Source organism: Gymnoscopelus microlampas, assembly GCF_963454915.1.
Source record: "Gymnoscopelus microlampas genome assembly, chromosome: 12".
Classification (NCBI taxonomy): Eukaryota; Metazoa; Chordata; class Actinopteri; order Myctophiformes; family Myctophidae; genus Gymnoscopelus; species Gymnoscopelus microlampas.
Genome location: NC_139949.1, coordinates 45856548 through 45928636, shown reverse-complemented (window position 1 = coordinate 45928636; position 72089 = coordinate 45856548). Strand labels below are relative to the sequence as shown.

The 72089-nt window shown below is 40.3% G+C and overlaps 3 protein-coding genes across 3 annotated transcripts; 2 read left to right on the top strand and 1 right to left on the bottom strand.

The window, feature by feature from the left end:
• Window positions 1–19008: 19008 nt before the first annotated feature.
• mks1 (MKS transition zone complex subunit 1) lies at window positions 19009–37397 on the bottom strand. The gene is made up of 18 exons (XM_084074859.1): window positions 37077–37397; window positions 36330–36451; window positions 29820–29872; window positions 29074–29241; window positions 28586–28686; window positions 27374–27502; window positions 27102–27206; window positions 26709–26817; window positions 26324–26380; window positions 25825–25867; window positions 25244–25306; window positions 25066–25136; window positions 24479–24548; window positions 22123–22230; window positions 21100–21230; window positions 20407–20489; window positions 20129–20226; window positions 19009–19851 (listed from the first exon to the last, which is right to left on the bottom strand). Exons 1-18 carry the CDS (start codon window positions 37151–37153, stop codon window positions 19748–19750), a joined length of 1692 nt encoding a protein of 563 aa, XP_083930985.1. The 5' UTR covers window positions 37154–37397; the 3' UTR covers window positions 19009–19747.
• An 887-nt stretch (window positions 37398–38284) lies between these two features.
• Window positions 38285–44024, top strand: styxl1 (serine/threonine/tyrosine interacting-like 1; the record flags this gene model as incomplete). Its single annotated transcript, XM_084074340.1, has 7 exons — window positions 38285–38387; window positions 38520–38581; window positions 38713–38812; window positions 39044–39177; window positions 39614–39695; window positions 40197–40309; window positions 43893–44024. The coding sequence occupies 7 exons, from the start codon at window positions 38285–38287 to the stop codon at window positions 44022–44024; spliced, it is 726 nt and encodes a 241-aa protein (XP_083930466.1).
• Window positions 44025–44912: 888 nt separating this feature from the next.
• LOC311057854 (transmembrane protein 120A-A-like) lies at window positions 44913–61886 on the top strand. The gene is made up of 12 exons (XM_084074970.1): window positions 44913–45088; window positions 49753–49871; window positions 50320–50451; window positions 51199–51258; window positions 51363–51458; window positions 53500–53589; window positions 54209–54274; window positions 54918–54979; window positions 56029–56121; window positions 57389–57453; window positions 57577–57645; window positions 59335–61886. Exons 1-12 carry the CDS (start codon window positions 45011–45013, stop codon window positions 59446–59448), a joined length of 1044 nt encoding a protein of 347 aa, XP_083931096.1. The 5' UTR covers window positions 44913–45010; the 3' UTR covers window positions 59449–61886.
• The last annotated feature ends 10203 nt before the right edge of the window (window positions 61887–72089 follow it).

Sequence of the window (72089 nt, the reverse complement as noted above, 5' to 3'; positions counted from 1 at the left end):
GTGAGGTCGTGCTCAAACAGACACACAGACAAAGTCAAATGTAGAGCGGTTGGCACCGCTAAAAATATTCAAACATGCAAAAAGATATGAATGATGTTTTATTTACCATATCGGTACTTTGTGCGCACTCATTTCCCAATGTAGAGGCAAACTCTACCCTAAAAAATATACATATCAATAGTAAAAATAAAAATACATACATACATTAATTCCAACTTCCCTATTTTGGGTAGCATACAGTAGGCAAAATGTTCTTTTTTTTTTTCTAAGTAAAATAAATATTTCAGCAATATTCAAAATAAAATACATTTATTTTTTAAATAAATGTTCACAAAACTAGAGGTTTGAGCTGCTAGGCGGCCCTCACATCTAAACTTCGGGCCGCTACATGGCCCTCACACCGACAGTACGTCGCACCACAGATCCAATTCGGGCCACTACGCAATCTTCCGACTCATGACGACACGTTTTTCTTTCTTTTTTGTCTGATGTCATGACTACACGTTTTTTTTGGGTCTGATGTCACAGTCAGCATGACACACGTCATATTTGGGTGTAGCTGCAGTGGGAACTCTATACTGTATATGGTTATGTCTGAGTCATAGTGAACTCTATATATGGTTAACGCTTATGGTTATGTCTTAGCCATAGTGACGGGGCGGTGGTCCGCCAGCCGGCCCACCCATGAGCCAATTTGAAAATAGGATGTTCAAACATTTTTCTAAAGATTTTCAGAAATCTTCTAAACAAAATTCCCAAACTTTCCAGAAATTTGGATTTTACTGTACCTAAAATAGTCAATCTACAATCTTGTAGATCGGCTATTTGAGCTCTTCCTGTAATAGGGCTTCAATGGCTAATTCATAACGTATTTTTGTAAGTTTTGTTAAAAAAAAAGGTTTGGGAGCCCCTGTGTGTGTTAGAGGATGTGGTTTCCTCTGCTCCACCTCAGCCTGGCTCAACAGGAATGCTGAGTTACTGAGAAAGAACAGGACAGGGGGAAAAGACAGCGTGTACCCACCAGGCCAGCACTATTCTGTGTTTTACTAGCTAAATTAGGCACACATGCCCCCCCGGCGACGTACGTTTCACCTCAGCGAAATCCCGCAAAAAGCTGCCATTGTTGCACTCCATGTTGTTCTTGTCCTGGTTCTGTGTTTATATTGCGTGTTTAGAGCCTAAACTTTATGGCCGTTGTTTGTATTAGCTGACTTGTTAAAATTCCACAGTCCTGAATCATCTGACCCAAAAGTATTACGGCAAAAGTATGAAGGAAAAAGCTGACAAAGTCAAGATTCAGCAAAACGGTCTGATTCTAACGCACAGGCTTGGAGACAAAGAAATTAGCTGACCACAAATCAGAGGTGTGTATAGTGTGACCTTTGACCTCTGAGGGTGTCGTGAGCGCGTGCACGTACCATGTATGCGTGTCACAATTATTACATAATCGCCTAATCGCAACTATTTGAGATCATCGCAAGCTCACAATCTTTTTTTCTCAAGTTCACGTGGTGTATCGTGCCACTTTGTGAGCCTGTAGGTCTGCTATTTTTGACAATGTTTGATACTTTAAAATAATTAATTGCATGGCCTGTTTTGGCCATAGTACAACATATGTTATCTGTCATATCTGCCCAGTGCAATTGTATCTATAAAACCTAAAAGTCAAACAGAAATGTAATTTTTATCAATATTTCTTTTTTGATAATCGATTAGTTCAAATAACTGTTGCACCCCTTAGGTAATCTATAGTTTTTTTAGCCCTGACAACAGAAAGTCTGTCCCTAACCACCCTAACCCTATAACCATGACTCTTTGGGCCAGGCAGCAGTGACAGCAGTATAGCGGAGGAGGTAGAGCGGCCACTTGGGGATCATAAGGTTAAATTCTCAGCTCCCCTGGGTTAGGCTCAAACCTTGAGCAAGACACTGAACCCCTAACTGCTCCCGATGAGAGGGTTGGTGCATTGCATGGATAAAGGTGCTATGTAAATGCACCATTCATAGCATATCTCTTAAAATAATGGCTCAAGTCATTAACATTTATTATTATTATTATTATTATTATTATTATTAATATTATTACCCTTATTATTATTGTTATTTATTATTATTATTATTATTATTATTATTATTATTATTAGAAAATGAAAATGTATTTTTTTAAGAATCTTTAAATAAATAAATACCAAGACATTATTTTAAGCACATGTATTATAAACCCAAGTTGATTTAATTGCACAAAGTATTAGCACTTTAGTCATTTGCACAGCGTATTTTGCACAGACATTATTTAATTGTTGAATATATTTGATTTGTTTCCTGTTTGGCTGAGATGGCCACTCAGCTAAAGAGTTCCACTTGGGGAGACAAAATTGTGGCAATCATGATGGGCAGGTGCAATGTAGGTAATAGGGCAATAGAGACTAGGTGCAATATGGTTAAAGTGCAATGTAAGTTGTTAAGGTTGGATTGAATGCCTAACAATTGTCTGTGTGTTTCAGCATGATTGGGCTGGACCATATCAGGATAGCTGGGGGGGGGGTTATGATGTATTGGTGTGATTGAAATGATGTTGTAGTGTGAAGAAGGAATTATTGTATAACTTGGGTAGTTAATGAGACATGTAATACATGTGTGTTTTAAGCTTATATTCATGTATTTACTGTATGTTTAGTTAGGTATTTATTATGTTTTAGAAACACCCGTGTCAATGGTGCAGTCTAATGGTTTAGTCCATGCTCATTAGCTCCAGCTGTGTATAAAATGCTGCTGCCATTTCACTAGAGGAGAGCTGAGGGTGAGAAGCTAGACCCCACCATGCCTGGGTGTTTCTCTACAGAACATGTCTTTGTCATGTTTTGTGACTAAATACACCTTCGGGTTAAACCCTACTATGAGTGCCTCTGTACTGTTCCAGCTGCTAACACGCACACGATATCGTCCTTCTCCAAACATGCTCTAGTGCCACCCTCAGGCTAAATTATTCACACATCTACTTATATAATCGAGGAGTGACTTCCGCGCGCCGCTGACGCTATAGCCACAGCTCTGTAATTGAGTAAACACAACACCGACACACCACATCTCGCCAACACAGTAGCCACGGCGGGCGCGCTGAATTTACGGGTGGCGTAGGGCACCTCTCATTGCTCACCACACATTTTCCACCTCGCAACATAATTAATTCTACTCACCACATTTCGGACAAAACGGAAGGGGAAACAGCTTCGTACCGTTTACCGTGAGCACCACCGACACCGAACGCCGACGGGTTTGGCCGAAACAACACGAAGGGCCGCCATTGAAACTCCGCAGCTCTCTCCATCGCCAGAAGGACAACAAGCGGCTCCTTCACCTCCCCTTCACCGTCTCTTCTGCTTCCACGCTCAATTCAGGTGACTACAATGCTAATACATTCACGCTCAACCTCACAATCATAAGCTTCTCCGTGTAGTGTTTCATTAGCGCGAGCGTGGAAAACAACTACAGCGCGTTCGGTTACTCCACTGTTGTTCAAGGATTCATGTCAAGGATTGATATGTAGCTATTTGGCCACAGACCCCATTTGAAAAATGTTGTACCAGGGAACCCCAAAATACCCCAAATTTGTGTCATTTGTAAGATAGCAGATCTACAAACTCACAACTTCCATTATTACAATTTACAATTTAGGCGTCTACTGTATCAGACACTCTTATTGTGTCTGATACAGCAGATTGCAATTATACTTTTATTAATAAATCATTTGGATGAGAAGTAATTGTTTTAACAATATTGTGATTGTTACAGCCCTAGTCATACTAATGCAATATATTTACAGGGTGATTTCATAGGAAGTGCAATTAGGGGGCGCTGTGAAAGAAAGCAGCAAGTGTTAGTGATCGGGAAGTGATGTAACAAGGATATGCAGGTGGAAGTGAATAAAGGTTCCAGGAAGTGGTCAGATGTTGTTGTGTCAAAGATGCATCATACATGGTCGTTATAAGACATTTGAGGGTAAAACTAAATAAAGTCCAGGACTTGTGTTCCTCTCACAAACAAACAAAAGTTCAGCCTTCAATCCCAATCACAACTTGATATACTGTAACTTCATATTGGGGGTGATCAAGTAAGTGTACTAAAGAAGTGAAGCATAATGGCCTATTTTTTTCATGATCTTTTTGCAATAGGCTCTATGCACAGCAGCCATATTGGAAATAAATTGGGCCTCTTCTTACTTCCTTTAAAGGTGTTACCAATGATACTAATGAAGGCTCTGTTCCATTCTGGTCAGGGTGCTGATATTGTGCATGTTGGCTCACTAGAAACATCCATTTTGGTTCCCAAATGGCCCCTTATGGTGGGTGTGTAACTCTGAGAGTGTACAAATGAAACCAAATGGACAATTTGGTTCCATTTGTACACTCTCAGGGTTATGGGGGTCCTTGAAAATTAGACAACCACTATGCCACACTAAATGGAACAGAGCCTTAATTAGTATTATTGGTAACACCTGTGAAGGAAGTAAGGCAGGGGCCCAATTCATTCCCAATATGGCTGCTGTGCATAGAGCCTATTGCCCTGACATTGGATCTTTGGAACGTTTTCTTTGTTTTGAAATACGGAAGGGTTTGGTTTTCATTGAAAGCTATTGGAATTTAAAGGCAGGGTGGGCTATGCTGAGGAGGATGGAGGTAAATCCATGCCTCTGCTTTTAATATGCCCCCTCTGGTTCTTTTTTATGTCATGTGTGGATATGTTGTATCCCTGCTTTTGGTCGGCCTGAATTCAACTGAATTACGACTGTCTGAATAGCTGATAGCTCACGACACGATGCGCTGTGACGTGTTGTGAGCTGGTAGTTCTGCTATAGCCATCAGTGGAATGATGTCACATGGTATAAAAAATAAAAAAAACGCTGAACTATTCCAAAAGGTTATGGTCCTTTAGAGCAGTGGTTCCCAAAGTGGGGTCTAGGGACCCCAGGGGTCCTTGAGGGGGTTCCAGGGGGTCCCCAGCAAAATCAGTTTATATAAGATAAATCAATTTAACCACTTTATACCATAAGTCACGACGTGACGCGTTGTGAGCTTAGATATTATATTTTTAAAACATTTTAACGACACAAATCTTGTCCCGCGGTCCCTGGCACAAAATAATTTGAGATGGGGGGGGGGGGGGGGGGGGGGTGTCCAGGGGCCACATACATATTAATCTGGGGGTCAAGGACCCCCGAAGTTTAAGAACCACTTGCGTAGACAAAAATAAAACCACTGAACTATTCCAAAGGTTATGGTCCTTCAGAGAGACAGAAGCTGTCCTGGAAAGAACATTATTGTTGCAAACAACTGCTGTGAGTGAAAGCTGATCCCCTGCCAGCTGCCGGGTTGCTGTTTTTTTCCCCCCTTCCCATAAAATGCATGTGGCAGTTTCCACAATCCACTGCTTGTCAATGTGATAAAGAGGCAGAACGGAGCATGTCGTATGTATGAAACACATGATGACTAGGGGCTGCACAATTCATCTAATTTTAACCGTGATTGCGATTTTGGCTTCCCGCAATTAAATGAACATTATCTCACGATTATTGACATTTATTGATGCGTTAATTAGCGGGCACAATGTGAAAGTTTGGTTGATTTAATTTAGTGTTCAATTTGGGTATGTATTCTGAGCATCGGGGGTTATTGCACATTAACAGGTACTGTACGTACTACAAACTGTGCTGTATACACACACGTACGCACTTTGCGCACATGCACACGCACACGCATACACACACACGCACGCACGCACGCACGCACGCACGCACGCACACATGCTGACACCAACAATGGCATTGTGGCAGTAGGCATACCATACAGTATATGGTTGTTTGAGCACAAAATGTTTTATTGCTATGATAAAATGGTGTTTGAGTGTGAAAGAGTATAATATTCCGAAACAATCTTGGACTCCAAATTAATAATAATAAAAAGCCTTACAGAATCAGCTAAAATAAGATTGTTTTCAGTTCTCTCATAAAAACATTATAGACATAGGCTACCTGAGGAAATATCTGTTTTACACATGCGACTGAAATATATTTTAACAACTGAACCTGAAGGCCTCATTAACCACATCCTAGTGGCCCTATTCTGGGCATGTCATCATAGGCAAACATTGGGCAGAAATAGGCAAACATTTGCATGAAGTAGTAGTTCTATAAGCTTGTAGATTAGCTATTTTCCGCAACGACATTTGGTGTATAGAGGAAAAAAGAGGGAGGCAAGAACATGCCTGGAGAGTACAAGATAGGATAAGATTCTAGAAGACCTTTATTGATCCAGCAAGGTAAATGTAGTCGCCAAAGGCAGCACAGCATCTTAATTATTTATTTATTTTAATAAAAAAGGTTAAAAAGTACTGTAGATACAGCCGGGTAAAAGACACTCACACTCAAAAGAAACACCATCAACTAGAAAAGTGTGCCCTCAAACTCTGGAAGGCAGTCTTAGCCAATTGGAATGGGATCTGAAAAAGCGGGATCATACATCATGATCACATGACCCCAGAGATGTATATAGGGCTGAAGTGGTTATTGTATGTTTTGTAATAATAATACAAATCTACAAAGTAACTAGTAACTAAAGTTTTCAAATTATTGTAGTGGAGTAGAAGTACAATATTTGCCTCGTAGTGGAGTAGAAGTAAAAGTACTGAAAATTGGAAATGCTCCAGTTAAGTAAAAATACCTCAAAATTGTACTTAAGTACGGTACTTGAGTAAATGTACTTACACACAGTTACTTTACACCACTGGTTAAGAGACAGGTAGCAGTTTATTGGTGCTGACGTGTAGCATGTGCATACACATCCACAGCATACAGGTCTAAATAAAATGCACCGTCTGACCTCTAAAGTGTACAGCATGCTTGGAGCTGATCCAACCTCCAGGCCTTGCTGCTGAGGCCTCATGCACACTGACATGTCCTGCACGCAGTGCTGAAAGAAGGCCTCCGATTATTTAACTTAAGTAAAAGTTGCAATTCCACAATATAAAAATACTCTTACTCTTACTATTACAAGTCACCTGTATTCAAAATGTTACTGGAGTAAAATACAAAAGTATTGGCATGAATATACTTACATTACCAAAGGTAAAAGTATACATTTTTTCAAAAAATAGCCAATCTCCGAGCTAGATCAGCTATTTTAGAATAGACACTGTATAAAATAGGGATTAATTGATTAATGCATGTTTTGTAATAATAATCCAAATCTACAAAGTTACTTGTAACTACATTTCCCAAAGAACTGTAATGAAGTAAACAAAAATAATATCTGCCTCTTGAGATGTAGTGGAGGAATTGAACAATGGAAATACTAAGTAAACTAGAAAATACCTCAAAGTTGTACAAAGTAGCACTTGAGTAAATGTAATTATTACATCCTTTTATTTTCCACCACTGCCAGCATGTCATCTCAATGTCAGCTGTACATTGCTTCCTTGTTGATACATTGTTGCTGTTGGGCACAAACCTCCTACCTCCATATTCTAACTTTTGTGCCCTATTTGATCATACTACAGCGTCACACGAAAGTATCAAAAGTACACGGTGCGAAGCGACGCGTTTCAAGCTTGTAGATATGCTTTCTTTTGCCATGTTTGAATTTGAATCCTGAAAATAGTTACAGTTTTGGAGATATGAGGTTTCCACCCGACAGAGACGATATACTGTACGGCTCGTTGACATGCCCACGGCCTTGGCATGCTGCGTGGGTTTACCGTGCATGACAAGCCACTCTCGGCTTTCACATTACCCCTCTTGTCTTCCAAAGCCGGACCTGCTCCGTCTGCATTACCCGGCGCTCACCAGTTCACACGCACCAGTGGCATGTAGATGGACGTTGGTCTTCAAAGATATGCCCCCTTGCCCCGTTGCTATGAGGCCATATGGTAAGCTCTTGGCATGGGAACAGGAGTCTCGAAGGCTACAGTCTTGGGACCGCTGGCATTCTCCTCAGCATGTGTTCACGAGGTCTTTTATCCCATACAGTATACGTAGTATATGCCAATACCTTATTGAATAACCTATTCTCCATTTTTTTTTCAATATACCAATTTCTCATTAGCAATAGCATTTCTTCTTCTTTTTTTTTCGTTCCTCAAGAGGTCTATAAAGTTGTCTGGAAAAGTTGGACCTTGAGTTTCAATAAAGGCATATTAACCTATACTTTGACGTACAATGAATAGAGAAAATAGTTGATGTAGCTTGTAGCTGTAGCTTGTTTTTCCTCCAAAAGCTTAAATTAGGCTTGGGCCTATAGACGCATAGGAGAGCAGGCCAAAGGGCTGGCAGTAGTAGGTCAACCATATGAAAGCCATATCCCACCATGCACACAATGCCGTCCACCCCAAGGAGATTACTAAGTGAACTCAGTGCTGCAATAAAATGGTTTGGCGCCAGCCTGCTGTTTCACGTTATCATGTCTGCATGCTGGCGAGTAACGGCTTGGATTAAGAAAACAGGCCTCGCTCCGAGGGTGGATACATCTTAATTGTTACTGTGTTATGAACCCCTCTCGTCAGCTGTTATGCGAACATTAAGTATTTATTTACCCTTAAATAGGGCCAGGGATGTACTGTTAATGTTGTCCACCAAGGCTGGATTGATATTGTTCAGTAGGTAGACGGTAGACTGCGTATTACTACTGCTGCTTCTCCATGCCATGTCATTTTAAACATAGACTTGGCAAGCCTAGTCTTCAGGACTCTTACTATAATGTCTAAAGCCCTTTTTGTAATAAATGTTAGGGAGCTGTTAACAGTTGATTTGTCTCGTACACATTATAAAACAAAAATGAGTTGATATTGTTACGACCTCGATACTTGAACAGCACACTTTTATTGATATACTGTAAAAATAGTAAAAGCACACCTACTTAATAGGACAGGTGGGTGTGTAGGAGTGCTACGCTTCGGTTGAACTGACCTTCATCAGGTATTTATTGAAACCTTTGGTGTCAGGTAGGACACAGGTCTACTGGTTCACAAATAGTACTGCCTGAAGTTCATAAGCTCAATAACTCCCTAGACTGAGCAGGGAATCTGTCTTGGAAGAGCGGTAGAGGTTTGATCTCCCACGTGGGCGACCTGGGTTCATCAAATCCAATGAATCTTACGGCCTCGCAGTTTTCAAGAGAAATGCACCTGTCATCAGGCAATCTGTGCTCTGTTCCCTAAAACAGTGGTTCTCAAAGTGAGGTCTGAGGACCCCCAGGGGGTTCGGGCCCCCAGCTAAATGATTGATAGTCCGGAACGAAATGGACCCTTACAGCAGAGGTTCTCAAACTGTCAAGGACCCCAAAATTAATATGTATTTGGCTAGTGGACCCCCATCTGAAAATGTTTAGTGCCAGGGACCCCCATCAAGATATGTGTTTTTTGAAGATATTTGTTTGGCCTTTTCTGCCTTTATTGATAGTACAGGAAACAGGGAGATAGATGGGGAGAGACACGCAGCAAAGGGAGTCGAACCCGCTACGCGCTATCAGGCATCAGAGCCTACATGTGGCATGGTCGCCGCTAGGCCAGCGGGCGCCCAAAGTGTTTCACATTTTAAGATTTTGGGAAAATAACAGATCTTCAAGATCACAACGCATCGCATTGTGACCCATTATTACCTTGTAGATCAGCTATTTTCAAATAGCCAACGTATACAGGGTTAAAGTGCTTAGACTAATTTTGACGCTATATTAACTAATTTTGCTGGGGACCCCCTGGAACCCCCTAAAGGACCCCTGGGGGTCCTAGGACCACACTTTGACAACTGTGCACTGCCATGGGGTGCTCCTTCCATTCCGACATCTCGCCACTCCGACTAGTGGCTTCCGCGTGCGGTTAGGGTTAGGGTGAGGGTTAGGTATAGGGTTCGTTAACGTCGGAAAGGCGACATGTCGGAAAGGCAGCATGCACCCCACTGCCATACATCGCTGATATTCCGCATATTCCACATAGTTTTGATGAGAAATACTCGCCAGCAGCCTTAAATGGCTTACATTATCTACTGTTTGATAGCTAATGGACATCTTTCAGATATATTTGTTATCAAGCATTCTCAAAATATCCCAAAAGTCCACGCTTTGATAATAGAAATTTCCTGTTTTTGTAGGCCTACTATTTATATATATTTTTTCCCCTCTGTGGCATGTTTTCTGGTGAAGATCAGAAGGATCAAACCAACATGATGGATGTTTGAAGTTCATTGTTTTTGTAGTTAAGTAATCTGTTACACATATTGGTTAGCAGTAGTAGAATAGTGTCGCTATTCACTGAGAACAGCAAGCTCACAAATCTACAAGAGCTTGTAGATTTGATATTTTCAGCGAAGAGATTTGGTGTTGAGAGAAAAAAGGAGGGGGCCAAGGATAGATCCCTGGAAGACCCCGGTCAACAAAGTATATAGGGTTTAAGTGGCTAATAGACAGATAAGATGTTGTGTTTTAAGGTAGTAATGTATTTTTATTTTTTACGTAAAGTCATTGGTTCCTTATTTTATCTTCTTGTTATTATTCTTGTTATATAGAGAGAAATAGAGAGAGAGAGAGAATGTCCTGCTCCAACCACCTGCCTAGTGTTTAAGGGCGCAGGGGTCAATCCGAGAACTTGACCTCCTCTTAATTAGAGGTGCCAGCTGGCCTAGCGCACTACACACACACACACACACACACACACACACACACACACACACACACACACACACACACACACACACACACACACACACACACACACACACACACACAGAGACACACAGACACACAGACACACAGACACACAGACACACACACACAGACACAGACACACACACACTCTTAGCAACTCTACTCAGGGGAATTGATATTGTGTCCAGTTTGGAACGCTGAGTGAGGCTCATACAGTACAGGACTTCTAGTTTGTAGGTTACTGCGGTCCAAAGGTCCAGGTTCATATATCATCATATATATATATATATATATATATATATATATATATATATATATATATATATATATATATATATATATATATATATATATATATATACACATACACATACACATACACATACACATACACATACACACACACACACACACACACACACACACACACACACACACACATAAAAATTAAAATAAATAAACATCTGTTTACACAAAAAACAGAACGTTCTGATTGGCCAATCTAATCAACAGACTGCAGGCAGGCGACATGGTGCATTAGCGCGGCAGAACTTATCCAATCAGCTGCAGCAGCGGTCAGTCTTCCTGTCCGGGGGCCATTAGCTTCCTTTTAGCTTATCAATGGCTTGTGCATGCCTTCACTCACACCTCATCCCCAACACAGATAGAGTGGATGGATAGGGGAGTGCTAGGCTGTGTGCCACTCGCTCTATGCTTTCACACTGGCATCTGGAATTTGTGTTGGCCGTGACATCAGGACTGGAAGTGCCAATATCACATTGTAGAAATACTCTGTTACTCTGTCCAGTATCTCAGAATTGACTTGAGTAAAAGCACAAAAGTGTTGGCATCAAAATATACTCAAAGTACCTAAAGTAAAAGTAGTCGTTATGCAGAAAATAATCTTTTGAAAACAGCAGATCTACAAGCTCACAAGAGCTTGAGAGCGGTGGCTTAAGTGGTTAATGTATGTTTTGTAATAATAGTCCAAACTGGTGACTAAAGTTTTCAAATAAATTTGTGTAGTAAAAGTAGAATATTTGCCTCTTAGATGTAGTGGAGTAAATACTGTATTCTGTAAATATACCTTTTGCTACTACTGGAGTTTTTACTGTATTGTATGGTATTGTATGTATTGTACAGTGTCTTACTGATGAATTGAGCATAATGGACCAGGACCACAATGGAAACAATTATGCCCTCTGGTGCTTTTGTGTTCTGTTTAGCATAACTTTTGACTGTCCTACTGTTAACAAACATGTTAATAGAGTATTCAATCAATCAATGAAAGAAGCCACAAGGACAGAGAACGATAAAAACAAAAGTAAAAACAAAGTGCCGACGACAACCAGCGACAACAAAGCTGCCCTTTTTGGGGTATAGGCCCCTATGAAAAAAAAGGCAGCTTCGTTGTCCGAAATGCCGGTACTTTGTTTTAACTTCATTTATTGTTCTCTGTCCTTAGATAAACTCGTGGCTTCGTAAGCTTCGAGTGTGCGATAACATCCATTTATAACGTTCGATAACAGTAGGTTAACATTCCTCTTCGTCTGACTGCAGCCCCTCTGAGAGCCACTTGTGAAGGACGTGTGGGTTCCACCACCAGGGAAACAGTATCCTGTGTCATGGATGTTTGTGAATGATAGCAGTGCTATGTCGGGAGAGATAAGCACAGAGGAGCCTCCTTGTGGGTGACAGGGTGTTGTAGAATCAGTGTCACATCTTTGCGTGTGTGTGTGTGTGTGTGTGTGTGTGTGTGTGTGTGTGTGTGTGTGTGTGTGTGTGTGTGTGTGTGTGTGTGTGTGTGTGTGTGTGTGTGTGTGTGTGTGTGTGTGTGTGTGTGTGTGTGTGTGTGTGTGTGTGTGTGTGTGTGTGTGTGTGTGTGTGTGTGTGTGTCGCTTTAAGTGACATGCCTGCTGTCTCTCTGTGTTGTCACCCCTTGTGTCTGCTGTTTTTGACGTGCGACACCGTGGAACGACGGAGCATACAGTATCAGCCACTGCCCAGAACGTTGTGTTTTTTATCTGCAGCCAAAAGGCCAAACTTTGATCCTGTTGTTTTTCAGCTCGCTGCTCTTGGCGAGGTCTCCATCACCTGTGCACACACTCTACTGTGCTGCAAAGCTTCTCAAAAACATCATAATAATATAACAGAGCCTGTACAGGCCTGTGGCATGCGTGTATAGCTTCATACTTCACACTGGCTTCATACTGTTGTTCTAAAGCCACTCCTGACTGTTGTTCACAGTCAAATCCTCTTAGTTAATTTAACTCTGATATGAGAGTGTATATGAATTCCATTAAATAGTAAATAAAATAATTAGTTTGCTGTCTGCGTCACAGGCATGACCCTTGGGTCTCGACCCAAATTATATTGTCCCTTTTTTTCCCCCCCACAAGCTATCTACGAGCTTGTAGATTGGCTATTTTCAGCGAACATCACTGTCGCACGATGATATATAAATGAGGCTTTAGTTGACCGGGGTCCAGTTGTCAGCAGGCAGGCAGAGGAGAGGAGGTGACAGACCACATGGTGCACAGACAGCTGCTTGCTTCTCTTCTTTCCAATGCAAGAGACGCCTGAACACTTATGTCCAGAAACTCCAGAAAATCCTTTTTGTTTTCTCATAACGTTTTTTTAATGTTTTCTAATACCATGTTTTATCTCCAGCACCTTCTGTTGAATATGGGTTTCAAAGATTTTGAAGTTCTACTAGAATAACTCTTCTAGTAGTGGTAACAAAGGCAAAAGAAACAACACACTCTTCTGATGAGATGGCTATTTCATGATAGAAATAAATTAAAAACAGCACAGGGATGGAATTGAATGACTTTGTCCAAAGTGGGGAGGATTGTTAAGTGGTCAGATGGGTGGGCCGCGACCTTATCCAGGAAAGGTTGGAAACCACTGCCCTATACTTCATTGACTGGAGTCCCCCAGGGATCCATACTTGGCCACCTACTTTTTTCCTTCTGCAATCTGCACCAAATCTTAGCCGAAAAGAACTGATGTACAAGCTCACTCCACTGAATGTTCACCTATTTTCACCAAATGTTTACCTTTTACAAAAGGCCCAGAATAGGTTTGATAGGGTTCAAGTGTACTCAGTCACCTTGCAAAGTTAAAAGGGTAAGAACTAAGCAAAAGGGAAAAAGAGGGAGGAGACCTCTCCCTCTCCTTCTCCCCCCCCCCCCCCCCCAACACGGTTGAGGCAGATGGCCGCCCACCGTAGAGCCTGGGTCTGCCTGACGTTTCTTCTAGTTCAGGGGGAGTTTTTTGTTGCCACTGTGGCAAAATTGCTTGCTCAGGCTGGGACAATGTCGGGTCTCTGCTCTATTCATGTAAAGCGTCTTGAGACAACTTGTTGTTATTTGACACTTTCATACAAACTTATATTGAATTGAATTGAATTGGATGACCATAAAATGTCCTTTATAGCTTCCCCTTCTTGCCACTGTTCACAAACCGACACGTTCAGGTTAATATAATATAACAACGACAGATAGGACCCCTTATCTAAATGCTCTGCATTTCTATAGCACCTTTATCCAAACGGCTGTCCAATGTGTGTTACATTCACACACACACAAATTCACACACCAACAGTGGAGGAAACCATTCAAGGCACCAACATTGGGAGCAGTTAAGTCGTTCAGTATTTGCTCAAGAACACTTTCAACGCTATGCCAGGCAAGGCCGGGGATCAAACCTACTTTCACTAGCCCTACAGTGATGTGATGTGATGTGATAGATACCCAGGCTAGAGTATGGTTTGTGGCTCAAAACTCAGACGTTGTCAGAACACATCAGACTGAAACTTTAAGTCAAACAGTATTAGAAGTAGTACAACATGAATAAGCCTAAGCGTAGCTACTGGCATAGGTATGACAGACTCACGTACACAGATAGGCTACAGAGTGACCTAAACCCCCCCAAAGTCACAGAAATAATAAAATAAGCAGCATTCCCAGCATTCCGCAGTAAATGTTGATCTGGTTCCTCTTGGGGGTCTCTTGAGATTTGGCAAAACCCATTCCGACCCGCTCCCATTAGCCCAACAAACAGCTGGTTCCAGGATTCCACACGGGTCCCCTGGGTTTGTTGGAATCTGCTGGTGATGTAGAGGCTGTTTGGGCTGTTTAAAGAATGATTGATATTTTGCCGTGCGGTGACGGAAATAGCCGATCCACAAGCTCCCAACGCAGCCCAGCGCGACTCGTCGTGAGCTTGTAGATCGGCTGTTTTCCGACGCACAACGGCACCGTAGGTAGGATGGAGCATAATTTAGGCCTCTGGTTCTCAAAATCTGGTTCGGGGACCTCCAGGGGACCAAATGGACCCTTTCGGGTCTGTAACTCCGAGAGCGTAGAAATGGAACCAAATGGACCCTTGCGGCTCCATTTGGTTCCATTTCTACTCTCTGAGTTTCTGATAACTTAGGAAAACCAGGTTTGTACGCTTTCAAAAAGGATTCCCGTAAAAAGAAGTAACACGGAGTCAGTCTCAAATAATAATCAGGTTTACTGGATTATTTGCACAGGAGAGACAAGGTGGTACAGCATCAAAAATATTCTCTACTGGTAATACAAAATGTTCATCAATATAACAGCAGACAGTTTATCTTTCATTAAGCCCACCCCACAATATAATATCAACATGAACAGGGGCAAAGGCTCATTTTGGTGGCAAGGTTGTCTGTTCTAAGGCATCATAGATAAACTGTAGCCACAACTTTCATGGGTAAGAAAGAGTAGGCCAGGGAGAAAGGACATCTTATCTTAGCAGTTACAGAACTGTCCCTTCTGAGCAAATACATCATACTTTATGCAATTATCCAAAGTGATACAATACAATAATCATACAATAATTATAATCTAATAAACTATCGATTATAAATTATCCATTAGTTACATTAACAATGAGGTTTTTACGGTGTAGATTGGGGTTCCAGTACAGTCCTGTTCAGTGATTCTCTACCTTTTTAATTTCAAGGACCCCCAGTTTGATATGAATTAGGCCGCGGACCCCCATTTGATTTAGATTTTTGATTAGCTCTGGTGCCCTAATCCAGTGGTTCTCAAACTTTTTCATGTCAAGGACCCCCAAATTGACACTTATTACCCCCCATTTGAAAAGATAAGCCAGGGACCCCCATAAGAGAAGATTTTTACGGCTCTAGCAGTGATTCTCAATCATTGTAATTTAAGGACCCCCAGTTTGACATGCGTCAGGGCTACGGACCCCCATTTAATGGCATTTCTATCTCTGGGACCCCAATTCATATTGTAAAAGCAATGTTAATTTAACTCTGAGAGTACAAATGGAACCAAATGGACCCGTTAGGGTCCATTTGGTTCCATTTGTACACTCAGAGTTACAGACCCATAAGGGTCCATTTGGTTCCTATAAATCATTTAGCTGGGGACCCCCTGGTATCCCCTCAAGTACCCCTGGGGGTCCCCGGACCCCACTTTGAGAACCAATGCCCTAATCTACACTGTAAGATCCTCGGTGTTCATTTAACTCTGAGAGTGTACAAATGCGACAGTCAGCAGCCTGACAGGCCTGGAATGAAAAGTGTTGTGTGGCTTATCTGGGTTTTCCCGCTATCGCACCTTCCAGCCGCCACTTCCTGTGCTGGGTCTGTGTTGTTGGAAACGCCGCCAGGCGGCCAGTCTGATTGGAGGTCAGTTTATCACAGCAGCAGGAGAGAGCGGCGAGTGCCTTTTTGGTTATTTATGCAAAACACAGACTGGAATGTGTGTGTGTGCGTACGTGCATGCGTTAAAGCAGTGGTTCTCAAACTTTTTCATGTCGAGGACCCCCAAATTGACAATTATTAGCCCGCGGACCCCCATTTGAAAAGATATGCCAGGGACCCCCATAAGAGAAGATCTTTACGGCTCTAGCAGTGATTCTCAACCATTTTAATGTCAAGGACCCCCAGTTTGACATGCATTAGGCTACAGACCCCCATTTAATGGCATTTATTTATCTGGGACCCCAATTCATATTGTAAAATCAATGTTAATTTAACTCTGAGAGTGTCCAAATGGAACCAAATGGACCCGTTGGTTCCATTTGGACACTCTCAGAGTTACAGACCCATAAGGGTCCATTTGGTTCCTATCCATCATTTAGCTGGGGACCCCCTGAAACCCCCTCAAGTACCCCTGGGGGTCCCCGGACCCCACTTTGAGAACCAATGCGTTAAAGGATTCCAGGATTGTCAGCATTCCTCGAAGATGTGACGGTCTATATATTTTATATTGTAAGCAACACCCCTGAGAGTGCAAGTAGTTATTATTATTATTATTATTATTATCACATAATCCTAATCCATCCATCCATCCTTCTTCTACTGCTTATCTGGAGTCTGGTCATGGAGGTAACAGTTCCAGCAGACCACTCGTTCCCCCTAGAGCCACATTAGCTACCTCGCTCTAACCTGGGGATACTGAGGTATTCCAAGGCCAGCGTGGAGATATAATCCCCCCATCTGGTCCTCGGTCGGCACCACGGTCTCCTTCCAACTGGTCATACTTTGAAAGTCTCCCTATTGATATGATTATTATCTCTGAAGGCAAGGGGGAGATCGTGTTTTCACCTGTCTGTGTGTCTGTGTGTCCGGACAGGATCTAATCTCACTAACCATTGGACAAATCATTGCTAAATGTGTTGTTTATGCTGCCCCTTAGGCCAAGGAACTAACCCTTATCCCTATCTTTTCACATAATTGTGAATATTTTTTTTCTTTCCTTACTAATGTAATACTTTTAGAACAAATGTTATACTGGAAGTCAAAGGATTGGGCTGAAACTTTGCCCATACACAGTATGGAGCTGAGTGACATCACAGTGCTGACATCATAGATGACTAAGTGACATCATAGATTGACCTCACTTCCTTGCGGAGATATGCGCTCCACTGAGCGAATGCACCTTTCTAGTTTTTATATGTTTTTTATTCTTTGTCCTCAGCATTGCCTGGGTTATTGCACTAATGGGATCGGCAAAGTTCTTGGAGGCCAGTCTTTGATGTCAGTCGGGGTGCTCCTTCCATTCCGACATCTCACCACTCCGACTAGTGGCTTCCGCGTGCGTTTAAGGTTAGGGTTAGGGTTAGGTATAGGGTTAGTCAACGTCGGAAAGGCGACATGTCGGAAAGGAGAAATGCACCCGATGTCAGTCATCAATAACAGGGTTTCCCATTTCAGCTTGAGACCCAAAATATCTTTTTGGTGTCTCCCCGGGACCCAAACTTACAGAAATACATGAATTAACCCCAAAAAATAGTGAAAATAGCCATCTACAAGCTCCATTGGCTTCCAGCGCAACATAAAAGTTTAAGTTAAATATTAAAGTATTAAACATTTCAGATCATAATACAGCGACATTGGGTTGTTGTCCCCAATGTCTTTTAACACACATTGGTCTGTCTGCATGAGAGGAAAGCAGGCTGATAATTTTTTTTATAGTGGAGGGTAGGATGATGCAAAGATACAATGACAGACAGGCATCGATTAGGTTGTTTTTTTATCAAGCTTTTCTCCTATACCTTCTTCACAATACTGACACTTCCTGACTCTGTAAAATCACATTCATATTTACATTATTTGATCTGTTGTGGTTTGGTTTACATCACTGGTTCTCGACCTTTTTAATTTCAAGGATCCCCAGTTTGATACAATTATTATTTATTTATTCATTATCTCTAGGACCCCAATCTACACTGTACAATCCTCAGTGCGTCTTTAACTCTGAGTGTACAAATGCAACCAATGGTTCCATTTCTACACTATCAGTTACAGACCTGTAAGGGTGCTGATATTGAGAACCAGTGCCTTGGAATAAGCCAGCCATCTCAAAATTATAATTCAAGTGCATAGACAGAATTCTAGCATTCAAAGGTAAAGTCAAGAATGACAAACCTAAATCTTACAGTACTACTGGCTTCTGTATGATTGATGTGACACACAATGATGGGGAGAGAGAACCCCCTACTGGTTATTTGTGGTTATGAAAGCCACAAATAGAAGCCTTCTATCTGTGAGCAGAGCAAGTTGTACTACAGCATAAACTAGCACTGCATCATTAGCAGTGGTGGAAAGCAATATACTCAAGCCTACTGTACTGCTTACTTAATTTGATACATTATACTTTTACTCCACTACATCTCATCGCAAATATTGTACTTTTTACTACAATTATTTGAAAACTATAGTTACAAAAAAATCTTCTAAACAGCCTTTGTCCAAGACACGTAGGACAAACAATGTAACAAATATTCCAAATATCCAAAAGTTTTTATTTATACATTTATCAAATCCATTTTTACACAAGCATTCAATTCACGATCTTGAATACATGTGTTAGGATACCATTTAGCTACCACATGGTCATTTAGCTCAATTCATACATACTGTGCATTCATACATAACTACATATACATGTATATTGACTTGAAATTTTTACTTTTAATACAATTGGACAATTGTACTATTTTATTTTTATAACACTGAAGATTTTACAGTATACTGTAGATTGTATTGATAGTCCCAGAGATAATCCTATCAATCTGGGGGTCCTTGCAATAAACAATGTTAAGAATCACTGCTATAATGCACATTGTAAAGTGCTTGGGCGAAAGGCGCTATATAAAAGCACAATTTGCCATTTTAACTAATGATATGAGGCCAATAATGATTATCAATGCCATAGTGAGGTTCATCATGGTCTGAACATATGTCAGAGCGGACCACCTGGATGACAGCAGGTGATTGTTTGGGAAGCCCTGATCTACGTCAGTGATTCTCAACCTTTATCATTTCGAGGACCCCCAATTTGGAATGCATTTAGACCACAGACCATGACTCTGAGAGTGTGCAAATGGAACCAAATGGACATGTAAGGGTTTCATGTGGTTCCATTTGCACACTCTTGGAGTTACAGACCTGTATGGTCCATTTTGTTCCTAACTAAAGGTTAATTTAGCCCCTCCCCTCCTCAAGGACTCCTGGTGGTCCCCGGACTCCATGAGGAGAAGCAGTGGTCTCTAGGGCTAGGCAGTGGAACTGGTGTGAAGTTGGGAGGTGGTGTTGATGAGGTCACTGGGCAGACGATCTCTGGCCTCCAGCATTCGACCCCTGGCTCTGTTAAAGGCCTCTGAGAGAAGAACATGCAAGCATTCATCACACACACAACGAACGACTGTTATAAACTTTAAGTTTAGGAGGACAAACACACATAGTACTGTAGCGGCATAGTACTGTATTAGCCTGCTTGATTGAATGCTCGATTCCGATTGGTCAATCACAGCTTTCAGTGGTCTGTTATTATACAAATTGGCTTTTCGTGTGATTGTACTAAAATCTGTTGGTACAGTACGTACCGTACTTGAGTAAATAAATAGACTTAATTACTTTCCACCACGGGTCCTTACCCATGATGTTATAGACAGCTCCTTGTTGGCTGAAGCCTCCTAGCTGGTCCAGAACAGTCTGTCTCCTTCTCTTCAGCGTGCTGGCATCAACAAACGCCCTACAACGCACACACACGCATACACACACACACACACACACACACACACACACACACACACACACACACACACACACACACAGCACATGTATTTCTTTTTACTTAAGTAACAGTAGCAATACCACAATGTAGAAACACTTTCTTACAAGTAAAATGTTATTTGTGTTGGCTACCACTCACCTGGCATGTTGCATACAGTGCAGGGTAAATGTCACACTGCCAGTGCTTTGAGTACGAAAACCAAAACGACTTAGCCTGTCTCCCTGGAAGAACACACACACACACACACACACACACACACACACACACACACACACACACACACACACACACACACACACACACACACACACACACACACACACACACACACACACACACACACACACACACACACACACACACACACACACACACACACAAGTTTAAAACAACAACCTCAATTTCACTGAATGGCTGACAGTTCTGGGAGTTCTGCAGCACTCCTGTAACTTTGTTCACTGATAAGATAGGGATATGTATTATGTACCAAACACTTAGTTGAAAACAGAAGTATTCTGTACAGGAACAGGTGCAATGTGGCCCAAGCATTAAAAAAAACAGTAACAACAAAAAAGCTATTGCTTACGTTCAAACATGTCAAAATGTTGGATACACAATAATGACTAAAATTACAAATAAAAATAATATAAGTAAAGTAGACATATTTCTGTGTTGTCAGGCTAGTATCAGTGTATTCACTATAGTGAAACTTGCCATAGAGTGAAGTTACACACAATATGCAGAGTTATTACTAATGTAGCACAATATCTATGTTATGTTTTTATGTAACCAAGTCACAAAAAGGTAAGGTTAGTGGAGTTGTGAGCTTACCTTGAAGGTACCAGGTACTCTGACGTAGCTGTGGTCCTCCAGCTCAGGAGAACCTCCAATGAAGAAGCGTCTCAGCTCCGATACCGTCCCTCCTATAGGTCTCCATGTCTGGCACGTCACTGTGTGGTTGCCTGAGGAGCGGCCAAGTACGCACGCCACACACACAAATATAGAAAGAAAATACACACCAAGAGAGAGCATGTATTTTTTACTTCACATAAAACCGTTCTTATCACTTAAATTCCAATCTGGGAAGTAGGAACCCATCGTCAAATAAAAAGGAAAAACAGCGCCCCCAGCGTTTTTCACTTTTTCATTTGACTCTGGGGGGGGGGGAGTGATTAAATAGACCTACGATGACTGGAAACCGGCATTTGGTCTCTGCCCTCAGCCCTCCACTTCCGGTGGTGCGCCTATGTTTTCATTCCCACTAACAATGTTTCTCCACGGAACACTAACACCGTTTTGGTTATAAGCCCACTTGTTTCTATTATGAACAACAAGTTAAAATGTTACTAACTTTCCGTGATTTTGTCGGCTCCGAGGACGCTATCGTTAAATGAGTTTGGGTTTGTTTCCAGTGGGAAGCGAACGCTTCCAGTAAATCCCGCCCACTACATTTGATTGGGTAAAGTCCGGCCTGCTTCCAGATCTGAAGGCACGCCCACTTGTAGGCCAACGCTCAAGCGTTCTGAACGGAGCTCCCGACAGATTCAGTAGTGCAGCTCTGAATCTGTTCTTGAGAGATTACTTAAATTCTGAACATCAAATTATACCTGAACTTAAAACAAATTAAAGTTACCTCTCAGCAACTTAAAAAAAATCAAAGTTACCTCTCAGCAACTTAAACCCTATTTTAGTTTATACTTCGTCGTATGGCAGAGTTGTGTGGTGAAAATAGCCGATCTACATGCTCGCTGTGAGCTTGTAGGTTGGCTATTTTTGACGCACGACACCGTCGTACGACAAAGTATAAAATGGGGCTTGAGCGGTTAAACAGACAGATTGTTGTGTGTTATGTACCGGGTGTTTCAGGAAAGAGCAGGTATCCGTAGCCCTCCAAACGACAGCGCTGCCAGGAGTCCACAGATTGAACCTTGAAATACAACACGGGCCACTGAGATAGACACTCTGTGGCCACAGGACATTGCATAAGTGCAAATATATGTTACACAAATACATATTAACAAACTACTGCATTGGGTCTGAAACCAGTGATGTGTTCTACCGTGGTACGCTGTATACGTAGTATGCTGTAGATTTTTTTCATCGCCACCGTATACCTTCAAAAACTGTTCAAAACAGCGTATCTGACTTCAAAAACTGTTCAAATGCGTGCGCACATTTTTTACATTTAATTAATTATAGACGCGCGCATGCCGTGCGTGTGGGAGGCAGGGAATAATATACCCACTATATAGTATACCCTCCAAAAAAATCTAGAACACACCACTGTCTGAAACGTTTCAATTTCAAGGAACCCATAACTCAGAGAGTGTACAAATGGAGCCAAATGAACCAGTTACAACTCATAATCATAATGCTTTCTAAAAATAATCATAACACATTATAAAGCATTGCTTTTATGATGACTTATAAGGTCAAGTATAAAAGCATTGTAATCAGCTTATAACACTGCATAATCACAGTTATAAGCACTCACAAGTCCTCATAATGAAATCAGAACACATTACAAGGCCTTTAATAATTACTTACAAGGTCATATCATCAGTATCATAACACTAAAACAAACATAACATGCAATGTATGCAAGAACACAAAGCGTTTCTGCCTACACCTCCAGGAATGTGACTTATAATCACACTATAATGCATAACGATGATTATAATACATTATAACATTATAATAATGTATTGCAACTATGGCAATAGTAATACACAAACGATACTTGGAAAAACAAATGTCTATGAGTATGAGTGTCCAGCAATTACAAAATGATATGATACGTGACCTTATGTAAATATCATTTTTAAAACAGGTCCTCCTTCGAGCCGGAATTGAACCAGCGACCTAAGGATGTCCGTTATCCAACTACAGTCCTCCGCTCTACCAGCTGAGCTATCGAAGGGGTGAAACATATGCTAGCAGCTCTACATTGTTTACTGAGCGCCACATGATGACAGACGTGGACAATTCAAGGCCTCAGCCGTCAGCTATGTGCCAGTAGTGAGAATAACTGAAAGAGATGTCACAATGGTTTGTGACGTTCTTTGTTCTTGTGAAATAACAATTTCATAGGTCATTGGTCTTTTACAATATCATATCATGCTTAAAACAAGTCCTCCTTTGTGCCAGAATTTTACCAGTAACATAAGGATGTATGTTTTTTGACTACAGTCCTCCGCTCTGCCAGGTGAGCAATTGAAGGGTTGATAAGGAGATCGTTGCTCAATATTTTTGCCAGACCCAAGGGGTCGGCCTACATGATGCTTTGTCCCTCTTTCGTCCATACATGGCCATAAAATGGTGTATTTTTTTCGTCCCCCTTTCGTACATGGGCATAAAAGGGACCTCGGTTATTCTGGGTCTGGCAAAACTAGGTCTTCTGGTCTTGTTTATTTAGCATCGCATGATGACAGAATCATTCGAGAATCAAGGCCTGCACCGGTGAGCTATCTTGTGTGGCCGTGAGCTATTTGGAATACCAGAAAGACAAAGGAGCTCAGCATTTTCTACATATTTCAGAGGTAGCTGTTCTTTTACAATGTTAGGCTTAAAATCTGTCTTCCCTCGAGACAGAATTGAACCACCATCCTAAGGATGTCTGTTATTTAGCTACAGTCCTCCGCTCTACCAGCTGAGCTATCGAGGGGTTGAAAGACAGTTATTACTGAGCACCACATGATGGCAGACTTGGACAATTCAAGGCCTGCAGAAATGCTGTGTTATGTCTGTCTCTCGCCATTAGAAATGTGCCAGTACTAGCGAGAAAAACTGACAAGGAAAGGTACGTCACAAAGGTCACAATTTGTGACATTCTTTGTTCTTGTGAAATAACAATTTCACAGGCGATTGTTCTTTCACAATAACATGCTTAAAACATGTCCTCCTTCGAGCCGGAATTGAACCAGCGACCTAAGGATGTCCGTTACTCAACTACAGTCCTCCGCTCTACCAGCTGAGCTATCGAAGGGTTGGGACACATTTAGTTGCTCTACATTTTTAAATGAGCACCACATGATGACATTCAAGGCCTGTAGCAATGAACTATCTTGTGTGGTTATGTGCTATGTGACACTACCTGCATTTGGAATAACTGAAAAACAATTGAGTTCACCATGCTGGGGGGTCCCCTACACCCTACATTGAGAACCAGTGTAATAAACCACTGATAGCTTCAGAAACATTATGAACTGACCTTCACTTTCGTTTTCTTTTCTGTGGAACGCCTCAAAACTGAAGGGGAAACTGAAGTGGGCTACGTCATCCTGTAGGAACACACAGCAAACGGGCATTAACCACGTAACCACGCCTAGTTTCCACTGAACTCTGTGTGATGTCCGTAGTTCCATTTAATATACAAAATACTTTCTCTAGTGTTTACGGGTGATCAAAACGATAATTTTAAATTCATGTTAAGTGCATTTGAGTACCTTGAAAAGCGCTCTATAAATACAAATGTTATAATTAACAGTCAAGCAAATGAATTGAACAAAATAGCGTTGTTTTCTTGTTTCGTCTCCGAAATCTGTACTCGAGGTAAATTCCGTATGGGTGAATAAAACTGAAGGATGAGTTTCGCAAGCACATCAGAGATCGTGGAGGTTCCCATTGGAATTAATGGACTAAAATGAATTATGGATATCACACAGAACTCAGTGGAAATGAGTCGTTCACCCTATACACTTTGTCTAATGACAAACAGAAAAATAATAATCTATCTACAAGCAATAGCCTATCTTGTAGATAGGCTATTTTCTGATCATCCAAGTATCTTCTACTTACTCTGCCAGAGCACTTGGTGCGACAGGTCTGTGTGACGCCCGAGAGCGACTGGAACGGCAAGCTGGACCAATCTGAAGCAGTGCAGAGGTTCATACATGTCAGTGAACTGCAGACGACATGGCATTGTCAAAACACAGATATTAACAAACATTCCATAACAACGTGTACTGTAGCTTACTGTTGGGTAACTCCATAAAGAAATGGATATATAAGTTGTCATATTCAAAGCCTTTGGCTGAGACTGGGAAGAGAGAAAGAGATGCATAGAGTAAATGTTAACAGCATAAATGTTATAATGTATATGCACAAGCGTTTTATATAACATGCTCTAAACCCATTAAGAGATGTAGATCTGCTATTTTTGAAAAATCTTGAAAATGTGTGCAAATCTTTGAATATATATATTTTTAAAGCGAACATTTTTAACTCAAATCTTTGCTTCTGGGGGGTCCCTGGAACAACATATTTTGATGGGGTCCGCGGCCAAATACATATAATTTTGGGGGTCCTTGACATGAAAAAAGATTGAGCACCACTGATATAGAAACATAGGTTTTTTCAGAATACTGTTGAAATTTAGGAGACATGTAGAATCGGCTTCAGGTCTTATGGGTTAACCAAAAACGACAAGCACGTAATAAACATGAACAAGTCATCAGGTGGGTTAGAATTAATCGATGTCTGTGGTTGATCAGTTGGTCTAAAAAACAAACAAAACAACAACAACAAAATCACTTGTGGTCTTATTACACAACCCACCTATCTCTCCATTCACCAGCAGACGTAGAACACCAGGAGGAGGCTGTAAGGAGAACAAAAGACTTCATAACAAAGCAAAAGGTAGCATAGCTAGGCTTGATCTTTGTCAGCATTATGTGTACAGCTGAATACTACGAAGCTGTAATTAAAACCACTTCAACACACATTTCCTAAAATGAACCGAAACCTTTACAAACTTTTTTTTGGTAAAGGTTTTGCATAGTTTTTCAGTCTACAAGCTCATAACATTGCAAACTTCTAGATCTGCTAGGATTGAAAAAGATCTGAACATTTCAGATTTGTTTCATCTATAATGACATCTATGGATGCCATGGTTAAAGTGTTATGGGAATGATAGTGTAATGTAAAGTACCACTGATCATTCTGACGAACCAGACATCTTAAAAATGTCATTTGTTTGTGTATGATGTACTGTATGTGCGGTACATTACATAAAAACAACAATAATCAACAAAGGTTGATTATGAAACAACTTTACCATTTCAAACTCCTGTCCAACGAGGCTGTTGAGATATTCTTTGTGCCGTACATACAGCTGTGAACAGGGAAAAACATGTGTTAAAAAGTCAGTGATGCCTAAGAAACTCTTTGTTCAACCATTTCAACCATTCTTCCTGATTGAATCTGTTAGGGCACTAATAATGGTAAAGCACACCCTCTCGTGTAATACTGCTTAAATACGGTACATTAAGCATAATAGAACTCAGTCAGTGTGGTCACCGCACAGGCAAATTCATGCATGAATAACCAAAACAACCATGTGTTATTTGGGACAATTGCTGACAGGGGGAGGCCTTCTGTTCTTTTTATAATGTCGATACCTCTCAGAAAAAGGGATTGAAAAGGGAAGGCAGAGCACTCACGTCTTTGTAAATGTGATGTTCCCTCTGCTTCTCCTCTACGTTCATGGCTGTTGACACATTCTCCACAGTGAGGCGCCATACCTCTTTCTTCTCCCCCTCTGTCTCAATCCTACAACACAGAGACGTGCTACTGGTCAGGCAATACAATGTAGTGATGCCTAGATTACATATAAATATGTCATTATGAAAATAAATATATGGATTAATATAGCAGTAAATATAAATGAGACAATACATTGTGAAATAATACATTTTTCAAAAGACAAGATTAATTTAATACTGGTATTTTTCACAAGTCTTATATCACGATATTGGTATAATAGCAATATGTTGCTCAGCCCTATGTCACAGCATTTGTAAATCTTGATGAAGTGTGAAGAGTTGTTGACTTGCCGGTACGGATCTTTGTCTTTATTGAAGTCTGGTTTGATGATGACAACTCCGTTTCCATCTGCTCTTATGGTTACCAGCAAACACTCACTCTCTTTCTGACCCAGTCTGACAAAACACATCATCAGAATCAGCAATGGACCTCATCATCTATCACAGCTTTTGAATTCTGCTAGATTTAAATGATAATCATAGAAATCTACTGTTGTTTTGTCTTAACAGCAGGACATACAAGAGCACACCTGTGTGTCAAACGTTAACACAGTTTTACTAACTTTCCGGGGGGACTCAGGTCTGCCATGATGTGCATGGTTTGCATGGCACTGTTCACAACATGGCTCCTCTTCACAAACTCCTCTGTAGGCTCCCAGTTAATCATCTTAGATTTGGGGACGCTGGAATCCCTGGAACATGCAGCACATCGCCGGGATGAACAAACTGAGACATCATCCCATCTTTAGAACACAACACAGCTCTTCAATACATTAAGGCAGTGGTTCCCAAGCTTTTCTGGATCAGGGCCCATTTGAAAATCTCAAACGGTTGCGGCCCACCCATCTGACTACTTAACACCGCAGCCGAAAAAAAGTTAAGTAGTCATTAAGCATAAGTCAATCGATTGTGTTCTGGCTTGGATCAATGGAACTAACATAGAATACTTAGTATAAGTTCCTATTTATCGGTATCACAATGAAAACTAGTTGTCTAAAAGATATTTTGCATAATTTATTTTATATTCGTGTTATATTCTCATTAAAATCTTAATGTTTTACCAATTATTTGGGGGCTCACTTGCAATATCATCACGGCCCACAGGTTGAGAATCGCTGTATTAAGGACTACCGTACTACAGGGAGCATTCGCAAAAGTTAGTGCCAGCGTTACTGTGCCGCTAGGTGCTGAGACGGCCAGCGTGTTGTCCTGTAGGGCTGTCACGATTACAAATTTAAGTTGACGATTAATTATCACTCAAATAACTGCGATTAACAATTTAATTGTGTTTCTGTCGTTGAAAATTAATGGAATATTATGAATAAAAATTACTGTTTGCTTTTAGCTTTCGTAAACAAAAGTTGCACAGGGCAGATATGACAAATAACACATATTTAATTACTTTATACTTAAAAATAAATATCAATAGTGGAAATAGCCGATCTATAAGCTGAAAACGCGTCGCATCGCGACGCGTTTTGAGCTTACAGATCAACTATTTCCACTATTTTTGACATTTTTTTTAAATATGACATTTTTTAACATGGAATTGATTATGACGATTATGCAAAAAATAATTGCGATTATATAAAATAAATCCGATTAGACGATTATGTAATAATTGTGACAGGCCTATTGTTCTGTTTCATAAAGTAAGGGTGCATTTGGTTTGGAATTACAGACACGTACGGGTCCATTTGGTTACTATCTATCAATAATTTAGCTGGGGGGGACCCCCTGTACCGCGCGCTGAAACCAGGCGGTGAGTGACCTACACGGTGCGTCTGTCTGCCTGCCTCCTGTGTCTGATGCTGGCCATCCTCTCTGCCAGGAACGTGGGCGTGAACTTGGCTGTGGTCACCAGATCCTGGGTGAGCTGCATTCAGGATGGGAAAAAAACAACAGCTTGTCAAACGAACAATGGATGAAGTTCTTGTTATTATGGCTGCATGTTGTTGCAGTCGGGCAGAAACCTCTTATCTCCATATTTAAACTGTTTCTGTTTTTTTTGGTAAATTTACGCCCTACTTGATCACACTACAGCGTCACACAAAAGCATCAAAAGTAGCAGATCCACAAGCTCCACGGTCCACGACAAGTTTCGAGCTCGTAGATCTGCTACTTTTGCCGTTTTTGAATTTGAAACCTGAAAAGTTAACCGTTTTGGACATAATGAGGTTTCCACCCGACAGAGACGATATATATACTGTATATTGCCCAGCCCTAGTTGTTGCTTGCTATGATGAAAACGGTGTTCTCCTACCAGCTGTTCGAATGGGAGACAGTTGGTGTACGGGTCGTGGTCAGTGTAGGTGAAGATCCTGTGGTTCCGTCTGCCCTTGTTCCTGTTCAGGGCCTTGATGTCTGCATGGTACTGTTTCTCCAGAGGAGTCTGACACACTGCCTCACTCTGATACACATCCGTCTCATACTGCATACACGAGGAGAGAGAGAACCAGTGGTGGAAAAAGTACTCCGATATTTTTCTTATTTTACTTGCAATAATAAAGAAATACTTTGTTACAAGTAAAAGTCCGGAATTCAACATTTACTTGAGTAAAAGTACAAAAGTATTGGCATCAAAATGTACTTAAAGTACCAAAAGTAAAAGTACTAAAATGTTTGAAAATAGCAGATCTACAAGCTCACAACGTGTCGCGATGAGAGACGTTGTGAGCTTGTAGATCGGCTATTTTCAAATAGCCTATGTATAAAATAGGGCTAAAGTGGTTAATGTGTGTTTTATAATAATATAGTAATTGATAATTGTAAAGTAACTAAGTTACTTCACTACAAATAATTGTAGTGGAGTAAAAGTACAATATTTGGAGACGATATGTAGTGGAGTAGAAGTAAAAGTATTGGAAATTGGAAATACGGAAGTAAATGTACTTAGTCACTTTCCACCACTGGAGAGAACCCATTACAAACGTTCCTAACTATCAATATATTTAGCTGGGGACCCCCTGGAGCCCCCTCAAGGACCCCTGGTAGAAGTGGTGGCTGTACCTGACTGAAGAGTTTCTCCTGCCAGCCCACCACCAGCTCCTCTTCATTGTCACCTGGTGGAGAAGGAGACAGCGTCATCGTCACTGTTACTAACACAAACAAACTGCCTACAAACTAGGCCTGGTGCAACTATCATTACGGGGCCAGAGCTCTGCTCTGGACACGTATTGTTATTCACATTATTCTGTCACTTCTTCTTCTGCCACTTTTCGCAGTTCTGGCTGAACCGCGCTGTCGGTTTTTACGAAACTCGGCCATATGGTAGATGGTCATGAAAAACGATCAAAAAATAATTCTCACAATCTTTCGTCCAAAGGTGGCGCTATAGCACTCAATTGAAAATGCCAACTTTGACCAGGTACAACTCATGCCCTGTTTGACCTACAGCCATGAAACTTGGATACACATATGCGTCTCCTCATGCTGAACAACTTTCACACTCTGACTTTTGACCTCTGACCTTTAGATCTCCCACCATTTTGAATTATATGAAAAACAGTCATTGGCTCCTAACTTCTGCATTTTTTCACTTATGGAAAATCCGTTGGAAATTTTTGTAGAAAGTGGTCCAAAGTTCAAGTACGAAACGTTTCGTGCAGATTGCTCAAAAATCCCAGGAGGAGATAGATTTTAACTATTACAGTTTTATGAAAATTATTCATCTGTGCCTAAAACATACATGCAGACTCACATTTCTTTGAAACTTTGCAGAAATGTACAGGGTCATTCCAAATATCACTGAAACCAATCTTACTCCAATTGGCCAAAAGGGGGCGCTATAGCAATTTTTTGAAAAGGCAGACTTTAAACAGGCATAAGTCATGCCTCGTTTGGCCGAAAGTCGTGAAACTTGCTTACACATGTGCCTTGACTCATGAGGAACACACGTATCGATTTGACCATTAAGCTCCGCCCTTAGATTTTCCGCAATTTTGAGCAGTTTGAAAAATACTTGTTTTTGCCAGTTCTGGCTTAACCGTCCATACGCTTTTTACGAAACTCGGCCATATGGTAGATGCTCATGAAAAACTACCAAGAAATAATTCTCACACTCATTCGTCAAAGGGTGGCGCTATAGCACTCAATTGAAAGTGCCAACTTTGAACAGGTACAACTCATGCCCTGTTTGACCTACAACCTTGAAACTTCGATACACACATGCGTCTCTTCATGCCCGACAACTTTCGTGGTCTGACTTTTGACCTCTGACCTTTAGATCGCCCACCATTTTGAATTATATGAAAAACAGTCATTGGCTCCTAACTTCTGCATTTTTTCACTTATGGAAAATCCGTTGGAAATTTTTGTAGGCAGTGGTCCAAAGTTCATGTGTAAAATGTTTCGTGCAGATTGCTCAAAAATCCCAGGAGGAGATAGATTTTAACTATTACAGTTTTATGAAAATTATTCATCTGTGCCTAAAACATACATGCAGACTCACATTTCTTTGAAACTTGGCAGAAATGTACAGGGTCATTCCAAATATCACTGAAACCAATCTCACTCCAATTGGCCAAAAGGGGGTGCTATAGCAATTTTTTGAAAAGGCAGACTTTAAACAGGCATAAGTCATGCCTCGTTTGGCCGAAAGTCGTGAAACTTGCTTACACATGTGCCTTGACTCATGAGGAACACACGTATCGCTTTGACCAGTAAGCTCCGCCCTTAGATTGTCCGCAATTTTGAGCAGTTTGAAAAACACTTAAACCCAGGATTTCTCAGCTATTTGCGTGGAACTGTATCATCTGTGTGATCTCCTTTTTCACAGTTACTTGTCTGTTGGGCCAATGGCGTCTCCCTTAAATGAATGCCTCACAATCTCAAGGTCGCCAGTTCAAGCCTCACTTGATGCAGACTTAATTTAAGTTGAATTGCAAACAACATGACTGTATCAATGAATACATGTGCAAATGGTAAAGATGACCTGAAATGCTTATTTGAGAGTACGTTTTTTCAACGTATGACATACTTCATTCTGAAAATAGCTGATCTACAATCTCACAACTTTTCATGGTTTGTGAGCTTGTAGATCGGCTACTTTCACTAGTTTTGGTTGGAGGAGATTTACAATTTTTTCATTGGTAAATGGTTTGTGAACGAGTGATCTTAGTGTTAGTGAAACAGGGGCTTGGTTCATGAAAGAAGGCAAGAGTTTATGATCTTCAACAGACAATATCAGCCTGGACAAGGCTATAGCACTATAGGTAGTGTTGCAGCCTATTAGTCTGAAGGTTGAGAGTTCGAATCCTGTTAATGGCAGTAGGTTGAGATGTCCAATCAAACCATTATGTTTCCATCTCTCTCTCTCATCAATCTATTGTTTCCATGTCACTCTCTCTCTTCAATCTATTCCGTTTGCATGTGTCTCTCTCTCTCTCTCTATTCACTGGCCCCGTATTATCGCTGCTTGCAGCTATATTACGAATTGTTTTTCGCTCCCTCTCAATTCAAGGCTAATCTTAGTTCTGGCTTAACTGTGCTGTCGCTTTTTACGAAACTCGGCCATATGGTAGATGGTTATGAAAAACGATCAAGAAATAATTCTCACAATCTTTCGTCAAAAGGTGGCGCTATAGCACTCAATTGAAAATGGCAACTTTGAACAGGTACAACTCATGCCCTGTTTGACCTACAGCCATGAAACTTGGACACACATATGCGTCTCCTCATGCTGAACAACTTTCACCCTCTGACTTTTGACCTCTGACCTTTAGATCTCCCACCATTTTGAATTATATGAAAAACAGTCATTGGCTCCTAACTTCTGCATTTTTTCACTTATGGAAAATCCGTTGGAAATTTTTGTAGGCAGTGGTCCAAAGTTCAAGTGTTAAAAACTTCGTGCAGATTGCTCAAAAATCCCAGGAGAAGATAGATTTTAACTATTACAGTTTTATGAAAATTATTCATCTGTGCCTAAAACATACATGCAGACTCACATTTCTTTGAAACTTTGCAGAAATGTACAGGGTCATTCCAAATATCACTGAAACCAATCTTACTCCAATTGGCCAAAAGGGGGCGCTATAGCAATTTTTTGAAAAGGCAGACTTTAAACAGGGATAAGTCATGCCTCGTTTGGCCGAAAGTCGTGAAACTTGCTTACACATGTGCCTTGACTCATGAGGAACACACGTATCGATTTGACCAGTAAGCTCCGCCCTTAGATTTTCCGCAATTTTGAGCAGTTTGAAAAATACTTGTTTTTGCCAGTTCTGGCTTAACCGTGCATACGCTTTTTACGAAACTCGGCCATATGGTAGATGCTCATGAAAAACTACCAAGAAATAATTCTCACACTCATTCGTCAAAGGGTGGCGCTATAGCACTCAATTGAAAGTGCCAACTTTGAACAGGTACAACTCATGCCCTGTTTGACCTACAACCATGAAACTTCGATACACACATGCGTCTCTTCATGCCCGACAACTTTCGTGGTCTGACTTTTGACCTCTGACCTTTAGATCTCCCACCATTTTGAATTATATGAAAAACAGTCATTGGCTCCTAACTTCTGCATTTTTTCACTTATGGAAAATCCGTTGGAAATTTTTGTAGGCAGTGGTCCAAAGTTCAAGTGTTAAAAATTTCGTGCAGATTGCTCAAAAATCCCAGGAGGAGATAGATTTTAACTATTACAGTTTTATGAAAATTATTCATCTGTGCCTAAAACATACATGCAAGACTCACATTTCTTTGAAACGTTGCAGTAATGTAGAGAGTCATTCCAAATATTACTGAAACCAATCTCACTCCAATTGGCCAAAGGGGGGCGCTATAGCAATTTTTTGAAAATGCAAACTTTAAACAGGCAAAAGTCATGCCTTGTTTGGCCGAAAGTCGTGAAACTTGCTTACACTTGTGCCTTGACTCATGAGGAACACATCTATCGCTTTGACCATTAAGCTCCGCCCTTAGATTTTCTGCAATTTTGAGCAGTTTGAAAAACACTTAAACCCAGGATTTTTCAGCTATTTGTGTGAAACTGTATCATCTGTGTGATCTCCTTTTTCACGGTTACTTGTCTGTTGGCCAATGGCGTCTCCCTTAAATGAATGCCTCACAAACTCAAGGTAGCCAGTTCAAGCCTCACTTGATGCAGACTTAATTTAAGTTGAATTGCAAACAACATGACTGTATCAATGAATACATGTGCAAATGGTAAAGATAACCTGAAATGCTTATTTGAGAGTACGTTTTTTCAACGTATGACATACTTCATTCTGAAAATAGCTGATCTACAATCTCACAACTTTTCATGGTTTGTGAGCTTGTAGATCGGCTACTTTCACTAGTTTTGGTTCTGAGGAGATGTACAATTTATTCATTGGTAAATGGTTTGTGAACGAGTGATCTTAGTATTAGTGAAACAGGGGCTTGGTTCATGAAAGAAGGCAAGAGTTTATGATCTTCAACAGACAATATCAGCCTGGACAAAGCTACAGCACTATGGTAGTGTTGCAGCCTATTAGTCTGAAGGTTGAGAGTTCGAATCCTGTTAATGGCAGTAGGTTGAGATGTCCAATCAAACCATTATGTTTCCATCTCTCTCTCTCATCAATCTATTGTTTCCATGTCACTCTCTCTCTCTTCAATCTATTCCGTTTCCATGTCTCTCTCTCTCTCTATTCACTGGCCCCGTATTATCGCTGCTTGCAGCTATATTGATAATTGTTTTTCGCTCCCTCTCAATTGAAGGCTGCTCTTAGTTCTGGCTGAACCGTGCTTTCGCTTTTTACGAAACTCGGCCATATGGTAGATGGTCATGAAAAACGATCAAGAAATAATTATCACAATCTTTCGTCAAAAGGTGGCGCTATAGCACTCAATTGAAAATGCCAACTTTGAACAGGTACAACTCATGCCCTGTTTGACCTACAGCAATAAAACTTCAATACACACATGTGTCTACTCATGATGAACAACTTTCACACTCTGACTTTTGACCTCTGACCTTTAGATCTCCCACCATTTTGAATTATATGAAAAACAGTCATTGGCTCCTAACTTCTGCATTTTTTCACTTATGGAAAATCCGTTGGAAATTTTTGTAGGCAGTGGTCCAAAGTTCAAGTGTTAAACGTTTCGTGCAGATTGCTCAAAAATCCCAGGAGGAGATAGATTTTAACTATTACAGTTTCATGAAAATTATTCATCTGTGCCTAAAACATACATGCAGACTCACATTTCTTTGAAACTTTGCAGAAATGTACAGGGTCATTCCAAATATCACTGAAACCAATCTTACTCCAATTGGCCAAAAGGGGGCGCTATAGCAATTTTTTGAAAAGGCAGACTATAAACAGGCATAAGTCATGCCTCGTTTGGCCGAAAGTTGTGAAACTTGCTTACACATGTGCCTTGACTCATGAGGAACACATGTATCGATTTGACCATTAAGCTCCGCCCTTAGATTGTCCGCAATTTTGAGCAGTTTGAAAAACACTTAAACCCAGGATTTTTCAGCTATTTGCGTGAAACTGTATCATCTGTGTGATCTCCTTTTTCACAGTTACTTGTCTGTTGGGCCAATGGCGTCTCCCTTAAATGAATGCCTCACAATCTCAAGGTCGCCAGTTCAAGCCTCACTTGATGCAGACTTAATTTAAGTTGAATTGCAAACACCATGACTGTATCAATGAATACATGTGCAAATGGTAAAGATAACCGGAAATGCTTATTTGAGAGTACGTTTTTTCAACGTATGACATACTTTATCTGAAAATAGCTGATCTACAATCTCACAACTTTTCATGGTTTGTGAGCTTGTAGATCGGCTACTTTCACTAGTTTTGGTTCTGAGGAGATGTACAATTTCTTCATTGGTAAATGGTTTGTGAACGAGTGATCTTAGTGTTAGTGAAACAGGGGCTTGGTTCATGAAAGAAGGCAAGAGTTTATGATCTTCAACAGACAATATCAGCCTGGACAAAGCTATAGCACTATAGGTAGTGTTGCAGCCTATTAGTCTGAAGGTTGAGAGTTCGAATCCTGTTAATGGCAGTAGGTTGAGATGTCCAATCAAACCATTATGTTTCCATCGCTCTCTCTCATCAATCTATTGTTTCCATGTCACTCTCTCTCTCTTCAATCTATTCCGTTTCCATGTCTCTCTCTCTCTCTATTCACTGGCCCCGTATTATCGCTGCTTGCAGCTATATTTTTTTTCTTAGGATTTATTCTATCGACTACTTTTTTGATTAATCAAATAGTCGAGAAACGTGTTTTTTAAATGTTTTAAATATATCAACAAATTGATTAACCACTAAAGCGTTATTTTAGACAACGTGTCGCATCGTGTCACGTTGTGAGCTTGTCTATTTGAACATTATTTTGGATAAAAAAAAAACGTTTTGCCTATAATGACATGACTAAAATATGAATTGATTATTTTCAAATTTGCGACTATCGATTTTTATGATCGATTAGTTAAATGAACTGTTGCAGCCTGTAAATAAAGCATTATAGATGTCAGAATAACAGAAATTCAGTCCACTCGCCGTACGGTACCTGCTGGGGCTTGTTGGTTGAGCGTGTCCAGTTCAATGACTGGTCTGTCCTGCTGGGACAGGACCTGCTGCTGAAGGTGTTGGGACAGAGCTGCTGTGGAGGTAATCCTCTCAACACGCACCCTGAGAGAGCAACACACACAAACACTGTCAAATACACACACATTGATTGATTGATTGATTGATTGAATACTTTATTAGCAGTTTGCAGGACTGGAAAGTACAGTTCAATACAAGGTCAGCTAAGAGGATTTAAACCCAAGAAAGCCTACGGCTTGTTTCCATTGGCCATTGGGGTCCTTTGTACTCACTTCATAGAGACATTTAATGACAGGCAGATATGCACTAATATGCAAAACATCATAAAAACAGACTACATCCTCTCTGCCATAGTACACAGTCTACAGACTGTGTAGTATATATTATCTATTTAGTGGGTTTTCTGCAAAAAATATGGATTTCACATTCATTATCTAGATAGAATATATTTTCATTGAATATCTGTCTTGAGAGATACTATCCTGATATATATATAACAGTATATTATGTTAACAGTGTGTAAACGGGCCCATTGGTATTTGCCTCATAAGATGAAATAATGAAAATCAAGGCTATTCAAAAACCGTCCATAGTCAGAAAGATCTTGCACGTGAGCCAGTGTTGTTTACTATCGTTTCTATAGCAACCATGCAGCCACAGTAAACTACCCTAAAAACACCAACCAAATCTTTTCACAATCATGACTTACTTGACCCTCATGTTTTTGACATGGTCCCTGGAGCGGTACACAGCCTCTCCTGTGTCGGTGTTCCATCCATCTGTCATGTCTGGATCATTAAATCTGATGATTATGTCTTCTTACACACAGGAGATCAGAACCAGTTGAGTTAAAGTTGTTTATACCTAAGTAATAACGTCTAGTCTGCCGCTTGCTGCTCTGTCAACAGAACATCATCTACGTGTCACTGCAGGAACAACAAAAAGTTACGGGGGAGAAACAGTTTTAAGAAGGTACCCATTAGATTAGATCACAATCCATATAGGTTTAAATCGTTCACCGCTTCTGTGATTATTAGCCGATTAGCTGCTAGCTAACAACAATAACAATATCACTTCCGCTTCCGGATTTCAAAATAAAAACCTACAGGCACTAGTGTTGCCATGTACGCCTATTATAAGCGACTTTGGAATTGTTTTTCTGTAAGGTTGCTTTAAATATTGGTAGTTGCGGCGGGTTGCGGTATTTTGGCCTTGTTTCTAAAGTGTAGTTGCTTATTTGGTCTTGTTTACTAATGTTGTTTAAACCAATGTTTCTCAAACATGTTCAAGTCAAGAACCCCCATTAATATGTATTTGTCTGCGGACCCCCATCTGAAAAGATTTGTGTTGCTAAAATGTCAAAATGTTTTCAAGATTTTTTTAAAAATAGCAGATGTACATGTTTAAAGGAATATAAGGGCTCGCTTCTTTTGTGCTTGTTTTCATAGCTCTCTCTCAAAACATGCCAACACTGACAGGCACCATCACCTGTCCAAAAACAGCTGGCACGAATAACAGCGAAAATAAAATGCACAAGCACATAGTTTCATAATTTAACCTTTAAAAGCTCCAAAGCGGTGAAAGCGCCCAACTCGCTGCTTGGACCCATAATTATTCACACATAAATTCATTCAGTTTAAGATGGGAGGGCTACACAGCCCTTCGATCCTTCCTTTAGAGGCAAAAAAAATACCACATGCCACGTCGCTAAGCAACAGTCCAAAACAAAATGATTTCTATGCTGACTATTGTGTTTACCATACGTTTGGTAAACACACACAAACAGGTGTTGTAAGAAGCAGTATTCACTCATAACACACTTAAAACTTAACATCTACACGAGCATAGCTCATCATCAACCAACCACACATTATAGCCTATCTAACATTATTTATAGCTTTTTTTTCAGGTGTCACCATGGCTGGGACCGTTCTATGTGAACCGTTTGAGCTGTACAACATTCTTAACCAGTACACCCACCTCCCCAAGCTGGCACAGATCAACTACCTCTGTTTAATTGGTGAGTGGATGAGATTCAATTCAATATGTGTACCCAGGTATTCATATTTAACCTCCCCATCTCTCTAGTTTGATAGGTGTGATGGTGGCACAGCTTTGAAGGCATGTTTAAGTGTAATTACCTATTCCCCAGATGCCCGTGAAAAGCAACATTACAATGACAGTCATATCATCACAGCTAAAAATGCTAAAAGGGTATGATAACTCTTGCTCCATCTTCTCATCCAGCCTTTGGCATGCACAGATACAGTATATATAGGCTATACCAAGAAACAGATATTTAGCACACAACTGATCAACATCTCTCTTTAATCACCATTTTCCAGGATTCTGAAGGTGCATTCATGATACCAGAGACAGTGGAGGTTGAGAGCATGCAGTACATAGTGGTCTATGACAGTGACACAACATGTCTCCAAGGGTTAGGTAAGGCTTATGTAGGCTGTTGTTGTTGTTTGATGTATATGCCTTTTGGTCTATATGCCTGGGTTTAACCACTGCACCACCAACTAAGTTCTCAAATGAGTCGAAAAATAAGATTGAGACAGTCAATGAGGCAATGAAAATGTTTCATAACTACAACACTTTCAATGAGTTGCGGACAACTTCTTGAAATATCCCACAAAGCATGACTCAAACTTCTGACTAATCTTATAGGTGAAGCCATTGAATGTGCTGAGGTCCTGGCAAAATCCAGCTTCTGTCCTGTCTATATGATGAAAGGAGGTTATCGGAAGTTCTCAGCGCTGTATCCTTTCTTCAGAACAACAAAAATCATGTACACCATCAGGGTAATGTCCTTGTTCCTGATGCCACCTGTTTTGTTAACATTCAGGGTTCAATTTGCTGGGGAGATGGGGGGGATCCATGCCTGTGCTTTTGATATCCCCGGCCCTCTGGTCATTCATTCTTATGGCCATTGGGTATATGTTTTATCTCTGCATTGGTCAGACTGAAGTAAAAATATATTTCCTTTTTTAGAAATGTAGACTGTCTGATATGTTTGATAATATCACAATTTAACAATTTAATAAAATCTTGGAATCCCTATTTTCTAGAAACACATTTTCGCTATTTGTTGTACGAAGAAGTATCTAGGACAAGTGGTTAACAAATCGAACCATGGTTGGATTCACCATTTACATTTACGTGGGCCATTTCATTAAAATAGTTGAGTTATTTTGATTGGATAGTGCTTGTAAGCTGTGGTTGTTGGACATTCACCAGGAGCTGGAAGATCTCAAACCCTATCCAGTGGAGATCTTAGCAGGCCTGCTGTTTATGGGGGACTCCAAACAAGCAACCGATCGCAAAATCCTTGAGCACCTGAAAATTACCACAATGGTTAATATCTCCCAGAGCAACATTCTTGAGTAAGGCATGCCTTGATATTTGAAATGCATAAGGAAAATATGCTGCATTTTGTGACAATATTATTTGATTGATGCTGTCTTTCAAAACAAATGTACATACATACATATATATATATTTATATCAATATATGTTTGTATATTTATTTATTTATTTATGTATTCATTCATTCATTCTTTCATTAATTTTTAGGTTTGAACAGGGAAATCATGCCATTCTTAACATACACATCACAGATTCAGTGATGGCTGATATATACAAAAGAGGGGATATGCACTTTTATTGGTAATTAGTCCCCATCATGCTTAAATGTATTTGACTTAATACTGTGTATTCTACTGTTTATATATATCATTTATAATTGTGTCCACCATTATGTTTCTACAAACACCCACATTCATTGCTAATCCTCTCTTCTGCCTCTTACCTATATATTTAGGTTCACGTTTAAATGTGGGGTCTCCTGTCTTGATATGTTCCACTCACGGCATAAGTCGCTGTAGTACTGTAACCATCGCCTTCCTCATGCATCACCTGAAATACACACTGGAGGCAAGTTCTGTTCATTTGTCTTCCCAGCTCAGTGGCCTTAGCTTGTGATTAGACTTGTGGTTCCCAAACCTTTTTAGGTCGACAGCCAAAAGAGAAATTTGATGTCTCCCCGGGACCCAAACTATAGTGAAAATAGCTGATCTAGAAGCTCACAACGAGACGCGCTGCCAGCTTGTAGATCTGCTATATTCATTGCTTCTTAAACATTTTTATATTTCTTTTATTTATGGCATTTTTTAATTTTATTTATGAAATAGGCCTACTTTTGAAACATTTTGGAATTGTTGAAACTGATGAAAAGTTGTGATTTTTTTAAAATCAAGACTTTTGAAATAATACAAAAAAAGAAAAAAAAAAGAAAAGGGGATTTACTCGTGAGTTGCGACCCATACAAATGTTCTGTAGATTCACTGGGTTTTGGGCCTCTGTCCTTTCTCTCTGCATTCAGTCTGCACTCTGACCAGCAAAACTGAGAAGATGAACATTGTAATTGATAAGGGTGGTATGTCTGTATGTTGTTCTCATTCGTATTTGTGCCATTTAAAGAATATACATCGGCAGCTTATAATCTGCATGGGGGACAGTGTATACACTCCAGTGGTTCCTAAGGAAATCTCAGAAATCTCCCAAAGTAGCCGATCTACAAGCTATCGGCTAGATAGTATGACGTTCATACTATCTAGCCGATTGAAACTGTTGTCACATTGTTGGTTTTCTCTCCTGTTTAAATTTGGAAAGGATTTTCACTGTGACGCCATTGCTGGTGTCTCTTCAGAGTACCTAACTGACTGAAACTAGTGTTACAATATTTACAGAGGTAAGGTTTTTCTCCAGTGTGAACACGCTGGTGTCTCTTCAGGTTAGGTAACTGAATGAAACTTTTGTCACATTGCTGACAGAGATAAGGTTTTTCTCCAGTGTGAACACGCTGGTGTCTCTTCAGGTTAGGTAACTGAATGAAACTTTTGTCACATTGGTGACAGAGGTAAGGTTTTTCGCCAGTATGGATACGCTGGTGTCTCTGCAGAGAACCAACCTCAGTGGCCACAGTTACATGGACAGTTGTATTCGGAATGAATACACTTCTATTCGGAATGAATGAATGGATGAATTCATTCCGAATAGATTTGCTCATGTAAACACCCCAATTGGAATAGAATATTCCATTCCAGTCTGACCCGAATGCATTTTCATTCGGAATAGGAGGGGTGGTATAGACCGTTTGAATCGGGTTAAATCAATCGGAATTGACCATGTAAACACTTTATTCCAAACGCTCCTGTCTGTTTGGAATACATGCATTCCTTCGCGCATGTCCGTGCTTAGTAGGGCTGTCAGAATTGTCCAAAAATGACCTATCAAAACTCTAATTCGGCCACGGTTGGTGCTGAGAAGCGCTCGCTCCTGCGGGATAAAATTAATGTTTCTAATAGCATCATTTAATAAGCCTGTAATGGTTAAGCCCAGACTTGTCCAGGAGAACGGACGCTCCGAGGATTGCTGGCCTAGGCTACACTTATATAGGCTATGGATCTTTTTCTAAACAGGTATTTTAGTCCTCAGTTTTTAAAAAGAATCCCTGGCCACATGACAAAGATTTTTTTTTTAAATCCCTATCCACACGTAAACGCAGAAACGCATTGATCATAGACTGTAGTGTTGCGCTCTCTCTCTCTCTCTCTCTCTCTCTCTCTCTCTCTCTCTCTCTCTCCATTTATTATTATAATGACCATGTGCGAATGCGCGATGACATCATCGTACGGTACCTACATGAGAAATGTGACAAATACTATAGGCTAGCCTACGTTTTACCGTGTCTGGTACCAATACAAAAAAAGAAACTGGTCTGAACTTGTAGATCTGCTACTTTTGCATTAAAACGGCGATGACAAAGGAGCACAGGCTTGCACCGCATACAACTCTGCCTGGTGCGTTGCTTCCGGGCCTGCCTACGACCGATAGACCTCCGCCGCGGAGGCACAAGGGGGCTATTGCCTCCTCCCATGCCCACCAGGGGAAGCTCTGCTCTGGGTAGTGGCCCCTGGTCCATGCCCGGGCGTAGGCGGGAACCACTTTGCGCATGTCAAAAGTTATATTCTGAATGAATGCTTTGGTCATGTAAACGAGGAATACTTTTATTCAGGTCCCATGTAAACAGGTGAGTGGATCAGATTCCTCTATTCAGAATGAGTTCATTCGGAATTAATTAATTCTGAATGAATACATGATGGTCCATGTAACTGTGGCCACTGAAACTCTTGTTACATTGTTGACAGAGGTAAGGTTTTTCTCCAGTGTGGACACGCTGGTGTCTCTGTAGAGAATCTAAAACACTGAAACTCTTGTCACATTGTTGACAGACGTAAGGCTTTTCTCCTGTGTGGACACGATGGTGTTTCTCCAGCTGACCTAACCGTCTGAAACCCTTGTCACACTGTTTACATATGTGGGTTTTCGTTCCTGTGTAAGTCAGATGATGTGTCTTAAATTCTTCTAAAATCTGAGTCTGGGAAGACTGGGGGCTCACTCCTTCCAGGAGTGGAGGTTCATCATCAAAGCTGCTGGTATACATTGTATACATGTGTATATCTACTGGGAGCTGGAACACTTGTTGTTCTCTCTCTCTCTCTCTCACTCTCTCTGTGTCTCTCTCACCACTCTCTGTCTCTCCTTCTATCCGTCTCTGTATAAACTCTCTGTAGGACAATCATGTTAATAAGACATTACATCTCAGATGAAGTGGAGGTCTAAAGGTATTTTCACATCTTATACAGTTGAACAGAGCTCTGCTGTGATGACATGCACAACACAAACTGTTGCTGTGCATTTTAAACAACGTTGATTTGTGCAGGTAGTGTTGCACTTTGTACATGCGTGTCCTGAACTTGTCACGTTCTCATTAATGGACTCCATCACCGTATTTGGAGAGAGCCCAGTTATGTTCATTAGAGCCTTACCCATTACACATTTGTTGTAGACTACTGATTAGAAGTTCAAAATCTTGAAATAATTTAAACAAAATGTAGATTAGATAAAGGTTCTATTTGAGTTTTATTGCCAGACCCAGAGGGTCGGCCTACATGAGGCTTTGTCCCTCTTTCGTCTATACATGGGCATAAAAGGGACCTCGGTTATTCTGGGTCTGGCAGAACCAGGTCTCCTGGTCTTGTATTTTAATTACTAGAGGTTTGGTAAACAGTGGGTCCCCAACCTCCCACTCTCAGGGTGGACACACGTATTAATTTAATAAAAGTGTCCACCCTGAGACTGGGAGGTTGAGTCATACCAAAGACTTTCAAAATGTTAACGCCTCCCTGCTTGGCACTCAGCATCAAGGCTTGGATCGGATAAGTCCCTGTGACATACAGTGCTAGTGTCATGTCCATGTGGGGTACTTGTATGGTTGGGGGATGTACTTGTACATCAAGCTGCCTCACAACACAACAGAATCTGACTCCTGTCCTATGGGCCACTTGGCTCAGGGCTAGTGGTAGTACCCAGGGGCCAATTGCTATATTTACTTCCGAGGAAAGTGTTGTCCTAGATATTATATTAAAATAACATTGTCATGTTCCATTTTCAGGAGGCTTGGGAGTATGTCCTTAAACGTAAAACCAACATGAGGCCCAACAGAGGATTTGTGCAACAGCTGTCAGACTGGGAACTTCACACTACAGGAAAGCGACTGGCTGATATTTCTGAACCAAACTTTTGAAAAAGGAATTGACTGACAGCATCGTAAAAATAACTCATTTGCTTCTAAGTGAAGGACTACAATTTACAGTTTTGTGATATATTATAAAACCATTCATATTGTGTGTTGTTTCTCTGCTAATATATAAGCCCATTCCAGTAAATGTAAGTATCAGAAATAAAATGTAGCAGTTTTTTAAGGCCTTTTTTTGTATATTTGGAGAGCATTGCATCAGCCCTAAGCCATTAAAACAGACAGATGTGATGTTTTTTTTAATTTGTATGTGACATGTCCATGTTAAAACCTCGAGTATTTTTTTGTAACATTCTTATTTCCTGTTTTCTTGTAATATTATGTCCATATTTACTTTGTGTTGATAAAAAAATAATCATTTATCGGTTATTTATAGATCAACCGTTGATACCTGCCGCTGATTGTCTGAGACGCAGCCTCCAAGGCTCTGGTGTAAAGTAGTAGTGAGGTCATCATACGCGCAGCAGTGCACTAGTGTTGCCATGTCCGCTTATTGTGAGCGACTTACCGACTTTGGGCTTGTTTTTCTGTAAAGTTGCTTGTAGTAGATATTGGTTGTTGATGTTTTTTGGGCTTGTTTGTAAAGTTGCTTGTTTGGGCTTGCTTCACAGTGTTTACATTACTTTAACCAGTGGTTCTCAAATGTTTTCATGGCATGGACATCCAAATTACAAACAACCCCCCCCCCAGACTGTTTACTGTACATATTTTTATTTTCTACCCATTGATATGATGTTTACCGTACATAGTGCCTTGCTACACGACGGTCGTCTGTCATGATATGGGAGTCATGTGTATCAGGGCTATAATGGGCTATCATACCTAGTTGCTTATTTTATCTCACACAATCTGGCAACACTGCAGAGCACAGATAGTACGTGCAGCCTGTAGACTCAACTGTTGCAACAGTCACAGTCGCTGCTCAGAGTTTTTATCCTTAAACACAGCATTAAAACACATTAAAACATTTAAGAATGCTGTTCAGCCCGTGCGGTTTAACAGAATGTCTCGCCGACTGGGAGGATATAGAGAAGGACTACCAACAGGTCCAGGTAAAGTTTAGTTTAGTTACTATGTGTCAATGTGTGTTAAAAGGGGTGTGTGTGTTTGGGGAGCGGCGATGATACACCGCACTTGGTGACCTATCGAATCCTGTAACCCCCCAGAGGTCTGCGTGTGTTGCAATACTCAACTGTAGGCATCATTTCGATAGCGACGTTTGTCCGAAATTGCAAAACATGTCCACGGAGAGAGAGAGAGACTTACCCCTTATTACGAGACAGTAGTGTTTGTCACATAGTGTGCTGCAGTGGTGGAAAAAGTAACCATATTTTTACTTACAATGTATTACGAGACAGTAGTGTTTGTGTGCTGCAGTGGTGGAAAAAGTAACCATTTCTTTTTTTACTTACAGGTGTTATGACATGTTATGACAAAAAAATAGTAAAAGTATCAATACTGCAATGAGATGTAGAAACACACTGTGTTACAAGTAAAACGTCTGGTAATCAAAATGTATGTGAGTAAAAGTGCAACAGTATTGTCATCAAAATATACTTAAAGTCCCAAAAGTAAAAAGTACTCATGCAGAATGTTTCACAAGTTATCATTATGTCTAACATCATGCAATGCATTGTGTGAGATCCGCTATTTTCCAACAGCCGAAGTTTAAATAGGGCTGATGTATGTTTTGTAATAAGAATCCATATCTTCAAAGTAACTAAAGTTTTCAAATACTTGTAGTGGAGTAAAAGTATAACATTTGTCTCTGAGATGTAGTGGAGTAGAAGTACAAGTACTGGACATTGGAAATACTCCATTAAAGTAAAACAAAATACCTCAAAATTGTACTCAAGTACTGTACTTGAGTAAATGTACCCAGTTACTTTACACCACTGCTCCAATTCGTCACACAATTCGGTGGGTAACCAATTTGCTTGCACTGACTAGCAGCTGTAATAAACTTCTGCCTTGCAAGAGAGTACACTGTGGACTTTACAGGCTGCCTGCACCACTTCAACTATTATATGTTCATTCATTAAAACTGAACTGGATATTAAACTGCTGAATGCTGGTGGTTATCTTACTGTATAGAACATAATGATTTGAAGCTGGATTCATACTCTCTCTCAGATCTGTTTCATTCACTCAAACTGCATGTGGCCTTGCCAGGATCAAAAACAGATTATGTAATGTTGCATGAGTTCTGTACTGTATGTCCATTTGCAACTGTTGCTAGTTTAACTTCTATGCAGTGGTGTAAAGTAACTAACGTACATTTACTCAAGTACTGTACTTAAGTACAATTTTGAGGTACTTTTACTTTACTGGAGTATTTCAAATTGTCTGTACTTTTACTTTTACTCCAAGACTCAGAGACAAATATTGTACTTTTACTCCGCTACAATTATTTGAAAACGTTAGTTACTTTGCAGATATAAATTATTACATTATACAACATACATGAACCACTTTAGCCCTATTTTATACCTAGGCTATTTGAAAATGGCAGATCTACAAGCTCACAACGCATCGCAACGCGTTGTGAGCTTGTAGATCGGCTATTTTCAAACGGTTTAGTACTTTTACTTTTGGTACTTTAAGTACATTTTGATACCAATACTTTTGTACTTTTACTCAGGTAATTTTTTTATTCCAGACTTTTACCTGTAACAGAGTTCTTATACACTACAGTATTATTGATACTTTTACTGAAGTAAAACATTTGAGTACTTTTTCCACCACTGCTTCTATGTGATGATGTGTCTCTGTCTGCAGCCAAACACAATTATTGTATGATTCCCATATATGGGCCAGTAAAGCACTAAATACAATAATATCCTGATATATATCTGTTGGTACTTGGTACTAAACAAAACAAGAATTTAGTGGAAGATGTCCTTTGACATAACTGGCTGCAGTGACAACGTGGTGTTGTCAATCTGGTGGTGTCATGGGTTGCGGACGGACCGGTCATTACATGTCAGTCATGTCAGGAATGTCTTGACAACAACAATACCTTGTGAATGCAATCCACTTCTGCTTTCTGTGGGAAACACACGATGTAGCCACAAAGTGCTGCATTGGAAGAGTTGCCAACCGTCCCTTGAAATGAGGAATCGTCCTTTTTTTTGGAAACTAAAAGACATGTCCCTTATTGAGCTGATAAGGGACACACCTTGTTCATTATTTTTTGGTAATCTCCAATCAATGACACACATCTTACAAGTTCAAACAGCTCATTTATCCCATTAAGACCTGAGGCCGCGGACCCCCATCTCAAAATATTTAGTTCCAGGGAGGGACCCCCAGATCGAAGCAAAGATTTGAGTTACAAATGTTCACGATCTTTCAAAAATAGCAGGTCTACAAGCTCGTAGCGGGGCAATCGGTGCCGCGCTATGAGCTTGTAGATCTGCTATTTTTGAATAGCCAAAGAAATCTAAAATGACAGAGATGCGTCCCCGGTCTTAATGGGTTAAATAATACACAGGTTGTAACCACTTACACCAAATGTAGATTGGCTATTTTTGGCTAATGTTCCCCATAGAAAAACTTCATCTTTTTCTGGGCTTCCCTTATTTTTCGTAGAAATAAGGCACGCCTGGTCAGGTGTCCCTTATTTGACTTTCAGTTGGCAACCCTAGATATGACAACAACAACAAAAATCTCACTGATGTATGCACTCCTAAACCCTTAACTGTTAAGGCTTTAAGGAGTGAATGCGTCAATGTGATTTTTAGTAAAGAACTTAAGTTAAAGCTGCACTTAAACTTTCCTCTTCAACCCCAGATTTGAACCCGGTTTCCTGCGCAAGTGCTAAAAATGTTTTACCATAATAGAGCCTGCCTGCTTGCTCAGGGGATAAATTTAATCTCGACCTTTAGGTCAAAATTTGGGTCAGATCCTGTGTCTAGGTGAGACATAACCTTTGACACGATCTAAATGTCTCAATAGAAGAGCAGGGAGACAAAATACTACCACAGTATTAATATACTGTACCATACAGATTGTAGAAAATTACAGGCTAAACGTGTTAAGCTGTAACATGTGTCATCCTGTCATGATCTACTGGAGGTGATACATAAAATGATTTTTAACCACCCATTAAGACCTGGAACTGTGTAATTTTTTAGATTTGAGCTAAAAAGCATTATTTTACACTTTGGGCTATTCAAAAATAGCAGATATACAAGCTCATAGCGCGGCACCGAGTGCCGCGCTATGAGCTTGTAGATCTGCTATTTTTGAAAAATCGTGAAAATGTGCGCAAATCTTTGAATATATATATATATTTTTAAAGCGAACATTTTTAACTCAAATCTTTGCTTCTGGGGGTCCCTGGAACAACATATTTTGATGGGGGTCCGCGGCCAAATACATATAATTTTGGGGGTCCTTGACACGAAAAAGATTGAGCACCACTGATATAGAAACATACGTTTTTCAGAATACTGTTGAGATTTAAGAGACATGCAGAATCGGCTTCAGGTCTCAATGGGTTAAAAACAGTGTATACCTGTTAGACCAGCGGTTCCCAAACATTTTGGCTCGAGACCAAAAAGAGAAATTTGATATCTCCCTGGGACCCAAACCAGAGAGAAACTAGCCAATCTACAAGCTCTCCTAGGCATCGCAATCGCGATGCGTTGTGAGCTTGTAGATCGGCTATTTTCACTACTTAAAGGTAGGGTAAGTGATATTTTTTGGTTAAAACAAAAAGTATTTTGTTAAAAGGTTAAAATACTATATTCTGATAGTAATCATTGCTATAGAGTGTTTGTTCAGTAACAGGAGTCTCCTTGTCTCTCCAGCTCTTTAATAAACAGAAAATACATTTTTCGGTAGGTGTCAAAATCTCAGCCAATCAGGAGAAAGTACCTATTTTTAAGCTTAATTTGTATAGTGTTCCAGTTCCAATTTTGTCTGCTCATTTCTTAGTGTCATCACGTCCAATTTCACTTGTTTAATCTATATCCTGATTGAGTTCTCTATCCTGATTGGATAAAATTGGAAATGAAACTGAAATGAAAATGCATTTTCTGTTTAATAAAGAGGTGGAGAGACAAGGAGACTTATCTTACTGAACAAACACTCTATAGCAATGAGTACTATCAGAATATAGAGCCATTTAACACTTATTTTAACCAAAGCAAATCACTTACCCTACCTTTAACAATAAACGTTTTTTCTTTTCCCGGTTTGTCCAGGGAAGATATTGTTTTCAACCAGCAGGTGTCCTACCCAAAACCAGGGTCTAAATGTCTCAATGGAAAGAGCAGGGAGACCACCTCAAACCACTGCATATATAGGAGTATAGAGCATTGGTTCTCAAAGTGGGGTCCGCGGACCCCCAGGGGTCCTTGGGGGGATTCCACGGGGTCCCCAGCAAAATGTGTTAATATAGCGTCACAATAATTTTAACCACTTTAACCTTTTATACTTTGGATTTTTAAGTTGAGGTATTATTAATTCATTACTAAGTTCATTCATTGTTTAAAATGTATAACTGGTCACGTAATTGCTTAATTGTACATGTGAAAACTGAAAAAAAAACATTTTATTCATTAAAATAAGTCAAGAACTACAGCTTTAAAACACAACCTCCTTATTACTTGCCAAATGGGCTGGACATACTGTAGGTAATGTATTATTACTGTGTGTGAAATGTGTTATACAGTACATTATATATTATGCTTGTGCTTTTCCTCGGTAGGAGACTCATCGTCTATATAGACAGAAACTTGAGGAGGTCACCAAACTGCAAAATAACTGCTCCAATGCCATCGCTCGTCAGAGGAAGAAATTAAAAGAGCTTTCAGGGTCATTAGAAGAGTGAGTATATTTACTGAGCACATATTGTCAATTTTTGGGTGAACTATCCCTTTAAGCCCTATTTTATACTTCATCGTACACTGGTGTAGGGCTGAGCAATTAACCGAAAATAGATATCGAAACCGTTATTTAGAACGGTCAACCAATAACGACTTAGTCTAGATCATGTAGGTTAATCAAATAATCGAGAAGTAGGTTTTCCAATATATCATTTTATTTATTGTATATCAATGAATCGACAAAAAAAAAAGTTCTTATACAGTATCATATATGGCCAGGTAGTTACTGTATACAACACAATTTTCTACCAAAGTTAAACATTATTTTGAATAGTAGTTTCTTTACTTGACATGTACTGTATTCGGGGATATATTGCATTTCTTTCTGGTTATAATGGTATGTAATATTCATGATGATATATCATCTTTTCACACTTTTCTGTGTTTAGATGTAAAGAAGACCATGAGAAAGAAGAATTAAGTCCAGAGGAACTTAATTCCATAGATGGAATCCTGGAGACGATCGGTGACAGACCAGATGTCTTCTTCGAAATGGAAGCTTTCCTGCCAAAGAAGAATGGGTATGCCTGTTTAAATAGACTTTCAGTTGCACTTGAAATGACATTTGCATCCAGCCATAGTTTAGATGTTGACGTACCATTTGCATTGCAAGATGTAGATCGATGTCCAAACGGCCCGCAGGTTTTTACGGCGTGGCCGTAGCTGTCTGTAAGAGGGACTGTCTGTGTGTCTAATCTTGAAAACCACTGGACCGATCAGAGCCAGATGTCTTGTGCACATCGCCAGAGAGGGATAACTTAGTGCCGTCACTCATTTTTTTCCACACTATTATAATAATGGATAGTGGAAGACAATGCGGCTCGGATCAGGATGAAACCTAAATTAGTCACAGGCTAGCCACATGAAGTCCAAGATCCACATTGGAGCCACAACGTTCCTATGTGTGGATCCCAAGATCCACATAGGAACTGTGTGGCACTTATGTGATACATGCTTTTTGGCATACAGTATATGCTTTTTAGTATATTCTATTCTATTGTGTCTTATCTTATGTGAACATGTTTTTTGTGTATTCTATGTCATCGTCTGTTATGTAATGTACTGTATATTATTGTCTTGGACCCCAGGAATACGAGGGTCGTCAAGGCGTCAGCTAATAGTTAATTTAAACAAAACAAAACAGTGAAGACATTAATGACTGTTTGTTAATTTAAAAAAAAAGTGTTCCAACAAAATATTTTAGTATGATGACACACAATTGTGATGAAGTGATTGATTGATTCGCTCCTTTTCTTTTCCCCGTTCAGATTATACCTCAGTCTAGTTCTGGGAAACGTCAATGTAACACTCCTCAACAAACAATCCAAGTAAGCTGCTAAACTAGCTCACTCAAATAACACCACAATGCATGACAAGGCCAACGCATACCATAACCAGGCCTGTCTTCTGTGCTCTGTCTTCTCTTCTACAGATTCGCCTACAAAGATGAATATGAGAAATTCAAATTAATCCTCACCGTTATCCTGTTCCTGTTTTCCTTCACGTGTCGTTTCTTGTTCAGCTCCAGGTACAAGCTCCTGCCAAAGAAAATACCTAGCAGTCACACTATTTGAGTTTTGTCATCATGTTATCGTTGCTGTCGGGCAGAAACCTTTTTTTTTCTCGTAAATTAACGCCCTACTGTACTTGATCATACTACAGCATCACACAAAAGCATCAAAAGTAGCAGATCTACAAGCTCTCTTGAGCTTGTATATCTGCTACTTTTGAATTTGACAAAAAGTAGCAAAAGTTGTTACAACTTGAAGACCCTATCTGTGTTTGTTTTGAACATGTAAATATCAGTTATATTCACATACTTTCACATACATATGCCATTTAGAACTTTATTACATCATAAATAAATCTATTTTCCTCTGTTTACAAGTGTTACCAATGTAAACAAACATGTTACTATTACAGCCCCAAAATACAGCAAACACAGTTAAAAATGGTAGAAACAAGTGGAGAGGCTTGAGAGGAAAGTCCTTCTATGAATCATTACTATTCTGCCCTCGATTCACCCCCAAACATAGCAGTTATATAACATGTTTTTAATACTGTAGGTCCAAGAGAATAAAACATGTTATGTAACAACAACAAAAAAGCGAACCCCATTTGCGTGGGAAAATATATTACATGCCGGCAGTGGCTTAGGAAGGGGAGAAGCCGCCCTGGGAGCCGAAAGGTACCCGTTTCGATCCCCAGCTCCTCCTGGCTGTGTGCCGAAGTGTCCTTGAGCAAGACATTGAACCCTAACATTGCCTTGTCCTCCACCGTCGGTCTGTGAATGTGTACATAATGTTCCACTGTTGCGGTGTGTTGGACTTGGTGAATGTCAAGTACATTGTAAAGCGCATTTGAGTGGTTGGAATGAATGAATGACATTTACAAAAAGTGCTGTATTAATGCAGACCAGTAACACCGGTTATGTAGAGACCTTGTGTAATTGCTGAAGTATTACTCAATTACAGTCAGCTTGCGACTGCAAACTGTTCCTGTTCGCAGATGACTCGGCTCAGCTGGTCTCGGACAGGGACAGGCTGCAGGTTGAGAAAACTCTCAGCACTGAACTCAACAAGATCTGCATCTGGCTCTCCGACAACAAACTTTCATTACACCTGGGTAAAACTGTATCCATCCTCTTTGGATCCAGTCCTAACCTTAGCAAGGCTGAGAGTTTCACGATCAAAGTGGGTGATGATGTTATCACAAGAAAGGAGGAAATTACCTACCTGGGTTCTATCTTGGAGGCAAACCTCTCCGGTAACAAAAACGCCGAAAAAGTGAACAAAAAGGTCATCCAAACAATACGCTATTTGTGGAGGATTGATCGTCTAGTCAGTAAGAATACTCTGAAGATTCTTGCAGGGGCCCTCATACAAGGTCATTATGATTATGCATGCACTTCATGGTATCACAACACCTCCAAGGCCTTAAAAACAAGGCTCCAAACATCCCAAAACAAACTTGTAAGGCTACTACTTGGCCTCAATCACAAAACCCATCTAACCCCTGCTCATTTTGCTAGGATCGGATGGCTTAGGGTTGAGGACAGAGTACAGCAACTTGCTATGGGCCTGGTCTTCAAGATACACCACAACATTGGGATCCCCCTGTATTTGTCAAAATACTTCCAAAATGTGAATCAAGTCCATGATCATAACACCAGAGGCAGCTCCACAAATCATGTTCAACCCAGATTTGGCTCAACAAAGGGAATGAACTCGTTCTCATGCTATTCATCAAAAATGTGGAATACCCTACCAAAAGGAGTAAAGGAGTGTAAAACCCTACTCACTTTCAAAACTGCCCTAAAGATACACCTTCAGAAGGCTGCAATTGAAAAATGGAGTCTTCCAGTTTAGTAGACCTTGTATTGTGAATTTGTACTTCCATGTACTGTTGTTCTCATGTCTTACTAAATAAAGTACATCCATCAATCAATCAATCAAACAGACATGACATTACAGGATTTGAACTAGCTGTCAATCTCGACTGCTGTTGTTGAACACTTTTTTCAGATTGTCTGAACTCTGCTCCTCGTGACTATATTTGTTTGTCTTCAGAGCCCTGGATGCTTTGTTCAACTTCCTGTTGGTGTGGTACTACTGCACCCTGACCATCAGAGAGAGTGTCCTCATCAGTAACGGATCAAGGTCTGTTTCTGCCATCTCGTTAACTACTGTGTATCCAGCATCCCTATTATTCAGAAAATGTCAAACAAATGTAATTTATTTTAAATTACATTTATGTTTGCCTTGCAAACTACAGCGTTAAGATGACACACAAGGAGTTTGTGGTATTCCAGGTATTATAATTTAAGTACTATATGATAATGTGCATGACCACCAACTATTCAAAAAGCATGTCCCTGCTAAAACATAACAACAAGAATGACGTAATGCTTGCACACAGGAACAACTCAATAAAACACACACAGAGTTGATGTTACTACCTGCTGTCAATTTTCTATGAGCCGAATGAAAGAATTATCGCATTTGTTTGACATTTACTTGTCATCATGTTTTAGTCTACTGATTGACTTGACAGAAGTTATTGTATGAGCACATACCACATAAACCTAATATGTCTAACATATGTTTACTCAGAACTGAACGCCATTAGACCCAGTCATGCAGACTTAGCAGGCGTAGTTTCTGCAAACCACCTGGCATTCTCAAGTCAAAGATCTTAACCTTTATCATCTCATCGGGCAGCGGAATACAGTAATGTCCATAGTGATTGTCTGTGACTGTGTCTTCTGTGTCATTTCAGGATTAAGGGTTGGTGGGTTTTCCATCACTATTTGTCAACGTTCCTGTCTGGGGTCATGCTCACTTGGTGAGTGATTTCACCCATGCTTGCTTTTCCACTCTCAACCACTTAAGCCTAATTTATACATTGTCACATGATTGTGTTGTGTTGTAAATTAGCCGTAGATCTGCTATTTAAAACATCTTTTGGCCTATAAATGACATTCCCAAAATATAGAAATCAATACATCTGTTAGATTATATTACAAGATTACTTATGTCAACATTGCACGCAACAAGTGGCTTCAGACAAAGCAGAAGTACAAGTAGTAGTGCTGGTGTAAAAGTAGGGAAGGCCAATGTGTTTCAACAGATCTAGGAGCAGTTCAGGGAGGGGAGCTTGAAGTCTGAACTATCCTCATCAAAAAATGCTAAACATTAACCACATGAACCCCAGCGTCCCGATTGTGGGCATGTCAGTCATGTCTGCCATTCGTTGATAAAAGGATGGCATTGATAAAAGTGGACATTCTGTGAAAAAAGACGATCTTCAAGCTCACAATGTGGTGCGATGAGTTGTATGAGCTTGTATATAGGCTATTTTTGGCAAGGAGATTTGTTGAGGGTAAAAAAAGGAGGGGGCCAAGGACAGACTCCTGGTGGTGGACCCCGGTCAACGAAGGGTTATATACTTAAGTTCAGAGTAACTTATCTTTCCTCTGTCTTCCCAGGCCTGAAGGTGATCTTTATCAGATGTTCAGGGACCAGTTCCTTGCATACAATCTATATCAAAGTAAGATCTACTACTCTCTGGTGCTTCCAGTAGGATTTAGCTACTTGTCTATTTTTTCCAGTTAACCAACATGGGTTCAGTTATTTAATGTGTTTATTTTGAATTAGCCTGGAATGCAGACTGATTCGCTACCTTCGTCATTTGATTTTTTTTCACTGAGCTTAGTGAAAAAATCCAAAAGATAAACGTAGCGAATCAGTCTGAATTCCAGCCTAATATTTAAAGCCATTTGGCATGTTATTGTCTGCATGGTGGGCTCTGAAAGTGCATATTACATGGAAACGATGTTATTGCTCCACTTTTTGATTCTCCGTGCACTGACTTAACAATATATGATTATTATCTGTTTCCATCACAATATGAGAAGGGTGACTGTTTGTATATTGTGTTCAGATAAATGTTTTTTCACTTACCCTACCTTTAAACAAATATATCTTGTTGTCTTCATGTTCACACAAACATAGCCTTTGTGTGAACATGAAGAGTTGAATTGACACTGTATAATAATAACACGTAAGCAGCAGGTCTAAGACTAAAAGCCTTCACATGCAAAAATGGTCAAATTGTGCCCAAGGCCCATTTCCTTTCAAATAAATCTATAATATATAAAGAAAATTAAGTAACACCAACTGCATATTCAAGGACAGCAACAGTGTTGGATATAAATGTAATTTACTGTTGTGTTATATGAAGATTTATCTGCAGCGTAAGAGCATCATAGAAGCAACTCTCAGAATTAATGTTCGTCTTGTGAGGCACAAGGAAATGTCTGGAAAATATATGGTTGAAGGTTTCTTGGAGTGCAACATCTGACATTATGAATTATAGTCTACTTGTATAAATCCTAATTCCCGAGCCAGGGTGGAATGAAAAAGAATGCAGGGAGAAAGTTTATGTGGTGAAAGAACAAAGAATCAGTTTATAAAAACATGTTGGATGGTAGTACACTATATTAAATTACTTGCATCACTATTGGAGAGAAAAGCAAGTTGATTGTAACATGCTTAAATAATATACTTATTTGTCTTTTGTTCTTTATCACTAAACAGGCTTTGTTCAGTTTCTCCAGTACTACTACCAGAGTGGTTGTCTGTACAGACTCAGAGCCCTGGGAGAAAGACACACAATGGACTTAACAGTTGGTGAGTTGATAGTTATCTCATCTTTTTAAGTCGTTTCATTAAAACATTCCATTCCACTGCCCCAGATATAAATTTGACATCCTCTCTATTTGTCAATCGTACCAAAATATCACCATAGCCTCACTTAATCCCCCAAAATACATAAATATATACAGTATATTAAGGCGTTCATTTCATTATCCCATCCCTTCACTGCAAAAATACAAACAAACTTTCCATCAGAACCTATGAATCTTAATGAAAAGAAATCGATACCACACACCAAAAAGTGTATTTTTATATGGGGATTGCTTTATTCTTATTATTAACAAGTTTGAGTTGGTGGTTTTTGTCTGACCAATGGAGCAAATGACAGGTTAACAGGTTGGCAAATGACAGCATAACGTAGTGTCACCACAGCTGTTAAAACCTAAAGCCACAATTCGTAAATTGTGGCTCATTTGAAGTACAAGATGTGCTCATTTGAAGTACAAGATGTGCTCATTTGAAGTACAAGATGTGCTCATTTGAAATACAAGATGTGCTCATTTGAAATACAAGATGTTCGGGCCGCGGTGCGGATCCGACAGATTTGCACATGTGTCACCAGGTGACACATGCACAGCTAATCTCTGTTTTTAGGCAATGGTTTGTGTAGTGTCTGACATCAGTGCATGTTACGTTAGACACGCCCCTTCCTATAGACACATTGTAACTTCAAACTCCATTATTTAATAAGCAAACTCTCATTTCATTTCAACCATGTCCCTGGTTCTGGTGATGACTGATATTGTCCATCTAATGCGTCTCCTCTCCTCTCCTCTCCTCTGGCTGTCTAAGGAAGCTGTCTAAATTTCAGATTGATGATTTTGTTTTATAGAGTAAAATGTACTTTTCTGTTATCTGTCGGTATGGTAATCTTGGCATTGGAAAGAAGAATGCCCTCGGTAGGGTTGTGAAGGGAGCAAGCAAGATTGTGGTAGTACACTTGAACCACATATTTAACAAACTTGTTCTTAATAAAGCTGCGGCTATTAGTTCAGAAAGCCCCCCCTCCTCTAAACCCTGAATATAAGCTCCTACCATCTGGCCAATAGTTAAGTGCCCCCGCTAATAAAACAACAGGTACACATTTTCCTGGGGGGGGGGGGGTGTTGACGCTGATCTTGTATGGAGTGTGTTTTCATCATTGTTTGGCTCTGAACTTGCTGTAACACAAATTGCCCAGCTTGGGACAAATAATAACATTCTCCTCATCGCTCCCCTCATCTCCTCTTTTCTTGTTCAGAGGGTTTCCAGTCATGGATGTGGAGAGGTTTGACGTTTCTCCTGCCCTTCCTGTTCTTTGGTCATGTGAGTGTCTTCTCTTGCAATAATGTCTACTCATCTAAACCCCCCACCCCCAGCTGCTCATTAACAGTTGATATGTGTGAAAGATTGGAAGGAATTTGATTAAGAAATGACTTGTGCTTTCAGTTCTGGCAGCTTTACAGTGGCCTAACACTGTTCAGAATGGCTCGGCTTCCACAATGCAAGGAGTGGCAGGTATGTGCACCACGATACGATACACTGGAAACTTGGAACAGCTAGAATAACAAAACTACAGCAGGGCTGCCAACAGTAACACGTTAGGGCATGCATTTCATTTAAAATGGATAATGCTTTAATGTTTGTGATGTGATGTAATTATTATTCTTTTGGCAAAACTGTTACGTGCAATCTCCGTAAAAGTGATTTTAAAAATCACCAAATTAAATGCAGATTTACAGTGTTTACATGTAATTTTAAAGAACTGGTTCACCCCCCCCAAAACAAAATCTGTCATTATCTACTCAGCATCAGTTGAAACATGAATATAGTTTATTTTCTCAAAAAACATCTTCCTCCAAAATAAATGATGGCGCAAATCTTCACTATAGTTAGTTTAGCTTTTGAGGCTGAAATGACTCCCTTGAGCAGTAGAGTGCAGTACACTGCCATCCACTGGGTCATTTGCTGAACAGGTAACAGGCTATTATTTCCACATGAACTGCTCTATCTAAAATAAAGATCTTCGCAGACTAATTTTAGTTGTTTCATTTTGCATACAGAATTAGTATGTATGCATTAAAAAACATTAAGCTTCAGAATACTAAATTGAATACCTGAAATAAACTAGCATAATAGAGCAGTGAGGGTATACGATACGATACGGTGCGCGTGGTCGTGGGTATACGCTCTCGCGTTTTCAATGGATGAAATGGTTATTAGACTGTATACGCTTCTTCCCAAAATAATCTGGACTGTGTACGCCGTATACAGCGTATAACGGTAGAACACACCACTGGGGCCATGAGGATATTGCAAGTGGGCACCCAAATAATTGGCAACACACTAAGATTTTAATGATGATAAAACGTTAAAGCTGCACTAAATAACTTTCCTCTTCTACCCCGGATTTGAACCCGGTTTCCTGCGCAAGTGCTGAAATGTTTACCATTGAGTTAATGGAGCCTGCCTGCTTGCTGTATGAAAAAAACAACAACATAGAAAGTCATGGTTTTTATTCTTTAAAATGTTGACAGAAATTAGTTTTCATTGTGAATCTTAAAGTATACTACGTTAGTTCCATCGTTCCAAAACGGAACACAATCGATTGTCAGATTAAAATAAACTTGCTCTGAAAATGCACGTGGGCCAGGCCGCCCACCCATCTGACCATTTAACATGGCAGCCATTAAGCGGTCAGATGGGTGGGCCGCGAACACTTTTTGAGATTTTTCAGTGGGCCCTGATATAGAAATGGTTGGCTTGAAAAAATGATTCCTTAAAACTATCTGTCCAAACAGTGAGCTGGTGGCATAATTCCATATGAATGTAGACTGTCTGAACAGTATTCCACTTGAATGTCCATTATGGCTGCAACTATCAATTATTTTCTCAGCCATTAATCTATCGATAACTTTTTTACCGAATCATATTTTATACTTTACACCAAGACGTGTCACGATGCGACACGTTGTTAGCTTGTACATCGGCTATTTTTAATGTTTTCAATGTTTTGAGACTTTTGCCTTTATGACATGCCTTTTTATTTGCCTTTATGACATGCCTTTTTATTTGCCTTTATGACATGCCCAAAATAGGGATAGATCATTTTATTGAATTATCGATATTCTTTTCATAATAGATTAAATCGATTAGTTCGATGGACTGTTGCACGCCTAAAGTGTATGTGTTCATCCTGCACTGTAGGTGGTGATGTGTGGCTGCTCCTACCTGGTGCTGTTCATGGGGAACTTCTTCACTACACTGGGAGTAGTTTACCAGAAGTACAGAAATAACCAGGACAAGCCAAAGAGCCTATAAGGTTGCAATAGATGACAAGACAGTGTTTACCAAAAGGAAAACCTCTGCCTATTTATGGAATATGGAATATGTGCAAAGTTATTGTGATTGCACTTTCTTTTTAGTCGTGTTATGTGTCTGATTTTACGAATGTTTGTCCTTGTGGACTGTTTACATTTCTGTGAGCCAATGTATGTCAGACGTTTTCAGATGGTACCTGCTACTTAAAGGAGGCTGGTATTGGTTGGTATTGTCAGGTTCCTATGTAAAGATCGTATGCTTTATACCGTTGCCCAGTGCCTGGATGGCATACTGGTGGAGATGCTCGCCTCCAGGACCGCGCTTATTATCCCTGCTGGTCTGGGATTGAATCCTAGTGCCGGAGTCCTCCACATGGTGCCTGCCCTATGCTCCCTCTCTTGCTGTGGTAAATTGTACAGCTGAGAATCACAGGGATGTCGAAGTAACCTCTGATATATACTCTTTGGTTGTGCGCCGGTGTGGCGCACTGAAAATAGCAGATCTATGTGAGCTTGATCGACAATTTTTGGTATGTGATACCAGCACGCAACTGAGTATAGATCGCCCTTCATACAGTTGTTGCCGTAAACAACTGTTCTGTTGTTTTTAGCCCCGCTAGCACTGGGGCTATATGGCAATGTAGGTCCATCTGTCCTGCACTACTCCCCCAAACAAGATATCTCCAAAACTACTGGCTGCATTGGAATTTAATTTGCATTGTAACTTACCGCTCCCCGGAGCATGAACCCTAGTGGTTTTGGTCACGCCGTGTTGTTTCCTCTAGCGCCACCTTTAGGTCACTGTTTCCATTTGCTGACTTTTAAGATATTGCAAAGTCTAATGGGAGAGCGCAGGGATCTAAATATGGCAATGTCTGTCGGTTGGTCAAACCCCTTAGGTCACGGGGGGTGTAAGGAGCAACATGACCTCTAGGGGCCCTAGTGGAGGGGTTAGACTGTCCATAAAAATATATATATATATCAACACATTAGTTTGGTAATGCAAAAGTAATAGAGGGTTAATTACGAATTTGGGCAAATCCTTATTACCTACATAATATACAGTATACATGCCTTTCTGAGAAACATTTTTGCAGACTGTGTACTTGGATACTAATGCAGGTACACCTAGTGTTTACATCTTATCTTTGGATTATTTTTTAAATCACATTTTACTGCTCAATCACACCATTTCAATAGGATCCAGCCATTATCAGCTACCACCATTAAGTTGAAATATCCTCACTTTTACTGAGCAGAGGGAGGGTTGGCGCTTTGAAGTTGTCCTGCAGTGCAATTCTTAACACAGTGCCTGCCAGTGGCCTTGTGACCGTTTGTTACAACGGTGTGGTTACATTGAGCCTAGCTATGTTGCTGTGATCTGTGGAGTGAGTTTGTTGTATTGACTAAATATGACGTGGTTGAAAAAACTCAATCCTTCGATATACTCCTGCCTGATATAACACTGTCTTATCATTACACCACCCAAACTGGTTCCTTTTCAGGGATGTACTGTAATGAAAAAGACACTGTGAATCCAGCATTGATGCAACTGCATTTACATTTTGTCTTCTTAGTTTGCGTTATGTTTTTTGTATTGTCCTCATACCCCTCTTGTGTTGTCATATTACGTGGCCACTGATATACTGTACCTGCTTACAGTAGGCACACTATTTCACATTCACCCTGTTCTAGTTTATGTAATTTATGTACTGCAGATCTGTGGAACCCACATGGAGTGCCTTTACATATTTCTTCTATGGTAATGGTTGCTGTTTTTATGTCGGTATTTACTTTATTTTGACTCAAGGTGAACTGTGTTATATTATTATTTATTGTGTATTATCATCAACGAAACAGTTACTTCTTTCTAGGGGTTGTTGCTGCACCAATCATAGAACACTGATCATCTCTGAGAAAACCAACTGTAACCTCTGTTAGATAAACCTCCAAAACGCTTGGTCGCTGAGGTGAAATTGACTGTGCCACCTAATAGATAAATATATATTTATATAATATATTACCAGATAAATGCAATATTTTCTTTCCCTGTATTTTCTGCACTGGATAGTAAAATTCCCCGCAGAGTGCCTGCTGCAATGGTTTGTCTTTGACATATGCTGCATTTTAATCACGTACATCCTATATACGTGCGGAAAGCTCACAACATGTCACATTGTGACCTTGTAGATCTGCTATTTTTGCTATTGTTGAATATATAAAATACAACAAAGAACTCTTTGAAAATGTTTGATATGCCCAAAATAGGGACATCAGGTTGAAAGTGGTTAAGAGTATGTTGTACAGTATGTTTTACCAAGGGAAAATATTATGAGCCATCCGCAATGGACGATCACAAGCTACCCCATATGGGCCTTCTCAAAGTGTTATTAAAATGATTGATTGCTGACTTTAGGTTCTGAGGCTGTCATTGTCATTACTGTCATTCTATAAAAGCACACTCCATGCAAATGGATGCCCTGAAGCATCCACCACATAAAACAAAACCATGCTCTCAAGAAGGTGCGATTTACAATTATTCTGCATCTGCCGCCACATGTTTGAATGGACCTATCTTTATTATGTAGAATTGTGCTGAACAATTGCGTTGATTTGGATAATATGTCCACACACAGAGCTGATGTGTGTCTGATGCTAGCTTTCCTCTGGAAATGGAAAAATTGAAAATCTTATCTCTTCCAACAGATAGAATTTCTGTATTCCACTCTTTTATTACCGCAGTAAAAGAGCAAGCTTTGACACAAATAATGTTACCAAGTTGATGTGTTTGAAGAATCACAAAGGAGCTTTTATGTGTGGGCGTCGTAAGAGAAATGACCAGAGTGGTTTTACAGAAAGGGGGCATTTTTAAGAATAAGCTACAGCACATAACTCCGGTCAGGAGTCGTTTAGAATAGAATAGAAACCTGTTTATGCTGCTCGGCTGATATAAGGATTAAGAACCATGTTCCTCCTGCCAAAGACAATTCCTGTGATCAAAGAGCGAATCACTTGAGGAGGTCATAAGACACATGAGCTGAAAGGAAGTGTAAAAGGATGTTTAATATATCAGTGAAACAGAACATTATAAGAAGGTCAGTCCTCCATTGTGTTTGTCAGGAGGAGGGAATAATTGAGTTCACAGTTGTTTTTTAGTGCATGTGCACTCAGGAGCTGTTACTGTTGCTGGTTATTGTCTGATGTCTCTCTCCTAAACTTCATCACAATCACATGCACTTTTAAAACAACTAAGGTGATGCATGAACAACTTCGGGGGAACAGGGGTTTGAATCTTGTTAAAGGAATAGTTCACCCAAGTGAAGCCTTGAATTCATGGAGATTTGTATATCCGGTAGGAGACTCAAAGAGTCTACTTTGAGTCTCCTACCGGATACATTAGCATCTTTCCGCCAGTTATCAAATTGTTGGCTTTGTAATGTGACAAAAACAAAAAAATCTCCAAGAATTTAATGCTTCATGGGGTGTATAATTGATAGAAAATAAGTCATTTTTTTGGGGCGAACTACTCCTTTAAGCTATTCTGATCCTGCATTTTATCATTGGTATTCATTTGTCAGCCTACTCACGCTGGCTTTGGATGAACTGTGTTCCCCCATACCCTCCACAAGATGGCAGAAGTGTGTAGTTGTCAAGAGGGTTTAATTGTCATTACAGGTACAATAAAGCAGCGAAATGTACTTGTAAGGTCCATAAAATGGACACAAACAATAAGAGCAATAATAAATATAAACATAATGCACTAATAAGAAAAGATTATGATAATAAAAGCAAAGATAAGCCTAGTCCTGTAGCAGCAATGGGGGCGATAGCTTTGCATCTACCAAGAAGTTAAGCATGGTGGATAGATGGCAAAATGATTCAATAATTAATCCCATTCTTTTGAAGCACATCTTTAAGATTTAAATTTACCTAGATCTTACATTAAAAACTCATTTGACAAACATGATCATATTTCAGCTAATTCAAAGTCTTTCTTTTCTTTTCCCCCACTTTTGTAGGCTACTCATTTGTACATTCATTGTGATCCATAATTAATCCCAAATGGAATTTCTATCATTTGATTTCTGTGATTGAAATCTCTTCAGTATAAGCCGGTCCTGTGTGTGCTGTGGTCCAATGATAAGGGAGGTTCTCTAGTGTAGACCAGTGGTTCTCAACTTGGGGTCCAGGGACCCCCAGGGGTCCTTGGGAGGCTTCCAGCTGGTCTATAAATCAGAGAGTGTATACAATGGAACCACTATGGTTCCATTTTATACACTCTCAGAGCTAAATTAACACTGAGGATTAGAGTCTAGATTGGGGCCCTAGAAAATAATGATGATGATGATAATAATAATAATAATAAAATAATGATAATAACAATAATAAATGGGGGTCCATGGCTTAATGCAGGTCAAACTGCAGGTCCTTGAAATGAAAAAGGGTTGAATCACTGGCTTAGATCCTGAACCACAGTCATGGCTTCATGAATTTAAGGGTGGGGGTTGTGAATATGTGATGGACATTTTGAAGGTTATTTCTCTGATTTATTTTTATTTGATAAGGCAGGAGAGAGAGAGTGGGCGGGGGAGAGAGAGTAGAGTGTTATGAATATACAGTAAAATATGGGGTGTTATTCTAACTCAGAGTTACAGTATGGGTACATTTTTACACTTTGTGTGGGTGTGGGTTACCAGTTATACCATTTTGTGTGCAATTATACATTGAGAAAAATAACCACATTTCATTACACTCTTTTTGTGGTCATTTTGATGGTACAATATTACTCCAGTAGATAAAGTGTGATTATGAAAATATTTAAATTAAATAATTCCAGTGTAGCAGCACATTTGAAGGTGTTCTTTGTATACCCATAATGACACATGATGTAGGTCTACAGGTATATCGCTTTTTCCTTACATGTTATGGCTTTTGTCCGTGTGTTTGGTGGCGTGAAGCATTCTTTTCTCTCTTGTGCCGTGTCTAAGATTTATTATTGAAACACAGGCTGGGTTTTTGATTTGCCGTACAGTAGCTGCACCCCAAACAGCAGCGCACATATAAAGACAATAAACTGGTGCAAGAAATTGAGAGAAAATGGCATGGAAGATCAGAGGGAAGAATAACTAAACATTTTGAAAAAGAAGAACAAAATTAACATTAAAACCAGGCTGAGCTGTGCTACTGAAGCAAAAACCTCCCCCCACTCTCACAAAAGAGGGAAAAAACATTTGGGATTCTTCTTTTCTTTTTTGTGTAGTGGTATAGAGCTGGAGGGCTGAAGCAGAGAGAGAGTCTGGGCTGAATAAAAACGGGATAGAGAGAAAAGTGAGGGGCCGGGCGGGGAGGTGGGGGTCGGAGGGGGGGGGGGGGGGGGGGGGGGGGGGGGGGTTGTACTCCTCTGCTTGTGAACCTTTCATCTTTCTCATTAGAGCCAGAGCAGCGGGGGCCGTCAAGAAGGGAGCCCAAGGAATTGGGGATGGAAGTGACGGAGCCACAGCCCTCTGCACATCAGGAGACTGTAGGAAGGGGGAGTGGGGGGGGGGGGGGGGGGGGGGGGGGCTTGAGTAAAACATCCTACTCAAGTACAAGTACTGTTACTTGACTTAGGTATTACTCAAGCAGAATGAAGATTACTTGCATTGAAAATGACTCAAGAGAAATAGCTCTTTTGAAGGCTATTCTTAACCACCTATTCTTGGGGGGGGGGGGGGGGGGGGGGGGGGGGCGAACATTCTGTAAAAAAAATTGCTGATCTATAAGCTCACATCATGTCACCTTGGGTGAGCATCTTGCCTCTATAAAGAAAGGTTCAGATCCAATTTCAATAGAATCTCCTCCTGACTACGTCCTTCCTAACAGCAGAACTGTAGGCCAGTGGTTCTCAAACTTTTTCATGTCAAGGACCCCCAAATTGACACTTATTAGCTCTGCGGACCCCCATTTCAAAAGATATGCCAGGGACCCCCATAAGAGAAGATTTTTTTACGGCTCTAGCAGTGATTCCCAACCATTTTACTTTCAAGGACCCCCAGTTTGACATGCATTAGGGCTACAGACCCCCATTTAATGGCATTTCTATCACTTGGACCGCAAATTATTGTAAAATCTATGTCAATTTAACTCAGAGTTACAGACCCATAAGGGTCCATTTGGTGCCTAATCTATCATTTAGCTGGGGACCCCCTGGAACTCCCTCAAGGACCCCTGGGGGTCCCCGGACCCCACTTTGAGAACCAATGCTGTAGGCTATACTCTCACCGTCCTGACGTTGGGGAAACGGTGGCCTAAACCTCCCTCTCCTCCCCAGTCTCCCTCCAGGCTCCCAGTCCCAATCTACCTCACCTCCAGAACTCCTCAATCTCCTTTCTCCTCCTCCTTCTCCTCCCCGTTCATTCTCATCGCCCCCTCACATCAGTGCACACCTCCACCCCCCCCCCCCCCCCCCCTCTGGGATTCAGAAGAATAAACTCTTATCTCAGCCCACCTTCCCTCCCAGCCTCCTAACGTCAGTGGTGGAGGGGGAGTGAGGGAACAGGCCTGCTGTCTTTAGTGAGCAGGATGGCAGCAGGGCAAACGCTGATGAGCTTCCATCTGGGGGAGGCTGATTAAAAGTAATGCATGAGAAACAGACTGCACTGCTCCATGATAAAAGCATTTCAGAGCCGCGGCTGAAGAGAATTGGGTGGCCCGGGATGTGTGTGTGTGTGTGTGTGCGTGCGTGCGTGTATGCGTGCGTGTGTGTTTGCGTGCTTGTGTCATACTTGTAAGGGCCAGTTGTCCCCACAAGTATAGTAGCCTACAACGTCAGAAATAGACGTATTGTGAGTACAATTCTCCTGGTCCTCACAAGAGCAGTTATTTTATTTTTCTAGCATTTTTCTTATATATTAGTGTGTGTGTGTGTGTGTGTGTGTGTGTGTGTGTGTGTGTGTGTTTGTTTGTACAACATGCTTCGCCTGAATGTACTATACACGGCGTCCCTGGCAACCTTATCTGCTGTGCAGAATGACTCTTCAGTTTATAGCTGGTATTTTAACAAGCCTAATCAATGAGAGACCCTACATGCCTTGACTGTGAAGTCGAATCAATACAGGATCACTGTCCTGCACATACATAGAAAGATCTCAAGCGCTCAGGGTGGCTCAGTGATAAAGTTCCTGTGCAGCAGTGGTGGAAGGTAACTAAGAGGCATTGTGAGCTTGTAGATCGGCTATTTTCAAAAGATGTTATACATTTGAAAACTTGTGAAATGGGACCTTCTGCATAATGAGTGGTTTCTACTTTTGGTAGGCCTACTTTAAGTACATTTTGATACCAATACTTTTGCACTTTTACTCAAGTAAATTTTGAATTCCGGACTTTTGCTTGTAACAGAGTATTTCTACATTGCAGTATTGATACTTTTACTTAAGTAGAACATGTGAGTACTTTTTGACCACCGCAGTGTACGTGACGGGTTAGAATTGTCCACAGGGCCTCTGGGTGGCCGAGCGTCCATAAGAACACAGTTGAGGTCTTGTTCGCAGGAGAGAAGCAGGTGCTCAAGTTAAAAAAAAAATGTGTTTAAGATTATATTATTTTTGTTTACTTGGTACTGCTCTTTTTTCCCTCTACACCTATGCCTCTTTGCCAAAAATAGCCGATCTACAAGCCCAGAACGCCGCGCAGCGCGAGACGTTGTGGGCTTGTAGATCTGCTATTTTTGGATAAAGTTCTCCTCAGAAAAGGGATGCTAGGTTTCAAGTGGTTATGGTAAAAAGAAAAATCATATCACATAAAGATTTGGCGGACCCCCTGTAGTAACTCTGAGGACCCCCTAGGGGTCCCGGACCCCCTATTGAAGACCCCTGCTGTAAACTGGAAAAAAAACAACTTTTTTTTCCTTCTTTTTTTCAAAAGGGCACTTCTGGTCAAGAGGGCAAAGGGCAGGTGCTCCAGCACCACCTAGAGTCTATCTGTGCACGTCCCTGAGGATTGGCTATGCTAAAAGCTAATAATAATGATATCTTCTGTCAATTTAACTCAGATTTACTAATTCACTGCAAAGTGTGCCTCCCTCATTTATGCATACTGTATACTCTTAAGGGAGGATCACATAAATCAACAGGAGGAGATACGTTTGGTTGATTATGCATTATGCAACAATTGGGTTGAAAAGGTCAAAGGTTAGGGTCACAATCAAGGTCAAGGTCTGACTGTTTGGGATGGGAGGATTTTCATGACACTTTGTGGGAATGATCAGTAGGCTGCCCCAAAGAGATGATGCACTTTTGGGTCAAAAAGGTCAAAGGTCAAGTTCACAATCAAGGCCATGGTCAAAATTGAGGACGGCCGGGCAGATTGATTAAGTTTCGGTTTAATAGCAGAGTTTTATTGAAGGACAACTTCACCGATTTTCAACCTACAGTATCTTCATATAACCTATCCTCCATAACCTATCCTCACTAATACTCATGATAAAATGGTACAATTTTGGTAAAACATTTTTCTACTCGGTCTGTGTCTCAGAAGAGGGCTGTGGACAGTTCAGAGTCCTGTCTACCATTGACATCATCAATGGGGAATCCAAGCTCATAGAAACTGCAGGCTTTCTATTCCTGGAAAGTTGCAATGCAATAAAAGAAGCCATTGTTCTCGTGTTAATGAAAATCGAAATAAAAAATGTGAAATCTTGTTGGAAAAAAAATCATGCCTAACGATGATGTCACTGGTAGACGGATTTCTGAACTGTCCACAGCCCTCCTATGATAGCCTCGCGTGGCCAGACAATATCACACGACACACTGCGTGGATATTAGTCTGGTCCCTATCAACGATAGATTTTTTTCCAAGGGGCGGTTACAAAAAGATCCAAATAAGGTGATAAGCCCGCCCACATTTGGATACTGGGCCCTGATTGGTCCCTCACGACTTCGGAGGGAGAGAAATGAAATCTCTATTGAGGGGGGCCAGACCTAATCTGCCGAGGGCTAAAGTGCGATGCAATTTTGCAAAGGCAGATTCGTCTGGAACCAGGCTACTCCTATGAGACACAGACCAAGTAGAAAAAAATGGTACCATTTTATCGTGAGTATTAGTGAGGACCAATTATATGAAGATAGGTTGAAAATCGGTGAAGTCGTCCTTTAAGAGTCACAATCAAGTGACAAAACAAGAGAAGCTGCTGCAGGCATGGGCTTGTACCCCCAGATGCATTTGTTTAATTTTCAGCATGGCTTAATTTAACTCTTATTCCTGAACTGGTTGAATGCACCATAATGTACAAATCCCATCATTCCACTACACCTTTTAAGCTCTGCTTCAAACACAAAATGCTTGAGAAGGACCCATTCACTGAAGCTGCTGCCTTTGTAGAGCAGAAGTTAACTCCACACAGTGGCCCAGCGTTAATTAATGGCTTTGGAAGTTTGACGCATTTGCAGCAGTGGAATCGGTACAACTGGTGCTATAGCAGTGTTGATTTTGTTGACTAAAACTATGACCAAAAATGTTGGTCAACTACCTTTTTTCACTGACGAAAACGAAATAATAACTAAATAAAAACTAGGCTATGATGACTAAAACTATGACTAAATATATTGACAATTTCGTCAATAAATAAAAACTAGACTAAAATGTTAGGGAGGGACGAGTGGAGAAGAGATCCAGTAGAACTAAAAGACAAGTTGTTTTATGTTTGGTTGTGCTTGGGTGTTGCGCTCTGAAAATAGCAGATCTACAAGCTCAAAACGCGTCGCAGCGCGACGCGTTGTGAGCTTGTAGATCGGCTATTTTAAGCATGCAACCAAGTGTAAAATCAGCCATTATGACGCCATCACGGCCATTTTAGTCGACTAAAAAGTTGCCCCTAATTAAAAATAATTCGCTTTGAGCGGTTGGTGTTAGGATCCACCAATAGGAAAATAGCCACAAATGTAACCATGGCAATTTGACATAATGTTGCAGGAGAGACAGATGTTTGATCGTGTTGTTCAGCCAGAGTGTTTCTCAAAGATCAAGACTGACATCCTGGTAGGAGGAGCCTAGATGCTGTGCTGCATGTGGGGAGGCTGGGGACTTATGCCTGATTTATACTTGGATGCACACAGTGGTGGAAGAAGTACTCACATTTTTTACTTAAGTAAAAGTACCAATACTGCGATGTAGAAATACTCTGTTACAAGTTAAAGTAAAAATAGAAAATGTACTTAAGTACCAAAAGTAGAAAGTACTCATTATGCAGAATGTCCCATTTCACAACTTTTCAAATGTATAAAATGTATACAAATCTTTAGCAGAATAGCAGATCTACAAGGTCACAATACGTTGCATCGCGACACATTGTGAGCTTGTAGATCGGCTATTTTCAAATGGCCGAAATGTAAGAGCTGAAGTGGTTAATGAATGTAATAATATGTTTTGTAATAATAATCCAAATCTATTAAAAAATCTAGTTCTAGTAACTAAAGTTTTCAAATAATTGTAGTGGCGTAAAAGTACAATATTTGCCTCTGAGATGTAGTGGAGTACTGAAAATTGGAAGTAGGCCTACTCCTGTAAAGTAAAAAATACCTCAAAATTGTACTTAAGTACAGTTTGGGTCCCGGGCAAACGTCTAATTTAACTTTTGGGTCTTGAGCTAAAACGTTTGGGAACCAGTGGACTACATAGTCAATGCAGGTACATGTTATTGATTGATTAAATACTTATACTAATATTAACAGTTAGCAAAAAGTACAGAGGTACAGTTATACAATAATGCTAAACGGATAACACAAAAATCCCTGAGGGCTTGTTTCCACTGTGGTCCTGTACTCAATTCATCAAGACACACAATACTATACAAGAGATCATCAATACTAGGAGCAGTAAAAGTATATTTACAGAAACAACACTGGGGGGTCAAGCTAGAAGACAGGGGTTCTTTTATGGCGGTTTTAAGGAGGGTAGGGAGTCAGATCTTTGTATGGCTGGTGGTAGGGCATTCCACATTTTGGTGTCATAATAGTAGAATGAATTCATCCCCATGTTTGTGCCAAATCTGGGGGGGATGAGATCAGTGGAGCGCCCTCTGGTGCCCGTGGGCGTCACTAACTTTTTTTTAAGTTACGGTGCAAATGTTTTAGATCCATTGTTATGCCTATAGATCACTGGTTCTCAAAATAATTTCATGTCAAGGACCCCCAACTTAGTATGTATTTGGCCGCAGACCCCCATCTGAAAATATTGTGTGCCAAGGACCTCCATTTTCCACCATGTTTTTGAAAATAACAGAAGGCGCGTTGAGAACTTGCAGATCTGCTATTTTCAATATATATATATATATATATATATATATAGGGTTAAAGTGGTTCAACTGATTTTGTTGCTATGTTTTTTAGTTTTGCTGGGGACCCCCTTGGAACCCCCTCAAGGACCCCTTGGGGGTACTCAGACCACACTTTGAGAACCACTGATGTATATACATGTTACCCTACATGTATTGGAGCAGATCCATTTGACTTCATCCACGTGCCGTGTTGGGTTGTCGTTGGTTGTCCTATACGTCACTAGGAGGAGGATCTGAAACAAAGTCATAAACATTTAAGACAGGATCTACTCTGTCATTGAACAAGCAATATAATATGTAGTCTGGCATTTTGTTTACTATTCTTACATAAATGTGCAATATGAACCAACTGTTTCCCCTCATTCACTTGTTAGTTTTGTCATTCTTTGAGTTCAGTTTTGCCATCTCAGATAAATCTGCTCACTTGCAATTCCCTCAACGTCCACTTGGCTTCAAAATATCATTAATTCTGTAATCTGATGCCACTAATCACTCAGTATTGTAATTGTTGTTCAGTTACTTTACACCACTGGATGCACATCGTATTGCACACCTAACAAGCCTAATCAATGGCCGTTTCTACATAGTCCTAGACTGTGAAGTTGAATCAATACAGGATCCCTGTCGTACACACGACATTTTCAAGTGCTCAGGGTGGCACAAATATGTAGATCTGGTATGTTACCTGTGTGACACAATGCATAATCAAGATCAAGACAACAACATTAGGTTTTGAATTATGTTGGTAAAATATTCTATGATGTGTTGTTTACTGGTTACTTTTTTATTTGATTTTATGTAAAAACATTTTTAAAACTTAATAATAATCATATCCAGTGAGCAAAACATTACTCTTATTAGAAGGTAGGTTTACCTTGAACAAAAGGTTAAACTACTAAATTGGGGATAAAAAAGGGGTAAAAAGGCAAAGCAACAAAAACAAAGACAAATTCATTGTTTAATTTAAATTGATTAATATAAAAAGGGTTATTTTTCTGTCAGATTTTTGTATTATTGAACTCTTGTGTGAGGTTAAAGAGTATTTCAAACCATACCTGTTTCATTACAGTATGCAAAACGTAAGACGGGTAGGGGGGTTGAACCAACCTCAAATCCATGACATCATGAGCAGGTCTGTGTCTATGCGCTAGTACATCAAGGACATTCAGGACACGCTGTTCAGTTCCGCATGGCTGTTAATGAGCCATGGTGCCAAGACGCACAGAGGGATGTACAGTACTACTTTGTTTCAAATTTAAACAACTCTGTGATAGGCTTTCATATTTTCAACATCTCACAGTTAAATTGGGGGAGAAAAAACAGAGAACATC

Coding starts and splice junctions, on each gene's coding strand:
- LOC311057854 (XM_084074970.1), top strand. CDS start 45,011: ATGCTGTTCAGCCCGTGCGGTTTAACAGAATGTCTCGCCGACTGGGAG. Junction 45,089..49,752: donor AGGACTACCAACAGGTCCAG/GTAAAGTTTAGT, acceptor TTTCCTCGGTAG/GAGACTCATCGTCTATATAG. Junction 53,590..54,208: donor CTCATCAGTAACGGATCAAG/GTCTGTTTCTGC, acceptor GTGTCATTTCAG/GATTAAGGGTTGGTGGGTTT.
- mks1 (XM_084074859.1), bottom strand. CDS start 37,153: ATGACAGATGGATGGAACACCGACACAGGAGAGGCTGTGTACCGCTCC. Junction 25,137..25,243: donor CTTTATGGAGTTACCCAACA/GTAAGCTACAGT, acceptor GCACTGCTTCAG/ATTGGTCCAGCTTGCCGTTC. Junction 19,852..20,128: donor AGCTGTCTATAACATCATGG/GTAAGGACCCGT, acceptor TTCTTCTCTCAG/AGGCCTTTAACAGAGCCAGG.